Genomic DNA, 72,089 nt, shown 5'->3' with positions numbered 1-72,089 from the left:
CGGTGACCTGCCCAGTTCCCGACGAAGAATCCCAAAAACCGGTGATCTTTCGGCACTTTCGACGAACTTCCGACGAAATTTTTCAGATTCCGACGACAATTTCCAGAATCCGGCGAAATCGCCACCGGAGTTCTTCAGCCCTTAGAGAGAAGGGAGAGAAAAAGGGAAGAAGAGAGAGAGAGGGGGGAGGGGTGTTCTGCCGAAAATCGAAGGGGACTGCCTTTTATACCCTCCCAAAACGACGTCGTTTTGGCTTTAAGTTAATAAGAGGATCCGTGCGTTTGGTCGAAAACCCGACCCGACCCGAGCGTCGACCCGCTTCTTGACCCGCGCGTGCCAGCCCCCTCCGAGCCGAGCCAAGCCAAGCTGCCAAGCCGCTCCCCCCGAGCCGTTTCCCTGCCTTGAGCCGAGCCGAGCCGAGCCGATAGCCGAGCTGATCCAGGTTTTTTTTTAATTAATTAATTAATTTATTTATTTATTAGATTAGGTTTATTTAATATTTTTTTATCTTTATTTTATTTTTATTTTTGTTTTACTTTTCTTTATTTATTTTTATTTATTTTTTTTATTATTCTATTTTCTTTAAATAAAAATCAAAAATTCCAAAAAAAAGATTTTTGAGAAAAAGTTGAAAGTATCAATTTTCCTTGGAAATCAAAGTTTCAAAAAAATATATTTTTGAGGAAAAGTTGAAAGTATCAATTTTCCTTAAAAATAAATTTTCAAAAAATATTTTTGGGGAAAAGTTGAAAGTATCAATTTTCCCTACACAAAAATAATCATTCTTTTCTTCCTTTCTATTTTGATTTTGATTTTGATTTTTCTTTAATAAATCCGACGACGGAGCCTCTGAAAGTGAAACAGTAGTTTTTCTTGCATACTCTTGAGGTGAGGGAATTTTCTCAATTTTTTGCTAAAAGTATTAAAGTCAATTGAGAATAATTTTCAATAATTAATTACTTGGTAAAATTTTAAGGCTTTTGGATAACACAAATTTAAGCCGGTATCATCTTTTGATGGGCGTTGTGAGGGTGCTATAACCTTCTTCACACGTAATCGAACTCCCGAACTTTGTTCTGGTTAGCAGACCCGAACCTATTCTTTTAGGGACCCTTAAACTTAGGTGTTCCCTAAAAGGACAGATTCCATAGGTGGCCAATCGCACCTAGATAAAAAAGATTGGTGGCGACTCCCTAAAGTCAATGTCTAGCGATAGATCCCCGGATCTAGACGTTATGACAGCTTGGCGACTCCGCTGGGGACTTTGAGAGTCAGGCCAGCAAATAATTTGTGTTATCCAAAAGCATAATAAAATTGAACCCTTTTGTATATATGTATTATTATTCATTCATGTTTATTTACTTTGTCAATTATGTCATCCATGTGCATGTGCATAACATGAGCTCTACACCCGAGCTCCGTCCCTCTAAGAGGGAGTAAAGTACCTATTGCTTTCGTGAGGTCTAATGCCTCCGCAGTGGCTAGCGAAATACTCCCACTCAAATTGAACCTTTTTCGCTTGTAACCTATAATGGGTGAGGATTAGGGTGCCTTACTAGTCTATGATGGACGGAGATGTAAGGAGCAATTTGAGGACCTTTAGACTCTGACCTTAAAACCGCATGTAGTGAACCTTAAGAGTGTCTACACCTAGGATAGAGCCCTTTCTACCCAATGATAGATATACCCTGAAATTAGGACACAAAAAGAGGATTTGTCTAATCATTTTGATTGTTTAACTTTGTGTATTATTTTTATCATATGTAATATTATGCATCAGCATCACTTTCATTTCATTCATGGAACTAACTATGTTGTTTGTCTGATTGTATGCATCTGCATTATTTTTATGATCATGTTTTAACACAATCATTTGCATTCATTCAGAAAAATGTACATTTCATTTGTATATCAAAGTATCACACATAAGGCACAGCATAACATTTCTAATCATAAGTATGGTACTCAAGGTCTCAGGATAGCTCCATCTAGTGAAAACTCTACTCATCCATACAACACAAGATCCAGAGCAAGGTAAATGGAGGAGAAAAATTCCCATAGATTTGAAAAGCTAGAAAAAGCACAAGAAAAGATTGAAAATGAACTAAGCAAGATTCTGGAGGCTCTTAATAACATGAATAAAGGAAAAGGAGTTGAAGGAAGTACAAGCCAGCAAGAGGTGGCGGACCCTTTATACCCTTCAGGTTTTAGCCCACCTCAAGCTCAGTCTGCTCAAGAGGTCCCACCACAACACTTCGCATATCCAACATATCCTGGAATGCCATCAACTTTTAACCCATGACAGTATAATAGCTATATAAATCCTGTCTTCACTGAAAAGGTAGCAGAACCAATTCTTGATCTAGATGATTTAAAAGAGAAGGAGAAGGAAAAGATAAAAGTGGAAGTTGAAGAAAGTTCTAAGATTAGCATGCTGGAGCAAAGGCTAAGGGCTGTGTAAGGATTTAGCTTTTATGGGTCAGTTGACGCTGCTGGGCTCTGCCTAGTTCCTGATGTGGTTATCCCCCATAAGTTCAAAGTACCAAAGTTTGAAAAATATGACGGTACAAAGTGCCCCAAAACCCACATCACCATGTATTGCAGAAAGATAGCAGCTCACGCACATGATGAAAAGCTATTGATGCATGTTTTCCAGGATAGTCTTACTGGCTCTGCGGCCAGATGGTATGTTCAGCTGGATAGGACTCGCATTCGCTCTTGGAGCGATATGGCACATGACTTTATCAGTCAATATCGACATATCATCGATTTGGTCCCAGATCGTTTGTCTTTACAGAATCTGGAGAAAAAAGCAAACGAGTCTTTTAAAGAATACGCCCAGAGATGAAGAGATATAGCTTCACAGGTACAACCTCCACTGACAGAAAAAGAGACCACAATGTTGTTTGTCAGCACTTTGAAATCTCTCTATTATGAAAAGATGATAAGGAATGCAACAAAAAATTTTGTCGACATGGTAATCTCTGGAGAAATTATTGAAAGTGCCATAAAAAATGACAAGTTAAAAGGAGAAGAAACCAAGAAGGCATCAGAAAAGAAAGAAGCTGAAGCTTAAGCTATGAGCTTTGATAGACAACAATTCAGGTTATCAACCCTATCCATCCCAAGGTTACTCTCCACACTATCCTGCTGTGAATAATGCCTCATCCTACCCATACCAGCTAGCTCCACAACCATATTATTCATCCACTTACCGCCTTAACATTCAAGCTTCTGTAAGAACCCAAATTCGCCCTATTAACCCAGTAAGTGGTTCACGAGAACAACGAACTACTCGAGAAAAACCTGTATTTGATCCAATCCCTATGACTTATATAAAGTTATATCGAGAACTCTATAATAGCCACTTGATTGCCCCCAGCCATGTGGAGCCGTTTAAACCACCCTATCCAAAGTGGTATGATCCTACAGCCCGCTGTGCTACCATTATGGAATTACTGGTCATTCTACTGAAAATTGCACTGCTTTAAAGCATAAGGTGCAACGGTTGATCAATGATGGAATGGTAAGTTTTGATCAGGGAAAAACGACAACACCTAATGTTAGCGTACTGAGTGAAAGTCAAGAACAGAACAGATCCGGAGAGTCACAATAAATTGAGGGGCAAGATGATCATATAGGAAGATAATTTTTAAGAATGGAGATAAGGCTGGTTGAAGGTTTCTTCTGTCATTTTAGGATTTCTTTTCAAATAATGTTAGATTTCTTTTTGCAATATGGCTTTACTTGTTATCATTTTAATAAAGGCAAGTCAATGCATTTCATTACATTTTTCTCTTTCACTTGACCATTACTCCATGCTCTGTTACCTTTCATAACTTTATACTCTCATTCTTAAATTTCAGATGATGAATATTTGGACAACAATAATAGTAATTCTAGGATTTAATTTTGAGAACTCATACACATTAATATGAGGAGATGATTTGAGCAAAAAAAAAAGAGAGAGTAAGCCATTACCAGAGGTGAAAGAGATATGTCTTGAAGATATGTAATCTTTCATACAGGATCATGAGCTTTGTTCAATAGATGATGTTCAAGAAAAGTATTCACAATTGAGATGAAAAATGGCCATCTTTCTTTTACCATTTGAAAAACCATTTATTGTTACCCCTTTGAGCCTATCATTTTTTTTTTTTTGAAGAATCCCAACCAAGGATCACCCTCTACACTGGAGGGTAATTTTAAAAAAAAAAAAAAAAAAAAAAAAAAACACAACAAAAGGTCTCAAAGATGGAAAGAGAAAGAAAAGCAAAAGAAAAATAAATGCCACACATGATTTGGGGTAAAGTAATGAGAATCCTTTATGTGAAGAAAGAAAAAATAGTGAAACAATGTGGGGGTAAAATGCCAAGTTATATCAAATGATCCTTTGGTTTTGAACCTTTTCAAGACATGTTTTGAGCCTACTATATCCATTTTTTTTATAACCCTTCACCTTGGCCTACATTACAACCTTGAAAAGTTCATTTGGATCAAGTGTGAATACTCAACTTGAATGATCATATATTGAGCGAAGGTATGCTCATAAGAAAGCAATGGAATCAGGCTCTAAAGTTTGATGTATGAAAGATATCAACAATGGATGAAAAATGAGAAAAAAGAAAAAAGATGATGAAAAAAAAAAGAAAAAAGAAAAAATGAGAAAATGAAAAAAATGAAAAAAGGAGATTCAAATTGAAAACTTGAAAGGTTGATTTTGATAGAAAAAGATCTAGGTCTAATGGCTTACATGAATGGAAGATCAAAGACACCTGAAGATCCCTCAAAGACCGGGGCAAAGTTCACCAAGCTCAAATTGACTTCAACAGTAAATGGAATGAGTTTTTGAAAAAGAATCCTAGATTGATGTTGAGAATTGTCTGAATATTCATCATTTGGACATACCATCCATCCCAATGACATTTCTTTTCCCATTTGTTCTGTACCAAAATAGATCTTCATTGATTATCTTTACCATAGTTCACCTTCTGTTCTCTTATTGTTACACCCTTAAAATGAATTGAGAAAATGCTTGATTGCATTGTATTTGTCAAGATTTGAAATGATAATGAATGAATGAATATGTGCTTAAAAGAGTCTTGTATTCATTTGGAAAGAAATCTAAGATGATGATAGTGACAAAATGAAGAAATGGTAGAAACCTAAAAGAGATGATTTGGAAGGATATATGATGTGACCAAATAGAGAATATGATGGGGCAAATTTTGAAAAGTGGTATAACCAAGAGATGAGTACAAGGATGAATTGGTCGATATGACTTGCAAGTTATGATTGAATGATGAGAACAATCAGTGGACAAAGTTTGTTTTGGAATGGTTAATGCTGAGATACCTATGAGTAATGACCTAGTGATGGTGGATGAAACATGTTTTGAAATTTGTTAGTGCTAAAAAATTCATTGAATGATGGTCAAGTGATGATCGATTGATGAAGCTTATTCCAAAGTATTGAGAAACTGAACAAGGAAGAATGTGAGTGGAAAAGACAATTGAGAGCTACAGTGTAATAGGATCTTTGAAGAATCAAAGGGCTTGATGCCTAAGAAACAAGCTTGAGAAACTTGAGTACCATACATTGAACAGGAATTAATTGGCCAACATTTGCATAGCATGCATTGAAATTCATATGCATTTGCATAGCATACACTACTTTCAGAAAAGTATAGTGTATAAATTCAAGAAAATGGGTGTTCCAACATCCCACATGGAGAAGACAGATATGAAGATATTTTGCAAAATTGCAAAGCTTGTCAGGTAAGTTCCTAATCCTTGAAATAGGATGTCTTTTGGTATCAGGATTGATTTGTAAGACCTTTGGGCATAATCTCCTGAAATTCCTTCAAACACAACTTTCAACTCCTTTGGACATGATTGTCAAGGAGCAATTTACTTTTCAAAGTTTCGTTGCCTCTGTTTAGAGGAGCAATTTACTTTTCAAAGTCGTGGTGCCTCTGTTTAGAGGAGCAATTTACTTTCCAAAGTCGTGGTGCCTCTGTTTAGAGAAGCAATTTACTTTCCAAAGTCGTGGTGCCTCCAAAGTCGTGGTGCCTCTGTTTAGAGGAGCAATTTAATTTCCCAAAGTCGTGGTGCCTCTATTTAGAGGAGTAATTTACTTTTCAAAGTTCGTTGCCTTTGTTTAGAGGAGCAATTTAATTTCCCAAAGTCGTGGTGCCTCTGTTTAGAGGAGCAATTTAATTTTCCAAAGTCGTGGTGCCTCTGTTTAGAGGAGCAATTTTACTTTCCAAAGTTCGTTGCCTCTGTTTAGAGGAGCAATTTATTTTGTTCAAAGTCGTTGAGCCTCTGTTTAGAGGAGCTTGGGTAAAAAAAAAAAAAACAAAAAAAAACAAAAACAAAAACAAAAGCAAAAAAAAAACACAAAAACAAAAAAACAAAAAATGAAAATGTTGAGTCTTGATTGGGTGTCTACGTCTTTGCACAATTTTTGTTTCACAGAAAATGTGCAAAGAGGGACAGCTATAGACACCCAATTGGGTCCTAGCCCAGATCAATTGGGCTTGGCCCAAATGGGTAAGCCTAATGCAATTTTTACTTTGTATTTTTTTTTCTCTTTTCTTTTCTTTTCTTTTGTATTTTATGTATTTTATTATTTATTATTATTATATGTATATTTTTACTTATTTATTTATTTATTTTTTATTAATATTTATAGGTATTTTATTTATATAGTTCTATATTTATATTATAATTTATTTATTATTTTTTTAATATATTTTTGGGTTTATCTTAGTTTATTTGTTTTTTAAATTATCTGTTAATTTTATCTCTTTTTCCCGATTAGCTGATGTTTTTTTTTTATTTTTATTTATACTATAATATCTTTTGATTTATCTTTTCTAATTATCTAGTATTTTTTTATTTTGATTTTTAGTTTTGGAGGGCTAAGATTAAAAGTTGAAGAATCCCACTGTGGAGGGGAATTCGATCAGAAGAGTCCAATTGGATTCAAAGATTGAATCCTCGTCCAAGGAGGAATTGGGATTGATCAGGAACTCTTGATCAATCCCTATAAAAGGGACCTCCTGGAACAGATGCTGGACACAGAGAAAACAGTAAGCAAAGCTACTAATTCGAGAGAAAAGGAGGCGTATAGGAATCTAAGAAAAGTTTAGGAGTGTTCTGGGAGTGAGAAAAAATTTTTAGAAGTTTTTGGCGAAAAAATTTTTTGGAATCAGAAATTTCCAGATTTCGGTGAATTTTTCGGCAAGGGTTGAATTTTTCGGCAAGAATTTCGGCCAAATTTGAAGTTTTCGATGACCTGCCCAGTTCCAGGCGAAGAATCCCAGAAACTGGTGATCTTTCGGCACTTCCGACGAACTTCCGGTGAAATTTTCCAGATTCCGGCGACAATTTCCAGAATCCGGCGAAATCGCCACCGGAGTTCTTCAGCCCTTAGAGAGAAGGGAGAGAAAAAGGGAAGAAGAGAGAGAGAGGGGAGGGGTGTTCTGCCAAAAAACGAAGGGGACTGCCTTTTATACCCTCCCAAAATGACGTCGTTTTGGCTTTAAGTTAATCAGAGGATCCGCGCGTTTTGCCGAAAACCCGATCCGACCTGAGTGTCGACCCGCTTCTTGACCCGCGCGTGCCAGCCCCCTCCGAGCCGAGCCGAGCCGAGCCGAGCCGAGCCGCCAAGCCGCTCCCCCCCGAGCCGTTTCCTTGCCTTGAGCCGAGTCGAGCCGATAGCGGAGCCGATCCAGGTTTTTTTTTAATTAATTAATTTATTTATTAGATTAGGTTTATTTAATATTCTTTTTATCTTTATTTTATTTTTATTTTATTTTTACTTTTCTTTATTTATTTATTTTTTTTATTATTCTATTTTCTTTAAATAAAAATAAAAAATTCCAAAAAAAAGATTTTTGAGGAAAAGTTGAAAGTATCAATTTTCCTTGGAAATCAAAAATCAAAAAAATATTTTTGAGAAAAAGTTGAAAGTATTAATTTTCCTTAGAAATAAATTTCCAAAAAAAATATTTTTGGGAAAAAGTTGAAAGTATCAATTTTCCTTAAAAATAAATTTTCAAAAAATATTTTTGGGGAAAAGTTGAAAGTATCAATTTTCCCTACACAAAAATAATCATTCGTTTCTTCTTTTTTATTTTGATTTTGATTTTGATTTTTCTTTAATAAATCCGACGACGGAGCCTCTACAAGTGAAACAGTAGTTTTTCTTGCATACTCTTGAGGTGAGGGAATTTTCTCAATTTTTTGCTAAAAGTATTAGAGTCAATTAAGAATAATTTCTAATAATTAATTACTTGGTAAAATTTTAAGGCTTTTGGATAACACAAATTTAAGCTAGTACCATCTTTTAATGGGCGTTGTGAGGGTGCTATAACCTTCCTCATACGTAACCAAACTCCCGAACTCTGTTCTGGTTAGCAGACCCGAACCTATTCTTTTATGGACCCTTAAACTTAGGTGTTCCCTAAAAGGATAGATTCCATAGGTGGCCAATCGCACCTAGATAAAAAAGATTGGTGGCGACTCCCTAAAGTCAATGTCTAGCGATAGATCCCCGGATCTAGACGTTATGACAATATATATTATAAATTATGAGTTATATTGGGCTATGTTAGTTTAGATCTGTTTTTATTTTCATTAATTTGTTTTTCCAAAGAAATTTATTTAAGGGTAAACTGTATTTTCCACTTGTTTAAAATGTTCATAAGTTTCACATAATGCCATATAATTCAATGGTATTAATTTAAAAACTCTCTAAGGCCAATAATTGTAACTGGTTGTAGTCTAATATGCACAAAAGACTTTACATAATTTTTTTTAAGGAAGAAAAACTTTATATTTTATTATGTTGTGAAGACTAAGTTTTTTTTATATAGAAGAGATAATAACAATTTATAAAGGAATATAATCTAGTTGATACTATTAATGTAATATTATGTAATATTATGTAATTATGTAGTTAAATATAATATTAGAGATTATGATATCGTAATTAAAATAATATTTAATATTACCATATAATTACAACATCATATGAGATTTTTTCCCTAGTTTTTTTTAATATTAGGGAATTGGAGTTTTTTTTTTTTTTTTTTTTGTGGTTACCAAAATCACAACTCAGATTTAGTGGTTGTCTCCACTCACATTCGTCTTGGGAAGATTTCTCCAATCTTTAAATTTCCTACTGTGCAATTGACATTAATTGTTGGTAAACATACCTACTTGAAACCTTTATTTGTTGTTTCCTTACGTCATATTTCTCTCAAACTTTAACTCTTCATTTTTTAAGTTTTAAGTTTGAATTCTTTGATGAATCACATGAGATTTATGAGATAAGGGAGAATTATTTTATTTTGCAATTCGAAACCGTTATATATATATAATTATAAAAATATTTATACACGTAAATATTGAAATACTTTGGCACTTGAGTTTTCAAGTTTTAGTTTAGTAATTGATGCATGATTTTAAAAGTATAATTCAAGTCTTCGTTTCTTAACAAAAAAAAGTTTTTTTTTTTTTTTTTAAGTTCTTGAAAGAGAGGTTTCCATGCCATGAAGTTCAGTGTTCTTGAGTATTGTTCGTCTTCTTTTTTTTATTTTTTTGTTTCAATTAATTTAACGTTTTAGTCAAGGATAAAGCCAGGAGACAGGCAGGATTCACAGCCCTCTTAAAAAATTTTCACCTCTCTTATATTACAGTATCAGGATCTATCAAAATATTATTTTGGCCCCCTTTTCTTTTGAAATTATTATTTGACACCCATTTTAATCAATTCCTGCCTTCACCTCTGATTTTAGTTTAATGTTTTAAAAGCATTTTAGGTTGATCTTATTTTCATATCAGAACACATGTTTTTAAAAATAAATTTATCAAATTTACTTATAATCTTTTTTCTTATCTTCAAGTTACAATTTTCTTATAAAAAATATTTTATTTGCTTCAGTTCTATATGCCAATTAGTATGATAATTGATAATTGCATTAAAAGCTCATTTTGAAAATGGAAAAAAAAAAAAGAAAGAAAATAAAACAATATTTAATATATGAATATTTTACTCAATAAATAATACATGTATTTCCATGATAAAAATTAATTAATCTAATATATTAGTATATATATGTAAAAATGATTTATGCTAGAAATAATTTGGCATATACAATTAAATGTTGACAAAAAAAAAAAGAGAATGAAAAATTAGGAATAATAGAATCTAAAGAAGGCTATAGTTAATGCAAAAGCTTCCAAAGATTTTAGTTTGGGTGGTGGGCAAACAAATAAATGACATTCTGATTTATGTGACATGCCACATTTTTGTCTCTTGTGTTATTTTCTCATCCAAGGGGTGGCTGAGGTTGGCCCCAATTCATGCCCATGGTTTCAAGGTTTATTTGGCAACATGACTGGAGATACTTCTTCCACTATGCTTATTGAATTTTCCACCCATCCAATCAATAGAGAAAAAAAAAATTTTAGATAAATTCTTCTCAAATCACAAGAATTAATGTTCCAAGTTAGCATCATAAATTGGTTAAATTAGGTTAGCTTAATTCAAAGCAATTTTCAATATTTCTAGGAGTTTATAAATGTAGTTCAAGAGGGAATCAAATCACATGAATGTCAAATTATTCATGAGCGACTATAGTTGAATGCTTTGAAGTCATCATTTTAGTCATTACCCCTACCCTAATGTCAACATTTCATTTGAAAGAAAAACAAGAAAGGAAAATGTCAAATTAGCAACCAAACAAATTTATACGCATGAAAAGTTCATGGCAAACTCATCAACTAGGAAAGAAAGAAAAAAAAAACATGTTTATCGACTAATTTCATAACTATGACCCACTTACATCGATTTCATATGATTTTTACTTTCGACATTTTACAAGATAATTAAGACCCACTTGCATCGATACTACCATTTCTTTGCATCACCAATTAACCACTTGTTTTTTCCTTAAAATAGTGAAACCTAATCGAAAAAAACCCCTGATATGATTCAGCAATATTATTTATTAAGTGGTGATAAAATTCTTCTTGTTTTATTGCCATTTTCATTTCTTTTATATACTCATTCTTTTTTTTTTAAGGTTTTGGGTTATACAATTACAGTTTGAACTCGAGACTCAAAACGGACTCCAATACTGTTGAACTAACAGTTTATCGATGATGCTCATTCTTCATTACAACTCATGCCTTAATTTATTGAGTTGTGCTAAATGGTACGAAATAGGAAGAGGGTAAACAGAAGTAATGGCAATGCATGTGTATCAAAAACTTCATGTGTTTTATTTGGAGCTTCACGTTTTGGAACTTTTTTCATATTCTTTGGCATATACTACGTTGTTTACACGATAGTTTAGATTCAAGTAATTAATATATATATATATATATATCTTAAAATTCCTTATAGACCATGAGTTTCAAGTATCTATATCACCTAGTAAAATACAGATACAGCTTGAATTAAAATCTCTTATATGGAAAGTCGAATGAAGATATATATGCAAGTTTCTCAAAAACAAAGAAAGTGGATATTGTTTTCAATATTTATAAAGAGCACTATGTATGATGAAGATGATTGATACCCTTGAAAAACATAGGTATGTTAAAATTCAAAATCTGATCATATAAAAAAAAGTCAAGTGAGAAAGGCATTTTGAATACGATACTGCTTCATTACCAATAGAGATATGACAGTTCTAATGCATTTTGTGGTCAGAAACTGGCCTCTCTTTCCCTACATGATCTTGACCAAACAATCTAATAATGCATATTTGCCTTGTTTCTATTAGGAATTTGGGAATGAATTATAGCATGTCGATCATTTAAATTCAAATAAGGCATGTATTAATGGGTGGGGGATTGTCCAAACAATTTACTAGCCCGTGTGTGTGTTTTATGGTACTAAGGAAAACAAAAATTCGAAAGCTTGTTTTGCCTTACATTTTTCTATTTTTAGATCAGTTTAAAATCCCACCATTAGTTTCCAAAGATTTGGAACTTCAAATCAAGTTATGCAATATTTATCGTGGTTTCCAAACTAATCTATTGTTAGGGGTTATTACAGTTCCAATATAATTTGTTGGGCAAAAAACTCCAATCCAATTAAATCAACATAAGTATAATTAAGTAATTAATCAATCATACAAGATATGATAATTTAATATGATTTAGTCCAATCGAACTACGTCTTCATTAATTGTAAAAAATTATAAACGAACAAATCATATCAATCACTTAATAATTAATATACATAGGTTCTCTCAATCTACTATAATCTTTTGGAGTATAATCAACCCAATAAACACATAACCATATATACTAATACATCCATATTTATGTGAACCCTCTTAGTCTCATCTAATTCATTCATAAATATTCACACCATCATATCTATGTGGATCATCATATTCTTTTCTAGTCCACTCAAATATATATACATACACACTCATAAGATGTAAATCTCTAGTAGTCTTATAAGATATCTATTCCATAAAATCTTACAACTCTCTTATATATTTTTCTCACACTTAATCCAATAGAGGCATCACCTATTTATAAGTATACTAACTTGTCTATCGAGAATCTCTTTACTTTAAAAATTTTTCTTATGCAAGTCTTTTTGTCTATCAAACAATATCTAACAATTTCAAATAAATTTGTAATAAGATTTTAGTTATTATTTCCAATAAATATTTTATTTTAGTAGCACATGCCAAATGTCATCTAAGATTAGGAGGAACTACAATAAAAGATTTTTCAAGAAAAAAAAATGAATATATTCAGTTTAAATTTTTAAGTTGTAGGCGTGCGAATATATTATTAGAATCTCAAAATAAGAAATGAGTTTTCAATTTGAATTTTCAACTGTGCGCGGGCATTCACTTAGATTCATATTTGATATTAGGAAAGTGATAGAAGTAGCCAATGAAGGATAAGGCCTACTTTAGTGGACATTGTAGGAACTTCAGAATTTGGAATGACCTAAAAACTTTTTCTTTTCTTTTAGAGGGATCCATGTAAATAATTCAATGCAATAATGCAATCCCTGAAATCAGATTGAAGCACTTAGCGGAGTAGCAGATGACATTTTTCATTTCATTTTCACCACACAGCACAGTACCTTTACCCTGGTTGCATCCATCATGCCACATCTGTTGCAGCTGCCATTTTATGAAACAATGTGTTGAAATTTCTGGTCTGAGCTACAAAAGTTATCAAGTGTGTCCACCATCCTGAAATCTTTTCCTTGTTCATTGTTATATGCTATTCTTATCTGTTGCAGGTGGCATTGCCCCTAATGTATCCACTTGCAAAGAAAAAGGTCTAGAAACTGCCAAAACCTCCAACCATTTTTAGTTAATGGTTGGAGAGTGTCATATATCTTTTTTTTTTTTTTATAAACTCACAAGTACATATTCCTATATTTTATATTATTCTTCATAGAATTATCAGTCCTCTTGGTGAATTTTTTTATATATGTAAAGTATATTATTTTTTTTGAAAGCTGCTTCCAAATGGCAAGCTAGTGTTTCTGTCAGGCACAAAATATAGCAGTGTGACGACACTGTTTTGTGAAAAATAATGTAACATATATCCCTCAAGTTTAAAATGTGTCTCCCTTTTTTAATGGACATTATTGAAAACTAATAGAATTAAATATTCAACAAGTTTTTTTTTTATTATCATTTAAGGTTGTCAGGGTTTAAACATTGGAAACTAAAAGTCTAATACTATACCAACAGACCACATGGCTGTTGGCAATTATTCAACATTTGAGTTAATATGAAACATTCCCCAATTATTGAATACATGACTGATACCAACATCTAACCAGTACAAACCAATTTGCAGTTAGTTATTCCCCTGGCTAGGTGCTGCCCATGATTCAAAAGAATGTTGCATAAAATAAGGCTAATGGTTTCAATCATATGCCCAATTCAGAATACATCTAGTTAATGGAAATTTGTAGTCATTAATCTAAGCAGAAAGATTTGGTGAGCATTTTTATTTTATTCTGCTCTTCTACCTGAGCCTGCAAGTTGGATTTGACAACTAATTTCAAGCACAGATTCATGTTGGTTGTGGATAGAACTAGTTTTTTTAAGTAGATCAAAGCATTATGCTCAAACTTCTCCAGAATGCAATATGAAAATCTAATTTTAAAGCCTCTATTTTTTGTTTTGTCTAAATTGAAGGACTGGTGGGGTAGCCGGCCTTGTGAAGTTGATTGGATGTTTCAGAATTCAGAAATGTAGAGGAAGTGATTCAATTAACAGACTTGAAAGGCTTGCTTTTGCTGCAAACCTGAAAATATCTGATGGCTTAATTTGGTTTGGAAAGAAATGTAGAGGTAGTGATGTTACAACAGTTTTCTGATTCTGATAGAAGTAAAAATTTGTTTACCAGATGGACTTTTGCAGGTTGATTAGCACAGTTCAGAAGCTGATAAAGAACATGACAATCCTTTTCTTGGAGCACTAAGATCATAACAAGTTTGTTAGCTCATTGTTGAATTTACTGTAATTCATGTTTAGACAGATAAAACTTAGGCCTCATTTGGATTCAATTGCATCAGGGTTTTAGCATCCAACCGTATGGTATGATTCATTAGGATAGCACCCCAACTGCACTGCCTCCCCAATTTCTAACCGGAAAAGCGTCCAGTGAACCCATTGGACCCTAGGACAGTGAACTACTTATGACAGTACACTGTATTTGGTGTGAGAGCCGAAGCAATACCCCATTTCACTGTTGTTGTTGCATTTGTATTCAAACACGTATTTTTACCGTTGATTTTAATATTTCAGCTTACTCATAATTAATCTCACTACCAACACCACCACCAGTGATCAAAACCAATCTTACTATCCAACCCTTAATTGTCAACATTGTTGAATATTCTCTGATATTGTGAGATATTTAGTGTGTAGAGTTTTTCAAGGACGTTATATTTTGTAAGATACTACTCTCTGCTTTGAATAAATCTATTTTCATTTAATATTTACTCAAATAGGTATCAGATAAACAGGAAAGATCAGTAAAAATTCTTAAGTATTTACATTAATTTATTAAATCTGCTATCTCCCATGATTATGATCATCAACAAAAAAACTCTATTGCACACACACGTGGGCGCATGCATGCTTAGTCTAGTACAGTATCAAAAAATCATTCATCTACATCAATCCCTTATCAAAAATGCGATTGGAATCATAAGAAAATAATGGATTACATGCTTTTTCATTGGCTGGTTTTGATCATTTTTGTCTTCTTTTGGAACCCTTACAATGAACCAATGAAGCTGATTTGTTTTCGCTCTAATTATCCTGATGAATATTCTAATGAAGTTGAAAATAAATATAGGAAAATCCATGCTGTTCTGACGTGTTTTTGAAGCTTATTGGTGTTCTGATAAATGCAACTACTGTTTATTATGGATGCTTTGTCAGCTTAGTATTCTTGTCTGCCAACTTCTAATTTATAGCCTTTTCTTTTCTTTTTTTTAATGTTTTTTGGGCACATGTTGTGGAGGAAATAAATGACCTGTTCAAATTCTTTGTGTAATTGTGTCCTCTGAATTTCCTATGATTTAATTGATTTTGTTAAACTTCTTCGTTTTGTTGATTTTTTTCATTTAAAAATAAAAAATTTAAATCATTTTTCTTTTTAAAAATTACGCATCAATTATTTAATCAAATGTTAAAATATAATACGTATATATCTAATGCTTTTCACTATGTATAATAATATATAAGATACAATAAAAAAAATCAAAAAAATTTACGAATTTTTTGTTTCTTTAAGAAAGTAATAAGTTAAACTTAATTCATTAATTGAATTAAATTACAAGAAAATAAACAAAATATTTTCTCTTTAAGAACTTTGAAATTTCAAATTCACATAAAAGAACATAGATAAATGGATTAGAAATGACTATTGTTTTGAATACTCAATTTAATTTAACTTCATCCTAGCCACAAACTGAAAATATAATACAGGAAAAGAAATTTCATGTACAGTTTTTAAGATTCAAGATTTTACATACTAACATTTGTATGTTTAACTCATTACTAGGTGCCCAAAGACGAGTCGGTAATCATAATCATAGGATTCGTTCTCAAAATCCAGGTTATTGTCAAATATTCCTCCTTCATCCACTTCATCTTCGTTGTCGTCATTATGTTCATCTGCTAAATTACGTTCTTCTTTGCCAATTTTAGCAACCTTCTTTTCCTTCTCATCGGAATGTGATTCGTTTCTTTGTTTCTTGAGTTTCTCTGGAGCCACCTGTGATAGAAAAGAAACCAAACCACAATTACATCAATAAATATATAAACACAAATGGAGACCTTACTGAACAAGTTAAAGCTAAGACAACTTCATGAAGCTTGTTTAGGAAAACAGAAATCATGCCAAGGAGCAATGAATTGACCATGCTTCCAAAAATTTCAGTTACTTGATCACTCCAGATGAAAGTATTAGATAACTTACAACCTGATTTTCAAACGTTTAATCTTTTTTATATGGAAGAGTAACAGAAAAACCTGTTTTAAATATAGTTAAAAATGATATATAGCCAACAATGGTGCATCCTGTTGGCAAATTGCTGGACTCTTAGTTCCTGTAATCAGGATTCAAATCCTAGCAAAGTACAAAAAGATTATATTATATTATATTATATTATATATATAAAATATGAAATTCTAAGACTCAATGGGAGGTACCTGAAAAAAAACCTTATATCAGGTTCACTCTAGGATAAAAAACATAGGTTTTTATGCATGTTCTTTATGCCTTATTAACGAACATAGATCTTAAAATATCCAATAGAAAGAAAGAAAAAAGGAAGACAAATTCAAATATTGCTACTACAATTAATTTCACATAATAGCTATGGTATGGCATTATAAATTATCAAAAGTTTTAAAGAAAATTTTGAGTTAGTTCCAAAATCCAGTAAACCAGTTTAGTCTAGTTCTGACGCCAATCGAAACACATTCACATAATTGGAAAAAATTTAAAACTTTCTTGTACGGTTGGAAGATTAAAATCATATTTTTCTATATAATGTCCACAATATTGTCTCCTGTATGCATGGTATAACCATAATATTTTGTGTCAAAATAACCAACTGCAATTCCTGATTCTCTTTAACCCTTTAAATTTAGCATTTTCCAATCTAAGCGGTTCATTCTTGAGGCAAAGTGCAGATATTAAGAGATGCAGCAAAGCCTCCACATTTGAGATCCAGAATCATGATAGCAGGACATCAATAATATAAGATGAAAGGAAGATAGACGGGAATTTCTGGGTTTTACTGATTAAAGCAAACATCGGCAGACAGTATCATAACACCCAAATGAGGAAGTATTTGTGTTGAAGCATACAAAAAAAGAGACAAAAGAAAGTGCTAAATATATGTGCATATGTCTGTCTACAACTACCTATTCATTTGAAAAATTAAGGGCAAATTAGACAAACTTACCGGTTCATCAAAGAGTTTCTCCAATGCATCATAGTTGATTTTTGAACTTCGTCTCTGCATAGAAGCCATATTTATATCTATCACTGAAGAGACAAATTATGCATCACATTGACTCACCAATAAACTATAGAACCTGCACACATGCATGATTATAACAACAGATGTGGACTCCAGATGCACCTTTGCTTTTACTTATAGTCAAACAGAAATGTACAAGTGCTAGGCCTGTCAAATGGAGCCAAGGAAAATCAGCACTCTTATGTTCAGGATCATTTTGTTTTGACTCCAGAGCTGGTTATTGGGGCATAGCAAATTAAAATTACAAGCTTGTAAATCTCATTTAAAAGAGATTGGCTGGAATAGGAGGATAAGATTAACCTCGTGTTCAAGGTTTCCATTTTAATTAGGTAATGAGAGTCAACAAGAAGCAAACTTTTGACATTATTTCAATAAATAAATTCCCAATATCCTAAAAACTTAGAATGCAAGTGATTTGTAACTGTCAAGAAAGTAATATATTAACAAATGATGATATTACAGTATTTAGTTTCTCTTAACCCTGTTGGTGTCACTTGGTTCAATCATTCCCTTCCAATTCAAAGATAAAGCTCTTTTCAGCAAAACCTTTTTGTGACGATTTTATAATAACCAAACAAAATCTATTTTTGATTGCCTATTATTTCAAAATTACACAATAATGGTGAAAGTTTACAGACATCAGGAGAGAGATCATTATCAGTTTCATTTTCATTACCTCAAAACTACTTCTGACAAGATTCCAGTAGCTGAATTATTACAACTACATTGTTCCCATTTCCAAGAAAGTGCAGTTTGTGGGTAACCAAAAATCTCATAAAAAATTCCCTATTCAGCCATGTATCTTAGGCAAAAAAAAAAAAAGAAAAAGGCTGTGATACCTTGCTAGCCAGCATTCGCCAGGTTGCTTCCGCAGCGGTCTCAGCAGGACCCATTTTTTTTGCTTCAGCAGCTCTCTTTTGTTGCCTTTCCTGTTAATATAACAAGACCAAAAAAAAAGAGAGAAAAAAAAGTAAAAATACTAGCAACAATTCGTGAAGCAATATGCCTTAAAAAGATAACTACCATAATTCAAAGATAACATAACTGATGGACACGAAAATATATAACATATTGTAGGCAAAGAAAGAACGAAAGGAGAAAAAAACCCTTTGGATCAAATCGAAGTTGCAATAGTCATAGCAAAAATAAAGATAAAAACTTAAATGCATATGGTCGTGCTATTACGTATGATACTAATTGTACTTTGTTTTGCATCTAACATTTTTTTATATTGCCTTCCATGCCTATCTTAAGCTGTAATCAATGATGTTTTGATTATTGTAGTAACGCGATCATGATTTGATGTTCTTAATTGCAAACACATTATAATTTCAGTTCCGAATGGCGATGGTAGTACCATGGGCACTTAGAAATGCACCAGGGTACTCACAATATGTAATAAAGCACAAGAGGTGGTTTACATTTCTCTTGCTATAATTTTCAGAAATCCAGTAAGTTCCCTACTTGATATTCAAGAATCACCTTTCTAGAATTTTCCACTACAGCTGCAGCAGCTGCAGCAAGCTCCTGTGCAGCTTGGAGGTCCTTTGGACATTTATCATAGTTGCCCGCATAAGCTTCCTTGGCAGCTGCTGCGGCTGCTTCCTTGGCTGCTTGTTCCTGCAAAAGATTGCAGCATAATTGAGTTCTTGTGAAGAAATAACAAACTAAACATATAGCATCATCAAGATTTTTATTTTCCCAATGAAGTCATGAAAGCAAAGTCGAGTTGTCTCATTCACTTGTGTTCTCACTAAATACAACCACAGAGCCTCAAATTAATAATATCAAACAATTTCTCATGATTCAGGGCTCAGTATAACCAAATAAAAAAATGATGAAAACCATCTAATAGTCTGTCTCCTCAACACTCAACTACATCTGAAGTATTATTCTACAAGAAATCATCCGTTTATGGATGTTTTTAACCAGAAAGATTTACTAAATGCTTCTTATGATGCACATTATTACAGGAACACATGCCAATGTCATGAATATTACATTTAAAGTGTGGGACTACATTACAGTAGGCCAAAATACATTTGACAAGATGCTGTAAACAACAAACTCATGATTCACATCACCTCAAGATATTCCCGGTTCATTTCTTCCCAAATTATCTTTTTGAAACGCTTCTCCTCCTCATTGTGAAGATAACCATCAACCTGAAAAGGTAACTTTTGAGTAAATCCCAAGTGTCATAAGAAAATGACATCAAATTTAAGAAGAAAACTGATACTTAGTGTGGTTCCATACACATCACAAATCAACCAACAGTTTCCAATTCATGTTTTACACATATAAAGATACGCATGCCATTCATACAATAATCATGCATTTGTAAATTTAAAACATGCATGCATTAATACAGACATAACTTGTCTTAAAAGAAATGAAAAAATCAGGAAAAGGTATATCAATGAATATGACTTGTAGGACTATATTTCAGGTAAGTACGGTTGATTCTAAGCCTGACCAACCAAACTCAATTCCATAGAAACTTATGAAGGAACCAAACTCTAAATACCGAAGAATAGACACTAGAACAATAAACTTAATTCAGGTCAATTTGAATCAGTTATGACATCTTTTTCTCTTTTCAATTTGGTGAGTTTGTATTTCTTAAGACTTAAGTTACGCAGAGCAGCCCAGAAGAAAATATAACAATAGCGGTGCTGATTACAAGAACACACACAACCCGCCCATAAATTTTTGCATTGGTTCTGTTCATGGATGATTCAAAGCTGAATTTAAGACCAATTAACTTCAATGGATGCATGGGTATAACATCTTGGATGGTTCATGGATGCAGGGCAAAACGATGATTTGATCCAAGTAAAATAAATAAAAAACTTAAGCTAGATCAATGCTCAAATCACTTCATATAATGAATTTATTTAATTCTAAACATCTTAAAAAGAATATGCCATTAGACTGGAAATTATAACCAACATAATTAATTTGCCACTTAAGTAATTCAGCTTGAGCAAGAGGTATTTTTTCTTCTTGAATTTCACATGTACAATGCAACGTCAAAATACCAGAAATCAGACTTATTCCATACCTCAAAATCATCAATATCAGAAAAATTATCTAATTCATCATCACCAACATCAACTCCGAGTAATTTATCATTGTCACCCTCATCGATGGCTGCCTGATTAGTTACACCTGCTGAAACCCCTGTGTGGAAACTGAATGTATATTGAAAAACTGCTTATATGAATTATACAAGAATCTTAGGTTTATATACAACTAACTAGGGGTTAAACTAGGAAACTAAATCTTCCTTAATTCTAGGGATACAAATACTTAATTCTAGAGATACAAATATAAATATACAGATTACAAGATTACAACCAGCTGTAAATAAGTGTTTTCCCACACTCCCCCTCAAGCTGGTGAATAGGTGTTTTCCATTCCCAGCTTGGAAATAATTCCTTGAAATGTTGCACTGCTGAGACCTTTAGTCAACACATCTGCAAGTTGACCCTTGGTTGATACATAAGGTGTACAAATCAACCCACTGTCTAGTTTCTCCTTTATGAAATGCCGGTCTACTTCAATGTGTTTTGTTCTGTCATGTTGTACAGGATTGTGAGCAATGCTTATTGCAGACTTGTTATCACAGTAGAGTCTCATTGGTCCATCCCACTTGATCTTCAAGTCTTCTAAGATAATCTTTAACCATAGTAGTTCACAAATCCCTTGAGCCATTGCTCTGAACTCTGCTTCAGCACTTGATCTTGCCACCACATTCTGTTTTTTACTCCTCCAAGTCACAAGATTACCACCTAAGAAAGTACAATAGCCTGAGGTGGATCTTCTATCAGTTACTGAACCTGCATAATCAGCATCTGTATATGCTTCTAGAACTAACCCCGAATTTCTTTTGAATAAGATACCTCTCCCAGGATTGGCCTTCAAATAGTGCAATATACGGTAGACAGCCTGTAGGTGCACTTCTTTAGGACTATGCATAAATTGACTTACCACACTCACAGCATATGCTATATCAGGTCTAGTATGTGAGAGATAAATGAGTCTTCCAACTAATCTTTGGTACATCTCTCTATTTACAACAGCATCTTCATTAGCTTCTCCAATTTTATGATTAGGATCCATAGGGGTATTTGCAGGTTTACATGCAAGCTTCCCAGTTTCCTTCAAAAGATCCATCACATATTTCTGTTGTGAGATAAAAATACCATGCCGTGAGTGAGCTACTTCAATTCCTAGGAAGCTACTTCAATTCCTAGGAAGTACTTCAATCTCCCTAGCTCTTTTATCTCAAATTCTCTAGCCAAACACTGTTTTAGAGATTCTCTCTCTTTTTCATCATCTCCAGTTACAATTATATCATCAACATACACTAATAGAACTGTGACTCTCCCTGAATCAGAGTGCTTGATAAACAATGTGTGATCTCCTTGACTCTGTTTATATCCCATTACTAGCATCACTTTGGCAAATCTCCCGAACCAAGCTCTAGGAGACTGTTTAAGGCCATATAAAGCCTTTTTTAGCCTGCATACTTTGTTTGCTTCTAGATGACCTTCAAATCCCGGTGGAACCTTCATATATATTTCTTCTTCCAAATCACCATGTAGAAAAGCATTCTTTACATCAAATTGTTGAAGCTGCCAATTGTAATTTGCAGCCAATGATAACAAAATTCTAACTGTATTCATCTTGGCAACTGGAGCAAAGGTTTCCTGGTAATCCACTCCATAAGTTTGAGTGTAGCCCTTAGCCACTAACCTGGCTTTATACCTTTCAACAGTACCATCTGCCTTGTATTTTACGGTGAAAACCCATTTACACCCCACTGAATTTTTTCCTTTAGGCAACTCTACCAGTTCCCATGTCTGATTTTTCTCTAAGGCCTCCATTTCTATTTTCATGGCTTGCCTCCATTTCTCATTGGATAATGCCTCGGATAATGTAGTTGGAACAGAAATAGTGTTTAGGCTCACAAGAAAATTTTTGTGGGATGGTGAGAATTTTTCAAATGACACAAAATTAGATATTGGGTATAGTGGATGCTTGGTACATTCTCTGGTTCCTTTCCTAATGGCAATAAGCAAATCATAATCACTGGTTATAGTTTTAGGAGATTCATGCTCATTTTGAGAAACAGAGTCAAAAACTGTAGTTACCTCATTTCCAGAGTTAGGATCAGGCTCTTGGACTGGCACTGGTTCAGGATCTGGAACTTTCCTTCTTGAGTACACCTGTAATTCCTTCATAGAATCAAGAATAATATTATCCTTTGTCACATCTTCTGTATTTGGAATGGGTTCAGACTCAAGTTCAGTGTTTGACTTGGGCTCAGCAGAAACAGGTTTCGACTCAAAAGAATTAATGGGTGTAAATGTTGAAGAAGGGGGCAAATCAAGCAAGAAGAAGTCTTTATCCTTATCTTCCATGAATGAAGTCTCCCCCTGAAGATAAGGTTGAGTAAAAAATGGTTTATTTTCTTCAAAAGTGACATCTGCAGACACATAAAATTTTTTGGTAGGAGGATGATAGCACTTATATCCTTTTTGAGTTGAAGAATACCCCACAAAAATACACTTAATCGCTCTTGGATCCAACTTTCCCCTGTTATGACTGTGAACATGAACAAATGATGTACAACCAAATATCCTAGGTGTGAGATTGTTTGTGGTATTGAGGTTGGGATAAAATTGTGAGAGTAGTTTCATAGGAGTTTTAAATCCCAAAACTCTTGAAGGTAACCTATTTATAATGTATGTGGCAGTGAGAACAGCTTCCCCCCAATAAGATTTAGGTACATTTGCTTGAAAAAGAAAGGCTCGGGTTGTGGCTAGTAAATGATTGTTTTTCCTCTCTGCCACTCCATTCTGCTGTGGAGTATTAACACAAGATGACTCATGGATAATCCCCTCTTTTTGAAAATAGGTGGATAGACTATGGTTGAAGTAGTCTCTTGCATTATCAGACCTAAATCTCTTGATTCTCACTCCAAATTGATTTTGGATCATGTTTTGGAAGCTTAAAAACACACTATTCACATCTGATTTGGATTTAAGTAAAAAAACCCAAGAGACCCTAGTACAATCATCTATGAATGAAACAAACCATCTCGCACCAGAAATATTAGGAATTGTAGAGGGACCCCAAATGTCACTATGAATCAAGTAAAAGGGAGTAAAACTTCTTTTGTTACTGATTGGAAAAGACACACGTCTATGTTTTGCAAATTCACAAATATCACAATGAAAATCTTCAACATTTAATCCTTTGAACAAAGAAGGAAACATGTTTCTCAAGGTTCCAAAAGAAGGATGTCCAAGACGAAAATGATAAAGCCAAATTTTGTCTTTATTGGAAGATTTTTCAGAAAGAAATGACAAAGGTAAACTATTTTTGATACTACTTGTGCTATTTGATGTCTCAAGATAGTATAGTCCATCCTTCTCCTTAGCAAGTCCAATCATCTTCCCCGAACTCTGGTCCTGAAATTCACAATAAGAGGGATAAAAAGTTACTTTGCAATTCATATCTCTGGTAAGTTTTTGTATAGATATCAGATTAATAGATAATCCAGGAACATGAAGAACATTTTTTAGAACAAACGAGGGATTAACTTGAACATCTCCTAATCCTGCCACTGTGGTAAGTGAACCATCAGCAACAACAATTTTCTTATTACTAGGACACAGGTTATATGTACTAAACTTTTGTGAAGAATGTGTCATGTGGTCTGTGGCTCCTGAGTCAATGACCCAAGAACTCGTAATAGGCTTAGCCGAGACATTTAATCCATGAGAACCAGAAGTTTTACCTGAACTAGAAACTTTACCCAAAGAACATACCATAGTAGGCTTTTCAAGGATTTTCAATAAGTTTCTCAGCTTTTCAATCTCTTCCCTGTTGAACTCTCCTTGTTTCTGAGACATCTGTAGTACTCTAGTGATTTTCCCAGTTAACATTTTCTCAAATTGAGGTGTAGTGATATCTTTCTTTGAAAGGGTTCGGCAATGAAGGCCTAAACAGGATTCGGCAATGAAGGCCTAAAAAAGTCAGCAATGAAGGCTGAAAATTTTGCTTCCCCAGAAGAGCCTAAAGCTCTGATACCATGTGGAAACTGAATGTATATTGAAAAACTGCTTATATGAATTATACAAGAATCTTAGGTTTATATACAACTAACTAGGGGTTAAACTAGGAAACTAAATCTTCCTTAATTCTAGGGATACAAATACTTAATTCTAGAGATACAAATATAAATATACAGATTACAAGATTACAACCAGCTGTAAATAAGTGTTTTCCCACACCCTGCAACAATGCATTTTCCAATAAAAGATCTTGCGCATTTGGACAAAAAAAATCCAATTATTAAACCATTTAAAGCATGATTACTCATAAAAAAAACTTACCAATATTTCCAGGTCTTTCAGGTCCACTTGCAAAAAGACCGCTAAATTCACTCTGGAATTATCAAAAACAACCAAAACAATGAAATATTATGCTAAAGAATAACTGTTAGAACTATGTTGGAGATAACCTATACCAAAGAAACTAATGAGTATAGCAAAAGAAAATCCAAGGGAAAAAATGATTCATGCATCCACTCACAAGAATTTGAGATTGTTTAATCTCACATAATTAAACAGCATAACCTTGTTACATACAAATTCCTTGTTACTAAGTGCTTATATTGAAATGAATGACAGCCCAAAATTAAAAAATTTGTTAGCAAATAAGGAAGGGAGGGAGATACATAGTGGTAGAGAATAATTTTTGCATGCTTATGTGGAATCTCCAAATCTGAAATATATGAAGAGAATATAATGTAGATTCTCAACCATTCATTATCCTTTAGCCTTTAGAAAGGTATAATCACAGCGCTTACATTAGCATTTTCCTCAGATAATTTTTCTGTTCTCACTTTCTCAGTACGCTGGAATGCAGGTGGATCTGATCCTCCATCAAGTCCACCCGAAACTTTCATGAACTGCACCAACCGGTTATAGCATGAACTTTAACTTGGATGATAAAACAGTTTCCAGTGGTACGTTTGTAGTGGGAGAAAGAACATGGGAAAACCTAGGAAAGAACATGGGAGCTCACCTCTTCATAACATTCTTCACAAAGTCCATAGGCAAAAGGTTTTTTCTCCATATGCTTGCATAGCACTTCATGTAAGCCAGCCTCTTTTGACCCAGTATTTGGCCGTTTTTTATTTAATAAACTAGTTCAAAGCTCCTTCTCGTTTTCTGTAAATTCCTCAATCTAGTCACAAGTTTAAAATAAAATTAAGGAATTTCCAAAAATGCAGTCAAAATTTAGAACCAAAATGCATTGGAGAATAAAAAATCAAAACACAGAATACAATAAATTCAATGTAACACTCATGGGAATGATAAAAATCAGCATTATAATTTTCCTACAGGGGACACAAATAACAACAGTAATAACAGTAAAGATTACTGATCAAATTCTACCATAAGAAAATAATAACAGCATTGAAACAAGCTACAATTACAACAGCAACAGCAATGCTTTTTCCCACAAAATGTTGCTGGCTATATAGATTAGATTAGCCCAACAAGATTTACTTAGGACCATATGCAGCTAGGAAGTCATATCAACATCACAAAAGAAAAAACCTGAATTATTTTAAGCATCAGTTAGGTCAGAATATGGTTCTTCAGAGTTACTTTATATAACCTTATTCTGTTACCAGTTTCCTAGCACAATGCAGTTGTATAATGTCATGTGCATGTAAAAACATACATACTGTTAAGCTTCCAGAGTCTGTATTCTCAAATTCGACCAACCGCTTTGTCAGTGTTGCTTCACAAATGTGCACAACCCTTATCTGATAAACAGAGTCCTCAGTTAACCAAACAATTTCAGAGAGAGCAAGAGAGTATAATAAGAAAAGGAAAATTAACAATCAAACATGAATCTAATTAAGGAAGAAATTAGAACTTGAAAATCTAATAAAATAGTAACAAAGGCTGCTCACAGACATTAACAAAAACTTACGTTTTCTAAAGAAAACTCCATAAATCAAACAAAGAGGGTTAACGTGTAAGGATATAATAAAATCAACTAAATTTGAAGAATAAAAAATCATTATCTAGCAGATGTAACTAGTGTTATATCCAGCATTAATTTTTTGGATAATATATCCAGAATTATTTTGGCTTAAGGCTTGATGGGAATTTCTTTCACTTTTGTTTTTTCACTTTTTGTCAAATTACAATTCAGTTGTTTTATGCCTCTACTTTTAGTACCATGATGTTTCCTTTAAGGCAAAATAAGTTAACATCTTTGACATGTGCATATTAATACAACGGAAGGTTGCAGAGGGGCCCTAGACAGGGTAATCGAGGCAGTCTGAACCTGTGCAGAATCTAGCTTAGGTCAAGACATGCACCCTAATCTAAAACCACTGAATTACTAGTTAGGACCTTCTTTTAACATGTGTCTCATTTGGAACAATGATGACATGTTTGGAAGTTAAAATATCTTGCAATTCCTACACAAACTTTAAATTGCAAAGTTTGTCCTGCATAAGTAAGTTGTTTCTTAACCAGTTATTATATAAATTATAATAATAAAAAAAAAAACTAAAATCTTAAAGATTTTCAGCCAAAATGAACAACACCATATGGTTAGTGAAAAAAGTAAATAATAAAAAATAGGAACTACAACTTACAATGTCTGACTTAGAACACTTCAGACCATGTGAAAGTGCAGAAATGTAAAGTGCTGCACCGCATAATCCACTAGGCTTTCTCCCTGTCTATAAATGTCTGTTAACGTCAGTAAGATTTTAAATCTGAAAATTACCAAGCATAGTACACAGAATCAAAACAAAGTACTTCAAAAGAAAACCACACCTGCATCCAGTCCCGTTTCATGCTAGCTAAAATGTCCCGTGCAGTTTTAACAACTTCATCATTCCCTTCTGGAATCAAAACTGCAAAAGTATATTGGTCATTATGCCTGTGTGGAGCGTAGATCACAAAAATCAGGAGCATACAATCATCCAAAGCATCTCACAGTATGGGAATTATTAAGCAACTTACCATTTGTAAATTTATGAATGAAAATTGAAGGATCAATTAGTTTCTGAAGATCTTTTGTCTCAGCAAGGTACAGCACATAGCAAAGCTGCAAATATACAGAACCTAGCTCATAACTGCAGAAGAAACAACGGAACATCAATTAAAACAAACAGGTACTTCTTACACAAAAACAGAGAGATAAAGCATTATTGAGCAAATCAAATTTTTTTATAAAGGGTAAAAATGGGAGGAAATTTCCTTACACATTTATACTTAAATAACTTGAGAAATCAATAAGAAGGAAAGGCTTTCTCTTTTGCCTGAAAATCCAAAAATTATATGATTAAGGAGGGAAATGATTCAACAGTTCAAAGAACAAATAAAAAGAGAAAACAAAAGGAAGGAAAACAATTCAAGCATGGCATAAGTATATAGATGCCAAATTTAACCAGCATGAAAATGATGAAATAAAAACAGTCCTTTCTTTTCTTGCACAAAAAACGTACATTCCATTGTATAACACTTTACAGGTCTTATTTTAAAATATCAATGAATCAACTTGCTCATGATAGCTCTTTCCTCTACTCATCACTCTTTCTGACCCTTGCATCCGTAGAATGAATTATTGTTAATAGCTCTGCAGTGCAGTGATCTAACTTTCAAGAAAGTCTAGTGCTAATTTCATGCAGCCTTCACAAGCACAGAATGAACGTTTTATGTTTTTTAAATAGTAAAGCACTAGCTGAAAGAGATCCTATCTACACTTTCGCATCCAAACCTGCAAAATTCTTTCTGCATTTAAACCCCAGACACAAACACATTTCCCTGACTGATATCAAACCCTACAATACAAGACTCTTACCCTTGTTCCCTCTTTAAGCAATCCCAGCCTACAAAAAATCTTTACGATATTACCTTCCTTTTCCTTAGCCTGATATTCACCCAAATTTCAAGACCAAAAAGCCTATATAAGGACATAATAATCTTAAGGCATAAATGCATCCCAAAGAAAATATCATATGCATATCATATGAGAAGATGAAGAAAAGAATCAATGCTTACTGTGTTTTGCAGAAGGAAAAGAAAAGGAAAGCCAAGACCAGAAAAAATTCAAAAAGAAAGGTTCGAAAGGAACAAAGAGCAAATGCTTCACATAATTAAAAAGATAGGAGGCAAAGAACCACACTTGGTATTTTACAAATGAGAAAGATGGATTTGAAGTGGTCAAAAATTACTACCATCTGCATAACCCTACATTTTGGTAAAAATATGCATCAAGTAACAAATTTCAGACAATAAAATTGAGGCCTTTGCAAAAATAAGGAAATAATGTAAAATGCCAATACGAGATAATAAGAAATTTACAAATGTAAAATCTGATTTTTGCTAGTGCATAGGCATGCACACCAGTACACACCTACATGTGTGTGTTATAAAACAGACACAAACAGCTGAATCATCATGTCTTAAGTTTGGACAAAGAACTGTGTTCAAGTTCAGGCGTCAGGCATGTAAGCTAGCAACAACAGTATTTTCATGTAACCACATTACAAGTTTAGAAAAGCAGAAATTCCTCACCGACATGCAAGATAAAGACATGAAGCCTGTACTAGCTCTGATCTGCGCCCCCTGGTGAAATTCCGTTCAAGGGCAATCTTCACAACACAGATTAAAATAATTTTTTTAAAAAAATAAGGAAAATAAAAAACAAAATAACAAGCAAAGATGAAACTTAGGCAGAAGAAAACATACTTCATAAAAGCGTCTAGCAGTTTCAACTATGTCAACGCTATAATCATCAATACTTAATGCATCCTTCATACGTCTCATATCATCAAAAGCTGCATCATTAAATGAAATTAAAACCAGGATCAAGACATTTATAAGTCAAGTTGCAATAAGCACTTTAATGCTAACAAATTACAACACATTACGATCATGACAATAAAAACGCAATTACACATATAAAAGTAAAACTTGAGCCAATGGGAGCACAATAATAGATGTCAACAAGTTTTGAAATTAGAGCATCCAGAAATAGAAAATAAAAGATTGAGGAAATGTATCAACAATCCTTTTATCAAAAGTAGAAAACATATAGTTTCTTGAATAGCATAGATTCAACTTAACAAAACATACCTTTATCCATTATCCTCCTACGTGAATCTGAAATATCTTGAACAGACTTTACAAAATTTCCAGACAGTTTGCTCTGAAAACAAAGCGAAATTAGCAACAGAAATCAATAAAAATGTGAGCCAAAACATGAAAGCAAAGAATAACAAACTAAACAAAGGGAAACAAAATTTAATCTCCTTGATTCAACACACTTCACATGTAGTCCATTGAAACACATCCAACAATGAGACTAACATGCCAATTTCTTTTTGTTTTTAATAGCAAATTCAGCCAGCCATGTTCATATTTAGGAAACTATGAGTAGAATGTTCAACTAGCTTAAACTTAAATCACAACTATTCCACTAAATTTTAGCATGAAAAATTGAAACTTTTAATGAATTTTGAAACCTGGAAAAATCTTAGATATTTACTCATAACGATTCCACAGTTTTCAAAATTAAAAATTATATATAAAGAAAGAAATATTACCTGGCCAGCTGAATCTTTAACAAATTGCGGTTCCGACGCAAAATTGTATTCTTCCAACACCTTCCCGCAAAATGTACAACACCTAAAAAATTAAATCAATAAATAAATAATGAATCAGAAACTGAAAGTTTATCAAAAAAAATTTTTTTTAATTGTTTAAGAGCAAGAAAAGTCACTTACAAAGGTCCATCATAGACGCGCTCTCCAGTAACGTTTCTGGAACAATTATTACAGCAAACCATTCTCCTAAAATTATAAAATTAAAAAAAAAAAAGCGCAAACTGTTTCCTTTCCTCCTTTTCTCATCAACCAAACAGAAAAACTATGAATTGTCGACTTTTTCAAAATTCAACGTGAAATGAAGTTAACAATGGATAATGAAGAAGGTTTTAGGTTAAAAGAGATTTATAATAACTATTGGAAGAAAAATTAAAAAGAAAATCGGTGGTTGAATGAGTGGGAGAGTGAGTTAGGGAACGGTTAAGACTTAAGAGAGAGAAGATAGGGTTTAGTGGGGAAGTTTATACATTTTTTCGAATTTTGGACCGGTAAATTGGGAACACCTGTTTTTTATTGAGTGACTCAGTGAGTAAAGAAGAATTAAGTGACGTGGAGGTCGTTGGGTTCTATTGAAAACGGAAATGCCGGATTTGCGCGCGGGATATAAAGGAGTTTTTATTTATTTATTTATTTATTTTATTTATTTATTTTAAGGATATCAATTCTATTTATATTTAATGAAAAATTTTATTTTTTATTTAAATAAAAATGAGAATGAATATTATATTATGTGAATACAGGTAAAGGATTTTAAATTTTTATTGAATACAATAATGAAAATGGATAATATAACATCCATTTTATATTTATATTCATATTCTACATATATAATTTTTATATATTTAATAAATATATTTTTATTAAATAATATAAATTATTATTTTAAATTACTTAAAGCTAATATATTTTTATTTAAAATATATTTATATATTTATAAAAAAAATTATATAAATCTGTAAGATAAAAATTTTTAAAAAAAATTAAAATGTACATTTTAATTTTTATTTTTTAAAAAAATGACAGGTATGAGAATTATTCGTACTTATTAAATATCAATTAGACTAAGATAAAAATAGATTTAAAATATCCGTTAAGTATAAATACAAAGATAAATATAATATAAAATTTTGATAATAAAGATGAAAAATATTATATCTACTCATATCCTATTCATTAATATTCCTAATTTATTTAATTTTTTAGCAATCTAAAAATGAGAATGAGCCTAATTTATTAATAAGTTCCTTCACATTTGCCCTTCAAAAATTTATTTTCCATTTTTATATAATTTTTTATGATGAAATAAATTTGAAGGTAAAAAAATTTTGAAGTCAACTCTTCAATTTATTCTTAAAAATTATTAAAATAATACATTGTGTTGTTATGAATCTCAATTATCATATTAAAAGAATTTTCATCTCTCCCATTTCATCTGAATTGTCATATTAAAATAACACAAGCTATTTATTTAAATTTTCGCCTAGAAGATATCAATTTTCAAAATTTTTTTATGGAATTACAAATAAAAAAATAAAATCAATAATTAGAATTACATTTTCATATAAAAATTAATAAAATAAATCAAACAAATAATTAATTAAGGAGGTATCACATCTCCAATTCCAATTGCTTCATAGTAATTATAATATTTTTTTTGGATGAATGATTTTATCGTTTTATTCAATAGCAAAAGGTTATTTTACAAAGAATTGATTACAAAAGAGTGAGCATATCACCTATAATTCTTTTTAATTATAATATTAAAATTGATTAATCACTTTTAAGTATGAATTTTATATAAACTTTTCATAAATTTTGTCGTAACGGTTTTGTGTCCATCCGACGAATTTAGAAATGAAATAAAAATTACGGAGTCGTCACCAACCTTTTTTGGTTATGTGCGATTGACTACCTATTAAAACATATTTTTTAATGAAATTTTAAAATTAATTAAAATTTATTAAAAAGATAATTTTAGAGTCAGCGCAACTGTCTGGGTTCGGGAGTCGGTTACATGTAAGAAACGATTAGCACCCCCACAACGCCCGTTAAAAAACGGTACCAATTAACAACATATTATCTTTTGATTTTGATAAAAAATAGTCTAATTTTCGGCGTTCGAAAAATAATTTTTTTGATTTTTATTTATTATTAAAAAAAAATTATTCTCGAGAAAAATAAATTAAAACTTTTTTATTGAAATAATTTTTAAAATGTTTCAGTATGTTGGTAACATTAGAGAAACTCTTTCTCACCTAGAGATTTTTTAAAGCATCTATACTGGGAATACTTTTAGAATCTCATATTTGGAGGTCCAAATTTATTTTTCGTAAAAAATTTGAGTCATGTATGCAATGCAAATAATAACATGTTGATGCACATATTTTATTTTTTTTCAAAAATTTTATTAATTGTTTTATTAATTTTTTTAATTTTAATTAAAATTTTGAAGAAAAAAAAGAATTTAATTATATTGAAGATTTTCTATAAATATTTCAATACGCTGGTAATATTTTTAAAAAAAATCTTCTCACCTAGAGATTTCTTAAAGCATCTCTATTCGAAATACTTTTAGAATCTCATCATTGGATTAAATTTCATTCCTTCCTATTTTATTACATATATTTTTAATTTATTAACTAATTTTTATTTATTATTTAAAAAAAAATCTTTACTGTATTGAAAATTTTTTTATAAATACTCTAATACACTGGTAGTATTTTAAAAAAATCTTCTCATCTAGAGATTTCGTAGGCATCACTACTTGGAATACCTTTGAATCTTATCGTCGGATAAAATTTTTTTTTTCATTTTTTATTACTTTAGGACTATTATTAAATTTATTTTTATATTATTTTTTTAAAGTTTATTCTAAAAATTAACATAATTATATAAAAAAATTTAACCACAATTTCATCATTTAATCTAACAAATATAAATATTTTAATATGCATAAATATTAATAAAATAATATATAAAAAGTAAAAAAAATTCAAAAAAAAATTTTACCTGAACCGGACCGGTCAACGGTCTGGTCAACGTGCTGTTCGATTAAGTGGTTCGTCCAACGGTTCGACTCTGTCTGGGTGGTTCAGTACCGATTCGGTTCGATCTGGGAGGTTCGGTTCCGGTCCAGTCAGACCGGTCAGAGGCTTATTAAGGAAGTGGGTCGTCGGGTCGGGTGCGCAGATCTCGGGTCGGGTCACGGGTAGTCGCGCGGATCCTCCTTGGCCGAAACGGCGTTATTTTGACCCTATGCTCAAAATGACGTCGTTTTGCTTTTAATGATTTTTATAAATAACTGAAAATTTTTTTTTTGCTCATTCTTTCGATTTTTCAAAAAAAAAAGGGGAAGAGAGCTCTGGGGTGAGCTCGTCGGCCGGTTGTCGGACTACTGTGCCGATTGCCGTCTGGCTCGCCGCCGGCAGTCGCTGCCAGTGGTTTTCGGTCACCAGAAAATGTCAAAATTCTTCTGGTGGTTCTCTTCGACGCGATCTTCCAGGATCCAATTTTCTTTTCACCAGAAACAGCCCCGATCGACGTAGATCGGGGCTTAAAGTTTCGGTCTCCTTTCTTTTTTTTGTTTTTTTTGGACAGAAACTACTGATTTCTTTATTTTTTTTGTAGGTGGCTTTTCTGGCGTTGGGTTCCCCTGCTTGGGGACTGTGATTTTGCTTTCTTTTTTTTTGTGTTTCTACAGATTTTTTTTCGACAGAATCTTCTTCTTTTTTTGTCGTTTTTCTTCTTTCGTTCTGCCTCCTATCCTGGTTTGCAAATAACAAGCTCTATTTATAGAGCTTGTTGGGATTCAAATCCCAGATCTTTTGAGATTCGAATCTCATTTTTCAACTGAAAAATCACATCTGTCGTTCGTGATTGGCGGCTTGTCGGTCGGCCGTTGGCAGCTAGCAGCAGTGATTTTGGACTTTAGGGATTGTGCATTTAATGCACTAGATTTGAACGGATAAAGATGAAGAAGAAGGGAAAATGAATGAGGAAAGAAAGAAGAAGAAAAGAGAAGAAGACAAACGCAGAAACGAAAAAAAGAAAAAGAAACAAAAATTAAATAAATAATAATAAAAAAAAATAATTAAAAAAATAGTGTTTACAAATTTTAAATAATTTTAAATTATAATTGATAAAGTATATTACAATTATTATAAATGATATGCTTTGAAAATATAGATGATCTCTTGTCTCATTATCTTAGAGAATGAGAACAGTTGCAAATTTTTAATGAGAATTCAACAACTTATAAACATTGAAAAAGCTCTTGCTGTATTTTCCTTCTTTTTGGAAAATTTGGACCAACTGGAATCATAGAATCATGAAATTGGTTGCTTTGCCAGAAATGCCAGCCATGGCTTCCTAGTTCATTTCCTTGGGTGGCTTTTGAGTTATAGGGGTCTCAAATCTCAAGTGTAAAGGACGGCATGAGATCCTTGCCCGTTGATAAAGGCATCCATCGGCCAGTGGCTCGAAGTTGAGCTTTGGATTATGATTCCTCTATCCAAAATCTACGTAAAAACGCTCCCATAATACCAATCCATGATCGGCATATATGTTTGATGGACATTATAATTCTGTCACGTGTATCAAAACTGGTTGCAGGATCTGTTGAGGATACAATTTAATATATATATATATATATATTAATGTCTATTGATTCGAGTGATTAAAAAATTTAATTTTTTTTAAATAAAGTTTTGATTTTAAATCTTATGAATAAAAAAAATAAATGTTAATAGAACTTATTCTTATATAAAATTTGAGCCGATTAAATCTTGAATTAATTGGAATCTGACTATCAAATATCGATCTCAGACCAAAAAAAAATTCAATATATATGATAAACTAATGTATTTTAAAAATTTTCAAAAAGGATGGGCAATAACAATTGCTTTTAATTAAATGTCAAATTGGTACAATGAGGAAGGTCTCACTGTCTCATCATACATAATAAATAATAATTAATGAGAGATCGACTCAATTGATAAATTTATTTATATTTTATAATTTAAATATGATACGATGATACAATATAAATATAATACAAAAAATATATACAAAAATAATATAATTTAAAATTTTAACAATAATTATATATGAAATTTAATAAAATTAAAAAATATTTTTATATCAATACGAATTATAATACTTAATTTTCGCATAAAATATAATATAATATACAAATTTTAATATTTTACATTATATATATATATACACGAATCTTCATATCTAAATTTATTTGGTTTCATAATATATATATATATATATATATATATATATTATCCCAAGAGACTGGTAAACAAACTCCAAAGAAAAGCACAAGAACAAAGCAAACGTTCATTTCTGCAGAGTGTAGCAGTTGCATATGGCCACTTGTAGATATGCCTTTTTACATAATAAATAAAAATGCATATGCCTTTTTACATAATCAACTGAAATTTATGAGAATCTTGATCTGTTTATTCTTCTTCTTTTCATATATAAATCTTGGGTTCTGCATAAAAAAATTACCCTCTTAATCATATCTGATTACTACTAGACTTTACAATGTAAACCTATGATTATTAAACATGACAATTACGTACTGTCGATTTCATTTTTTTTCATAAAAAGTACGATAATTATGCATTAATTTCTACTCTTTGAGCCATGAATTTGAAAGTCCAATAAATTCATGTTCATGATACTTGATTAATTTTAAATAAGAAAACATAAAACCAACATTTGTTGGTTTAAGTGACAATGAATTCAATTTTTTTTAAGCAAGATATCAATTTTAAATCTTGTAAATAAAAAAAAAATTATGAAAGTTACTCTCTTTATAGGATTCGAACGAACTCGATTTTAAATTAATAAAAAATATATATTTTATATTTGATTTATAAATATAAATTATAAAATAATAATTTTATATTTTACACTTATTTAACATTAAACAAACATAATATAAATACATATTTTCATTCTTATTAATGTTTTTATGGAACAAGCGCCACAAGAATGATAATTAGTACTACAACTCAGACAAAAAGAAATCAGAAAAAAAAAATTCCAAAAAGCAAAAGGAGGAAAATAAGGAAAGGTTTACATGCAAAACTTTGGTTTTTTTTCCCTATTTTCAGGCATTTAGTATGACTCTTTCATGATTCCTTCTGTCAATCAAATTCATACAAAAATGAAGAAAAAAAAATCCCAGTCAAAATTCATGAACATTTCATTTGCATTTTGGTAAATATCTACAAACCCAAGCCTCATTACAAATTACCAGTAGTCTCAGGCTCCCAGCACCAGACAAGCTGGGGGCTTACCTGATACTGTCTTCACGATTATCCAAAACCAATCATGCCCTCCAAGATCTTCCCACCTGTGACTTGTCTTGCGTGGCATTGTTGACGTGTCCACGCTTAACTCTCTTTCAAAGTCTTACCTTTTAAACCCCCCACCTGGCCCCGCATTTCCTCCACAAGAAAAAACTCAACATCTCTCCCTTTCTCTTCAATCCTGTCTTTAAAAAACTCTCTTTCTAGTTGTATTTGCTCAATCTCTCCAAACCCAGATTGAGATTTCTCTGTAGAACCTCATTTTTTCACAAAAAATGGCAGAGAATTGCACTAGAAAGCTGATAGTTGAAATCTGCAAGGCCAAAAACCTGATGCCAAAAGATGGGCAAGGAACTGCCAGTGCTTATGCTATAGTTGATTTCGATGGCCAAAGGAGAAGAACCAAGACTAAGTTCAGAGATCTGAATCCTGTCTGGGATGAGAAGCTGGAGTTTCTGGTTCATGATGTAGAGTCAGTGGCTGCGGAGATAGAACTCCGAACAAAAAGCACTGAACAAATCATCAACGAGCTATAACTCCGATCGCTCTCCATTGATCATAGCCGAATCGCGAACGATCTCGTGGACCGTATGCCATTTTTATACGTCCGAGTTGTTAATGCGAAACTAGCCAACAAAGAACCAGCATGTCCCCTTCATGCCAAGCTCGTTATTGGTACTCACAGTATCAAAACCAAAAGCCAAATGGATAAAGATTGGGATCAAGCTTTCGCTTTCGATAAAGATGGATTGAATTCAAGTTCCTTAGAAGTTTCAGTTTGGACTGAAGAAGAGAAAAAAGATGAAGAAAAAGAAGGAGCTACTTCCTTTTTGGTGGAGAATTGTGTTGGAACGGTGTCGTTTGATTTGAAAGAAGTGCCGAAAAGGGTTCCTCTGGATAGTCCTTTAGCTGCTCAATGGTATAGTCTTGAATTCGAAAAGTCCCCTGGAAATGACGTGATGGTTGCCGTTAGGGTCAGGACTTAGGCCGATGAAGCTTTCCAGGAAGCTTGGCAGTCGGATTCGGGTGGGTGAATACCTGAGACCCGAGCCAAGGTTTACTTGTCTGGTATTTGAGACTAACGGTTATCCAAACCCAAGATTTGCAGCTTGTTTTGGTGTCTGAAGCTAAGGTTCAGAGTCCTGAACTGTATGTTAAGGCTCAGCTTGGGGCTCAACTTTTTAAAACTATTAGGACTCAAGTTGGGTCAGCTTGGAATGAGGATTTTGTTTTTGTGGCGGCTGAGCCATTTGAGCCATTTTTTGGTGGTCACGGTTGAAGATGCGAGTAACAGGCAGTCAGTAGGTCAGGCTAAAACTCATTTGCCGAACATTGAGAGGACAGATGATAAAATGGGGCTAAAATCAAGATGGTTCAATTTAGTTGGCGGTGAAAATAAGCCTTACGCAGGTTGAATCCATGTGAGAGCATGTTTGGAAGGTGGGTTTCACGTGCTTGATTAAGCTGCTCACGTGACTAGCGATGTTCGAGCCTCGGTTAAGTGTTACGGGTCAAGATTTAAACTTCGAACTCGTGCTACTTTGGGACCTGGACATTCATCCTTACGGCTTCTTAGATCAGCCTAACCGTCACAGCTCACACTATTGTGAGATATTGTTCGCTCTGATCTCCTGACCTCACGGTTTTACCTCGCAAGACGGAGGTGGTGTGAACCTTTTTATATCCCAGTGACCCTCCTATTATGTTCGATGTGGGATTCAGGATTCTTTCTTAGGTCCGTGACTTTTTTTTTCACCCAATATTGTGACGCCCTCGTCACGGAGGCTGGTCACTCTGTATACCTCCCTCGAGGTGCTTAGCGTGGATCGAACGATTTAAGGTTGGCTCTGATACCACTTGTCAAGGGTCGAGACTTAAGCTTCGAATCCGCACGGCTCTGAAACTCGGACATTCACCCTTCTGACATCCCAGATCAACTTGATCGTTACGATTCACACCCTTGTGAGGTATTATCCGCTCTGGTCCTCTGACTTTACGATTTTATCCTACAAAAGACATCTCACAAGATAGAGATGATGTGAACATTTTTATACCCTAATGACCATCCTATTATGTTCGATGTAAAATTCAATATTCTTTCTTAAGTCCGTGACATAAGCAGCTAGCTACTTGAGGTTGGTATGGGACCATGGATGCTTACGTGGTGGCCAGTTATGGGCCCAAGTGGGTTCGTACACGTAAAATCCTGGGCCGGTTTAATCCACGTTGGAATGAGCAATACAGATGGGATGTATACGACCCATGTACGGTACTTACTATTGGTGTATTCGACAATCAAAGGTACAAACGTGAAGAAGCAGGAAAGATCAATAAAGATGTATGTATTGCTAAAACAAGTATACGATTATCAACGCTCGATATAAATAGGGTATACGGAAATTCGTACTCCCTAACCGTGTTGTTACCCAGTGGGGCCGATAAGATGGGAGAGATTGAGATAGCCGTTAGATTTTCTTGCCCATCATGGCTATATCTAATCCAAGCGTATGGCACCCCAATGTTACCAAGAATGCACTATACTCGCCCATTGGGTCCAGCCCAGCAAGACGTACTGCGCCACACGGCTATGTTCATAGGGACGGCTAGGCTAGCAAGGTCCAAGCCAGCTTTGGGACAAGAAGTGGTTCAGTTCATGTTGGATAGTGATACGCAAGTGTGGAGCATGAGGAGGAGCAAGGCAAATTGGTTTAGAGTCATGGGTTTTTGTCACGTGTGGGAACTTTGGCACGTTGGTTAGATGGTATTGGCACGTGGGCACACCCTCCAACAACTATTTTGGTTCATGTCATGTGTTGCTTGTAGCAGTGGTGCTATGTCCACATCTAGTGCTCCCCACCGTATTCATGTACGCCTTCTTGATCCTAGCGTTGAGATTTGACCAACTACGGGTCCCACACAGCGTCGACCCCAGATTCTCCTACGTAGATTCTATGGGTCCCGATGAGCTAGATGAAGAATTTGATGGACTTACAACCTCACGATCATCCGATAATATACAAATACAATACATCGTTTAAGTGCGTTAGTGGGCCGGGCTTAAACGCTCTTAGGCGGTGTGGCAGCCCAAGGAGCGCGTTTGGAGGCCTTGTTGAACTGGAGGGACCCAGGAACTGCTGGCATTTTTTGTGGTGTTTTGCCTGTTTTCTTCATTGCTATTTTATGTGGTACCATTCAAGGTGTTCGTGTTAGGGTCAGGATTCTACCATATCCGCCACCCTAAGTTCAGAGATGACATGCCAGCGGTTCCGGTCAACTTCTTCTGGCAACTACCGTCACTTTCTGATCAAGTTATGTAGGCCACCGATCAGCGGATGTGCTTTCGATGCAATTTCTAAGTGAATTTAGCTAGTAGGTCATGTTGGTTTAAAGAAGTTGGTCCTGGAATTCCATTGAAATGGAAAAAGTGTCCGTTGATGTCTAGGGACAATGGTTTTTAATGTCTAGGGCACGGTGACCGTTGATTGCAACTTGTAGGAGCGCTTATATGGAACACATGCTTTCAATTTATAAGAGACAAGTTGATAATTTTATGTTCTGCTTGTCTGTCTGTTTGACTTCAACACATTGCAATTATGAAAGAAATTAGATGCCTTTTAGAAAAGCAACTTAAGCATCTTGCATGAGAAAAAAAAATAGATATAAATGCTAATCTTTGCTATCCAATCAACTAACACAAGGGACCATGCTACATCCCGTTGTTCTTAAGCCAGACTCATTCTCAGCAATCCTTTTGCAATTCCTGGACTTGAAGCATTTTAACCAGATGGAGTGTTCAGAAGTACAAGAGTACCTTTATCCCCTGATTAGTTAATTGCTCAAGAACATTTACAATATGCTATAAAACAGAATAACCAATCCAAACTCCGAACACCGAATTCCTTTCTCAGATATCAGAACATTATCAAACCAGTTGGCTTGGTCTGGTACTGGACAGTTCATCACAGCCAAACCAAGCAATAATGTCCAGTGCATGATTCTGCTCCATAAAATCTCCTTTACCAGGACCCAAAACCAAGGGGAAAGCACTCAACACTACAAGATCTTCAACAGTTCCAGAGTCAACATAGCAGCGAAGCAATCTTCTTTGTAATTCCAAAGAGCTGCTCCTATACTAGAGCAGTAGAACCCATTCCTATCACCTATGGTGAAACAACAAGATAGTGAAGGTGGAGTCCATCAAACTAGGTTCTTAGGGCTCCTTCAATAATGTATTCCCATTAGTCACTGCACGCTGCATGCTTGTATGAATCTCAAGCATATCCCTGTTCATCGAGGATCTATTTTGAAGGAGACTGTCGCCGGCCATCTTTTTTCAAATTGAGATCCATAAATAAAGGAGAACTTTTCTAATTTTAGCAACTTTATAGCGTCAACAGGATCAAAATTGGAATAATCAACATTATAATCTGCCAACAATAATAATAAATAGGTTTGTATATCAGAACCAACAGATAAAATATTTTAGTTTTCAAATGAGCGAAATTAACATCATCGAGAAATATGTAAAGTGCTTTTAACAGAACAGCCTAAAAGAAGAATGAATACAATTGGTTGCCCCTTTCACAACCATGTCGGGAACTAATAACTTGATAAAGAAAAGGCTGCAACCATAGTCGTTTAGAACATCTTGGTCTTACCGGCCACCAATCTTTTCAGGTTCAAAAGAATGTCCTTTTCCTCACTTAAAAAGCTTAAGCAAACAAACAACAGCCCTACTAACACAACCAACAAAACACCAAACTACAAGAGCAAAACAATCATCTACACAGATTACAATAGCATTATCTAAGTACCAAATGACCAAACAAAGAAACCTTAATGACCTAGATGACAAACTAATCCATGAACTCCATTTGTAACCAACTTATAATGCTCTCATGGCAAACCATACCTTAATCAAATATGTAAAAGACTAACCGTGGTCACAATAGCCAACTTTCTAATAACTACTACTATTGCAATGATTCCAAGCCCCAAATTACTCACCACAAATCACACTAAAAAAGCTTATGTGAATCAAACTCAGCACTAAAGACATAATCCATAAGCTTTCACTTCACAAATGGAACCCCAGAAGGAACTCTTTGAGCATACTCCTCATAATCAGCCCCAAAAAACCGCCTCAAAAAATACTCCTCATAAGGAATCCGCTTTGCAAAAAACTGCCAAACGACAACCGCAAAACCAATAGTTGATATGGGATTACACAGCATTATCTGAGTACCGATTGACCAAATCAGGAAACCACAATAACTGGGATGACGAACGAATCCATAAACTCCATTAGTAACCAACCTATGATGATCCTCATGACGAACCTTAATCAAATGTGTAAAAGACCGACCTGCGGTTACAATAGCCAATTTTCTTACAGTTTCTCCTATAAAAACCATTGCAAGCCCCAGATTACTAACCCACAAATGTTCTTTTAATCCAGGGAATAAAAGGACTTCAAAAAAGTATTCAACCAATGAAAAGATCATGGCTAAAACATATTCTTTGCTGACAAGAAGTGAACTGAGTCTAACATTTGATATCCTATGAGTGGCAACAGCTAAAATGTATTCTGAGCTATGGAAAAAGAGAATTGCCAACAAAAATTGAGACAATGGGTTCATTTTTCTGAAACTAAAGTTGCTTCTTTGAATGTAAAGTTTCTTCCTTTGAGTTGGGTTTTGCGGTTTACCTGTGGGTTTTGAACCAACGTGAATCTACTGCTCTTGTGAAAAGTGTTGCAGTCTTTGGAGAGGAAGTTGTGGCTGAGGCTGCATAGATGACAGGGAAGAACGCGGAAACGGGTTTGCGGTCATTTTAAGCTATGTTTTTAGTGTTTTTTTTTTTTTAATTTAATTTCTTTTAATTAAGCACAACTTTTAAAACTTTTTTTACAAAAAGTAAGAATAAATATTCATTAATTTTGTTAATTATTGAACCTAAAATAATAAAATTGATGAAAATTTATTATTCACATTAATAAAATATTTTAATTTCTTTTTTTTTGTTTAAAAATCAATTAAATTAAAAGGAAAATAACAAAATTTATCATTTGCATAATAAAATATTTTATAAAATATGAAATTATAATAAAATGACAAATTTCATTTTATTTTCTTCCTCGACTAGTCATAGATAGAGGTTAAAATCCTTTTTTTTTTCAAGGTTTCGTCAAAAAAATATAAGATAGTTTTTGGTTTTAAGTAAAGTTATTTTTTATTTTATTTTTTCAGAAAATAAAAAATAAGAATAAAAATGTGTTTGATAATGAAAAATAAAAATAAGCTCAAATATGAAAAAATATATTTTTTTAATTATGAAAAAAAAAAGAATATTCATTATTTTCAATTTATGTTTTACAAGTTAAGAAGTTAATTTCATATTTGAATATTTTTAAAAATTATCAATTAATAAATATATATTATAGATTTATAATTATATGTAATTAATAATAATTTTTTCATAATAATTTTTTTATTTTATATTTTACAAAACATTTTTTTACCGAATAAATTTTCTAGAAAACAAAAGATAAAAAACAAAAACTGTTGTTTTTCCGAAACAAATCATAAAAAAAAAAAAAAAAAACAAACATATTAACTTATCATAATATGTGCATTACTCTTTTTTAATAATTTTTTGATAATTTAATTTATAATTTTATATGAACTTTAATTTTAATTAATCTAAATTAAATAAATAAAAAATATAAATATATTTAAGGACCCATCATATAAACCATTAAAAAAGATAAAGAGTAAATTAGATTATATCTTGAAAATAAAAAATTATATGCTTTACTTAAGATAAAGTTTAAATGTTTTGATGACATTCACATTATGATATGATAATTTATACTAAAATAATTAATAATTGAGAAATAAAAAAAAAAATTTATCTATATTTTGTTCAAAATCACGAACTCATAGTATGTCATAGGCCATAGGATGAAAATTATGTTTTATATGAATTTGATTGAATAATTACTTATGCAATTTAACAAAAAAAATTTTAAAAATAAATACGAGAGTTAATTTGAGTTAATTTTAGACAATAAATCCACTATATCTCACAAATAAATTTTTAATATAATTTAATTTGATACAAATTTTATTTGTTAATTTTTAATTGATTTAAATTTAAATAACTAATCAATAAAAAGTTATATATTTAATGTCAAATAATTATTATTAAATAAATAATGCTAAAAATTGAAATATAAATTTGTTATTTTTTAAAATTTATAAAGGTATTTATATTATTTATTTTTAATATTTTTAAATTTAAATTTAAATAACTCATTAATAAAAGTTATATATTTAATGGCAAATTCCTAAAAGATAAAAACTGTTATTTTTCCGAAACAAACAGACCCAAAATTTTTACTCTCCTTTGGAATGGCACACGTTTGTCAGCACAACTGTCTTGATTTGGAAGAGCCTCACAAGATTTTTGTCACTGAAACAGCATGCATCTTAAGCTACCTTGTAATGTTCGTGTCTTGTCAAATCTTTGTTCTCTTTTAATTCGAATCTTATTTCGATATAACATTGTTTTTTTCTTATCATATCAATTTTTTTTTTAATTTTAAAATTTAATTCAATTTATTTGTGCAATCATGTTTTTTTTTTTTTTAATTTAAAATTCAAATATCATTACATTCAAACTCTTCTTTTATTTTCGTCGGCTTCTTTGTTAAAAAAAAATTCAACTAGTAATAAATAAAAAGATTCTACTTAAATATAAAATTACAATAAATTAAATATTTATTACAAAAAATTAAATATTTATTAAATACGGAATAACACTAATTTAATAAACCCAACTTAAATATAAAACTATAACAAATTAAATATATATTAAATATAAAATAACAACACTTCAACAAGCTATCATCACATGTAATCGGAGATGAAAAAAATCTATCATGATAAATTCAAAAAGGGTAAGAAGTTAAATATATGACAAATTTAAAAAGGATATGAAATTAAATATTTATTAAATTTGAGATAACATCATTTTAATAAGCTAAGACAGAGATTTAAAAAAAAAAAAGCACATGATAAATTTAGGCAGGATAATAGAAAAAAAAATCTTGACACTGATATTATGTTAAGCATCTAACTTAAAACCAATTAATAATAAATGACGACACTCAACTTGAATATAAAACTATAAGAAATTAAATATTTATCAGATATGAGACAATAATATTTTAACAAGAAAAAATTTACAATTGATTCTCTGTAAATTCCAGACATTACTGTTGTAAATTTGTAGCATCAGATGGACTACATTTCAAATGAAATCTTTTCTCATTATACACAAAAAGAAAGCAAGCTTGATGTGGCAACAGATAATATTCAATGTAATAGAAGAATCCACCTAATGGACATAGTTTCCACTGCTGCCCTGTTTCAACGCATTATTTATGCTATGGCGTTTATGTTTTCTGATGATTCAATGTCTCCATGAAATAATCTACAGAACCAAACATTTCACCATAAAGCAAATGCAGCTCCGGATCAATTAACATTTATACCAAAGCGATTTTAAAATGAAAATTGCATGAGTCAGATACATTAATTTAATATCTTTTACCATTGAATTACCAAAATAGGACACTGAATTCTATAACCAAATTACATGACTAGAATAAATTAACTTAAAATTTTGTATAAAAGGCTACGGATAAAGGTAGAGAGGCCAACCACAAGTTATTTGGGTCCTAGATGACCTCGGCCACCGCATTCCGAGCACATAATATTGCCAGTTCCTCCGCAACCTGAACAGTGACAAATATCATACTACTGCAACATATTGGCCACATTTAAATATAACAGTATGAAGTTGTTAAAAGTTTACAAATGAAAATATGATACAAGATGAAAATGACTCCGAGTGCATTACAAGAATACTCATGTGGCCCTCAATGGGGACAAATGTGGCAGCAATGACCAGTGGAGTTGACAAGCTTGCATTCTATTTCTATGAATGTCTGTGGTGATTGGACAAAAAATGAGTTCACAACGTTAATAGGTAGAGTTATCAAGTCAATCCATGTGCTTCAACTGAAATGAAGGTCTGACTTGTCAATGATGTAAACACATAATGCAATTCACTAAAAGGCACTGAAAATTTCCATTTCACGATGTTTATATTGCATGAAAGCAAGATACGGGAGCCTTGATGCAAGAAATGACCTACAATGCGGAGATCCACATCATACATTGAATTTTACTTGATGCAGAAGCATTCAATACACAACCCTACTTCTATTACATCAAAACTTCTCTTCAACTTCAAAAAAGATCCTTTTGTTGTTTCCTTCCAAATCAAATAAAACAACACAAGTAAAGAATTTCCATACAATAGACTGGTTTTAAGAATCCTATTTAAAACTCCATCTGTCTATCATGCAGAATCAGGCTTTCAGGATTGAAAATGGTTGCCTTCTATAGCAAAATGAAATAAGAACATAAAAGATGTAGAATATTGACTGCATTAAGCCATAAACATCCATATACAAACACGAAATTGTTGAAGAAGAATTAATTTACCTAGGCAGCGGACTTTGACAATGATACCCTGGCTCTCCATTATTGGGTCCACATATAATCCAGAACCAGAGCAAGTGATACAAAGGACGGCACCTTTGGCCTGACAATCAGTGCAGTGGGGTTTATCTCCAACTATTTTTTCAGCCAAAGATACCCCAACTGGTTCTTCAATTCGTTCCTCAGGGATAGGCTTATCATAACAAAATAGAGATTCCAGATTGCTTCTTCGTCTGCGTGAGCCTTCCCCCACCCTTGACTCAGCCTATAACATCAAAATTTAACATTCAATCTATACACAATGATAACTGACTTAATTTCAAGGTGTATCAGCATCAGAAATAGCATACAATTGCTTATAAAGATGAAACTTAGACCTGCCAATTTAAAAAGATGACACGAAAATGATAAAAAAAAAAAAAAAAAAAAAAAAAGGAAAGTGACACAGATTAAAATTTTAACAGATATGAATTCAACAAAAACAAAATACAAATGTATTTCATCAGAAAAACAAAAGAAATGTATTTCGGGTTTTTCGTGACACAAAATTGTTACACACAATTTTCGTCTAAAATACAACTCGAATACACAAAGGTCTAATGAAACTCTAGTTACTCTACAGCACAATTAACTCAACAATTAGGAAATCCATCTGATAATGATTTTTGATGAACCTAAAAGAAGCACTGTGATAAAAACAAAACTAACAAAGCCTTCCAAATTATCAAGGCTTTGTGTGATTGTTAGCATTTTATTCTTCATAAAAAGTTTCTAAAAGGTAGGAAGAAAATCTACAACTGATTAAGTAGGACCAAAACGCTAAACTATAACACCAATTCTAACGAACTCGTTTTATGAAAAAGTAAAATCATGAACTCTGTTTTCGAAATTCTTAACTATTTTAAGACATTGTTTGCTTCGTATCCAAATTGCATTTTTGGCTCTTTACTCCAGACATAGAAAACAAGTAGAGAAAGAAAGATCCAAACTGTGCATGAGTTATAGGAAACAAGTAGTGAAAGAAAGATCCAAACCGTGCATGAGTTTATGTAACATTTCACAAGCCAGCTGCTAGTTAGACTAAAATAGGCAGAACAAATGTTTTCTGAGGTTAATGCTGGATGATTGAATGGCAGAACACAGCTTAGATTTCTTAAAGCCTTTCTTTTTTTGGTAACAACTATGTATCTTAGAGCTTAATGGATAAAAATGGACAAATTCAACATTTTAACAAGTTGAATTAAGTCAGATCAAAAGAAACCTGACATGGAGAAATAAATTGCAAAGAAATTCACATATAGTAGGCATTTTTCCACTGTAATTCAACTAACAAAAAATGACGGAAATTGAAATCAAGAAAAAGGGTTCCTTTTTCATTATAAATTTGTTAATTAAGAAACTTTAGAGAACCCAAAACAGTTTGATATGAATATACACGAAAATTATGGAAATAAAGGAAAAAGAAAAGAAACGGAACTAACCCTATGAGAATCAGAGGCAGAAACAGAGCCATTGGAGCAAACGGCGCAGATTTTGGAGATGGAGTGGCTTCCATTGGATCCAAACGCATATGAAATTTTGTTACAACTATTCAATTTTGGTGTTGAATTTATGGGAAATATTACTGAATACGAAATTTTCATGGTAGATTCCATTATATCCCAAATTTTAAAAATAAAAATAAACAACAAAGCGAGTTTCTTTGATGAAAACCTTGGAATTGGAGAAATGGGTTTTGAAGTAAATTCAAAATTTGTCAGAGAGCTTTGAAGAAATCGGAGAAATGAGATTTTTTTGAGGTTTCTTAGTGGCTTTTTGTTTGTGCGCCTGTCGTTGTTAACGATGTTTGGTGGGAAAGGAAGTAAGAGTTCTTCCGTTCTTTCTATATGGGTCGGGTCTCGGGTTGGTTAAAACAACAAAGAATTATTTGCTAAATGAAATTTGGATTTTTATATATTTTATAAAAGTTGTATTTATTTTATTATTAATCTTGTAATTCTGAAGTAACAAGACCATGCTAAGTGTTGAAATCAAAATTTTATTTATCCAAAAGGCTAAAAAGAGATAAAAAAAAAAATACAAACATTTATGGACTATGCAAATGGTACCAAGCTATACTATATGCACATTTAAAGAATTACAAATATTTCAGTTTTAACCTAAAGTTCTAATCACAGTAACATACACTTGAGCCAAACCAGTTTTCTGGATTTAACATTCATTGGCCTTGTCCTTTGTGTTTATTATGTCTATTTGGTATTCTTCTTGATGTTTCTTATGTCTCTCTTTAGAAAGTAATTGCATATAAGTTCAGTTTGTGTCTCTCCGTAGAACAATGGAGAAGTACAGTACTTCTGGTCGTCTAATTATGTGCTGTAATAGTTCTTCAAAAGTCACTGAGGCGATTCAGTCTCGTTGTCTGAATATCCGAATAAATTAACCTTCAGAAGAACAGGTTGGGAATGTTCACTATTTTGATTAATATTTGAAAGATGCTTGGATAAATTCTGAGGAACGTTCCTCTAACTCTTTGTCCGCCAACCCTTGTAATGGGTTGTCACAAAAGAAATATGATGTTTATATGCATTTTATTTTCCATGAAGAATCTTTGCTCTCTCTCTGTCTGGCTTTTCATTGGTTAATTGAAATTTATTTCTGTAAACTTCTCTATGCCAGATCATTGAGGTGTTGGAGTTCATTGGAAAGAAAGGAGCGCTACAACTTCCATCTGGTTTTGCAGCCATCATTCCAGAAAAGTCAAATCAGAGTTCGAGGAGAGCTATATTGTCATTTGAGACATGCCATGTTCAACAGTTAAGCTCGGTGATATCTTTTACAGATCAACAATACTGTGCTCATGCAAATCATTGCAGGAAACTTCCTTACGTATGTGTTTTTGTACTGTATTCCTGATTAAGGTACCCTTTCACAAACAACCAAGCAATTCCGCCAATGGATTGCGAGAATATATATCTGAGGTAGCAACTGACATAATGAAGGAGCAGAGCCTTAAAAGGTTTCCACTGCAGCATCTAACACTATCTTATTTGTTCTTTTAGTAAAATCACTGCAACAATTACATAATTCTTTTCAGTACATGTTTGGTAACGAGTTAGTTAATTACTTATGCCGAAGTTGCTATAGGAAACATGTATGGATAGGATGACAGAAGTGAATTGGGACGTAAATTGTCTGTTATGATATCTTTTCAGTATCCAGCTTAAAACTTTCTTATTAAACCTTTATCTGTGTGCTTTAGGCTATTTCAGGTTCAAGCGAAGGTGTTTGATCTCTTTCTCAAATTAAAGTTTATTTTCCTTGCTGTCTCAGTGGCTTCTTCATGAATTATTGAAGAAATCGGTGCAGAGCTAAAGCATGAGATGTGCCATTGGGCTGCATATTATGCAAGTTCAATAGTCTATCCCATCTCATATGCTTTAATAATGGTTGTTGCTCCTTTTGTTTTGGGATTGAGTCCTCTCTTCTTCAATATGATATCATATAATTGTCCTTGGAAGTGGGGGAAATGCTCATGAATCACAGGAAATATGTTTAGATTTACATAACGCCTCCATTTTCCTACAAATGCATATTATCCAGGTGGACTGTGATCATTAAACTGAGGGTGGGTATAAAATGAGATTCAGTTGAGGCTAACATACTCTTATGTACCAAAGGTCTACATTGGCAAGTGGCCATGGCCAACACACAGCAAACTTTTAAAAGTTTCTTGAGCTAGTGATCATCTATTAATCCCGAGTGGTCGGAATGAATTTTGACATTCTTTCATTGATAAATGACCTATTTTTATATTCCGATGTGAGTTTTAACATATACTTAGAATGTGGATTCTCACACGCTTGTAGTAGTGATATTGTTTATTCCATTGTGCCTAAGCTTGGAAATTAAGTGATTCGGCCACAACAACAATAACAGATTAAACTTTATATATTATAACTTTAGGGTCGGTTGTACGAAACGTTAAAAAAATAATCATATTAGATTGTAATTTTGAATATCTTTTATATCACTCATTTTATAAAAAAAATATTTTTATTTAATTTTTTAGCCTTCATATCATTTTTTATTATTTATATTCACGTCTTTCGTGATCTATCTCTAAAAATTATGTGATTTAGCTAAATTATAAAAATAAAATGATTGAGCCTATTTTCATCCAATATCTTAGAGATCAGGATGTCAATATTTGGTAGACAGGGTTGGCTGCACTAACATATTTCAATTGCATGACATAATGTTTCTCTCCTGACATATTGCTCGACAATATGCTTTGCAATGTAGTTTTTGCTAATCAATTTCATTCATGTCTTGTTTTTCTGATTAATTTAGTAGCATTTGTTACCAAGTTCATGAGCATTTACAAGGCTTTCCTGACTGCAACATTTGGTTGAAGAGCAAACCAGCATCCTTCCCTTTCGATCGCCAATTTGCAAACTCTGGTTATAAGTTTCCAGCTCTTCGTTTAGTCAGCTTGTCATTTTGTTCATGAAACATGAATGATCTGTTAGCATTCCTGCAATGGCTAAATGAGCAAGACCTTAAATCTTACCTTTTATATCTCTTCTACACTACCATAATTGCATATGACCTTTAGTCTTTAATTACCTTCTTTTCAGTTTTTTTTTTTTTTTCTTCTTCTTCATGAACTTAATTTTGTTTACATGTAACGTATTATTGCCAAGATATTATAAGCCATGTTTAGTGTTTTCTTGGTGGCCACACAATATATGGATTTAGAACTTCTTCTTTTTTTTTTTCTACTTTCATGATAAAATTGGATGTTTAGGGCTGTAAATGAATCAAATATAAGTGAACAAATATATGTTTGTAATTTGTTCATTTATTTTTAAAAGTTCGGTTCGTATTCGATAAAAAAATTATTTTAATCATTTATTCAAATAATAAATTATTTATGTTCAGTTCAATTAAGTTAAACGAGCTCGTTCATGAATATTAAACAAATATATTTACGAACATATATAAATAAATATATTTATGAATAATAAATAAATCATAATCAAATAAATTTAAACAAATAAACCTTAAACGAATATAAATAAATTTAAAAATATGATTAAGATAAAAGATAAAAATATAATTTTATTAATATTATTATAAATAAATAATAAATAAGCGAGTTTTAAATAAATTTACTCACAAATATAATGAATCACATAAATTTTTATTCGTATTTAGTTTATTTAATAAATAAATTTAAAAATATTATTTAAAATCATTTGTTAAACTTAATAAATAAATAAAAATTAAACATATTTAGAAATAGTTAATACGTGGAAAATGGCTCCATACTTTAACATTTGGAGTTTTTATGTTAATTAGAGAAAGAGAATAAGTATAGACTTTTTTTTTTTTCATTTTGTTTTCAAATTACTTCAACACATGATAAATTTTGGAGTTTTAGTTAGAGTAGGTAACCCAACCCTCTCCCAACATATTTCGATCCAATCTAATTTTATAAAATTATTTTTTTTTTAAAAAAAAAGTTAAGTTTCGCATCGGATCGAGTAACATTAAAAAAAAAATTGATGTCGGTCAGGTCAAATTTGGGTTTTAGATAAACTTGACCCGACTCGATATTATATAAAAATAATTTTTTAATTAATTATTTTATTTTTTATTTATATATATTTATATAATAATATATTTAATATTTATATTTTAAAAAAATATTTTATTAATTTTGAATCGAGACGGATCGGACACGATTTATATAATATCGGATCGAATTCAAATAAAAAAAATAAAAAATTTTTGAGTCGGGTCAAATTTAGGATAAATAAAAACTCGTCTCAACTCGATTTATTGTCAATTCTAATTTTAGTTTCCTATTTATTTGCAAGCAGAGAATAAAAAATATAATTTATTTTTTTGGATTAGGTTGTAAATAGTAAAATCAATCTAGAGTCTAGTAAATTTTTATGAAAAAAAAAAGTCAGCCTTATCTGTTTAAAATATCTAAAGTAATATTTATTTATTTGTTATGAGTTGATAATATGTGATTATAATGAAGCTAAATTAAGGTTTCATGTAACTCACAAAATCGAGTCCATGTAATTTGACCTCTTATTTTTATAAATGTAGTAATTTTTATTCTAATGTAATTTTTTACTAATATATATTTTTTAAAAATTTTATTTATCTTTAAATTTTTTATTTTTATATTTATTAAAAATATTATCAGCATAAATTTTAAAAAATATAATTAATACCATACTCAACTTATCTAAAACTAAAACTCATATTAATTATATATTTTTTTTAAGAAAAATTTGAAATTAAATAAATTATTTAATTTTTTATATAAAATAAGACATATCATATTTCACAACTTAAATTAAGTGATTATAAGTCGTACATTTAAAATAATTTTAATAAATGATCATCAATAAAATTTAAATTCAAAATTTTTTCGTTAAAAAAATATAAATCTTAATCAATTAAACAAATTACTTGTTGATAATTATATATATATTTTTTAATATCACCGGTGACACTATTAATATTTGTCATATATATTTCGAATCCATTTCTCTTGGAAAAAAGTTCGCCTTCAGGTAATTCCAGTTTAGGGTTTCGATCATTAATTTCTGACGTGTTGTGCTTTTTCTACTGTTTTGTTTGATTACTTCCCCATTTTCATCTCCAGTTTGCTGTTTGGTTACTGAGAAACCGCAGGAAAACCAGAACGAAGAGGAAGGAACAATGTCGGTCACGGCAGGTGTTAGTGATACTGTAATAGCCATTAGGGATAAACTTAGAGGCAAAATTGGGCAAACCAAAGTTAAAAGATATTGGCCTGGGAAAGCTCCTGAATGGGCTGATGATGCCGATGAAGATGACGATATTAGGATGGCTAGGGCTGTTGCTTTAGAAAAAGCTTTTCCTAGTCACGACGATTCGGGCATTGTTAGAAAAGATGATCCTAGGTTACGCCGTTTGGCTGAGAGTCGGATTGATAATAGGGATGAAATTAGGGCTGATCATAGGCGCATTAGGCAAGCTGAGATTGTGTCGACTGAAGAGGAGGAGAATAGGAGGAATGAAGGGGTCGAGGCTGAGGAAGAAGATGAGGACGCGTTGGATGAGAGGAGGAGAAGGATTAAGGAGAAGATGCTTCAGAAGAAACAAGAGGAAACGCCATTGTTGGAAGAGGAGGAGGAAGAGGAAGCGGAGGAAGAAGAGGAGGAAGAGTCGGAGTATGAGACAGATTCAGAAGAGGAACATACAGGTATTCCGATGATGAAGGCGATTTATGTGCCAAAGTCAGAGAGAGAAACAATAGCTGAGCGTAAACGGTTGGAGGCAGAAGAGCGGGCTATTGAGGAGGCGGAGAAGAGGAAGCTGGAACATAGGAAGATTGAGACAAGGCAAATTGTGGTTGAGAAGATTAGGGAGGATACTGAAATTCAGAAGAATATGGAGTTGGAGGCTAATGTAGCTGATGTCGATACCGATGATGAGGTCAATGAGGCAGAGGAGTATGAAGCCTGGAAGGCGAGAGAGATTGCTAGGATCAAGAGGGATAGAGAGGAAAGGGAAGCAATGATAAAGCAGAGGGAGGAGATTGAGAAAGTTAGGAATATGACCGAGGAAGAGAGGCGAGAATGGGAGAGGAAGAATCCGAAACCTGCTCCACCGCCTAAACAAAAATGGAAGTTTATGCAGAAATATTACCACAAGGGTGTTTTCTACCAGACGGAAGCTGATGATCCTGCAGCAACTGCTGGAGGAGACAATATTTATTATCGTGATTTCTCTGCCCCAACAGGTGAAGACAAGATGAACAAGACAATATTGCCTAAGGTCATGCAGGTCAAGCATTTTGGTCGTAGCGGAAGAACCAAATGGACGCATCTTGTCAATGAGGATACAACTGATTGGAACAATCCGTATGTTCTCTAAGCTCATTTTACTGTTATATACTTCTTTATTTGTTATCTTCTATCTTCAGTGGCTTATAATTTGTTGAAATCAACTGCAGAAGACACTTAGTGTGAATAATATCAATAAATATAATGTATGACTTGAAGGATGAAACGCTAACTATTAGTAACTAAAGCTTGTTTCTACCGAGGCAAAGAAACTTTGATGGAACTTCTGTTTGCTGATTTGTTTTATTCTAATTATTCATATCTAGTATGAGTCATTCTGGATTTCTTGTGTGCACATGATTTCCTAGAAGCATATCGTTGTCTTCTTTTTAGTTCCAATTTCAGTACTCCATATTAATGGACACTTCTTGCATTAAATTGCCACATTTTGTGTGATACTAGTGAACATGCATGGATTAAATTATCTTAGTTTCTGTCGTGATCATCTAAACTGATTCAGCATGCCGTAAGTTGAATGGTATAATTAAGTTTGGAGGCAGGTAGTGGGTAGATAATGAATGTGCTTCTTATCAATTAAATCTTTTGTTTGAAGAGCATAATCTCTGAAAGGTCCTCATTGGATGTGTGTGGGATTTGAACCCTAAAGATATTTTCTCTGATGAACATTTGATATGGTTGATATCACACTTCTGCATAACCACTAAAAAGATAAAGACAATTATATTTTTGACAAATCTTGACTTTAATTGTTTGGCATTTGTGCAGATGGACATACAATGATCCTCTTCGGGCAAAATACAATGCAAAAATGGCAGCTGTGAATGCACCTATAGCCAAACCAAAAGGAAGCAAGAAGTTGAAGGATTGGGAATTGAAATGAACATCAGTTTTTAACCATCATTTGATTTGAGAATTTCATCTTTTCTTTTTCCCCGATGATCGGCACCTGGCGTCTTTCTTCGCCAACAGTACCTGGGTTGATGCTTACTTGACTTTGGTAGTTGACTCCTAGCACCGCAGCAACTGAATGTAAGATGAAGTAAAATTGTAAAATTAATTTCCTGAATTTAAAAGGTGAGTTTTATGATTGGATTTGTATTGGCCAAAAAAAAAAAAAAGAAGAATCCAAATGTTATACCCTCTTTCTGGACTAAAAAATCTAACATAAGGGTATTTTTTTTTTAATTTTTTTTAATTAAGGTTTAAAATGTTGTTAAAATTAACAAATAATTAAAATGTTCTGAATTTATGATTCATATTTTTTCAATATTGGAAAATTTATTTTATAAAATAATATATTTTTTATATTTAAGATTGCTCAGATTTAAATCTTAATTATTGAAATTAATTTGGGTAATATATGGACTGATATCCTAATTTGACCTATTTGATGTTTGCATCTTTAAACTCTTTCTAAACTAAAGAGCACTAGAGGGCCTAAGAAGCTAATTCCTACCATTTACATTTACATTTTTATACATGAGTTTTGCAAGCCAGTTGAAATATGTGCTACACAAACGACTGACTTAAGATCAACCAGCCATGCCACAACATATTACAAATACAGTAATTGGGGATAGAAAACAAAAATTACAAGCATATAACATTGAGATTCTTCTCCAAAACTAAGACCAACTAGCATCGGTGCTTACATAGTCCACATTTTTACCTGTATTTGTTTCTTTTTCTTTCAAGAGAACATTTTCTTTCATTGTGAAATTAAGCCAAAGAGTCTCCAGAGGAGCGATAAATTTCACCCGCGTGAACTGCCCTCACATAGACTGCATCCAGCAGTGAGCTGTGCGTACGACCATAGAATGCGTAAACAAGGACCCCTATAGCAAGCCATATTGAAACCCGAGCCCAGGTGTCAGCCCTGACAATTGCAAAGAACATATTATGAGAGAAGGATGTAAAAATTGAGTAGCCATTTGATGGTAGCAAAGTTGTTATAAAGAAGAATACAGCAATTTAACACTTACCCTAAATTAATAAGCAGGTAGATGTTGATGAGAATGCAGGCAATTGGTAGTAGTGGAACAAAAGGGCATATGAAACCTGAATATATAAATTAACCATGCATAAATTGATGAAAATCATAAAGATGTTGAATATGAGATGGCAAGCAACCAAGACTTGAACTAAGAATGCTGAAAGCATACCTCCTGTATGTCCAAAGTTATGCCTTGCATCATCTTGATCTATAATGGTGAGCACAATCAAACCAGACAGAAGAAGCAGACCACCAGCTCCACATAACGTGTATCGAAGAAGGCTAGAGGAAGATACCAACAACCATCAAACCAAAAGAACAAAGTAGAACCATTTCCCTTTTCTTTTCAAGCACTATAATAATGAAGTTCAAATAGTGGACATAATACATGTTCTCCCGCCACACACTGAAAAATGGATTTCAATTCTCTCTCTTCATCCATATCAATGTATAACACCTGAGCACCATAAATTTCTTCTCCAATTCCCTCTTTTGTCCTTTTTTGTTTTTTGGAGATAAATATCTCCATCTTTCATCCTGCATCAGCAAAGCTCCCCACCCTCTTTCCCGAACTTATGACAATGAAAAGCTTAACAATGGTTAAGAATAATAAATTGCCTCCACCCTCCATTCTATCCTGAAAAAAAAATAAAGACCAAAGTAGTTTGACAAAACAGACATGATCAGCCTACCTCGGAAGCCACAAATTTGAAGCTGCAAATGTAAGGCCAAATGCACCAACACATGTTAACATTATGGTCCAACCAGCAATTTTTCGCCTGTTCTCTTCATTGAGAGTACCTGCAATAATCATTACACAGGCAATAATAAAGACTTCAGGAAAGTACCAGATAATGGAAAGCTTTGTCGAAAAAATGAATGCTAAAGAGATTCCAGGGTGGACAGGTGACAGACTGACCCCTGACCTCACCCATAGATTTGAGTTTGGAACAACAAACTCCATGGTAATAATGTCCAACCCAGAGAAAAGCATTTCATATCATACACCTTGATTAGAAATTCCAAAATTTTCTATTACATTACAAGGACAAAACCTTCAAGCACATTGCTTACAGAAGGAACTTACAGGTGGCTTGAGCTTCTTGTTTTTCAACAACTGGACGCTTAACTGCTACATTCTTGTTGCCAAGCAAAGGTCGAGAACTATCTCCAGAAGTACTCATTGCAGGGTTTTCCCCACTAATCACCTGAGTATCCCTACCATATCTTAGTGTGACAGAATCAATTGACTCCTGAAGTGATGAAGGAAGTGGCACCTCATCTGGAGGGACATATCTAAGTATCAGCACAGAAATTGCTACCATAGTAAACGCAAGAAGTGTCCCCACGCTGACCTGCAAAAGGAAGGCAACTCTTAGGAGCTCCATATCGTAGGCATATGCACCCAAGGGCTTGTAATTAAACTAGATACTCGAGCCATAGGAGCCTAGTTTGTGAAAACCATGTGACATTCATTTTTATGATAAAGGAAAGATCTATTTTAAAAAAGAAAACTACTACAAAAGTGCAGCCTTTTAAGCTGGGAATGAAAAATCAGAAAAGAAATTAGGTCAACTGTAAATCATCAAATGGATTATGGCAAAAATTAAAGACATATCATTATATGGTTATAAAGTTCTTTTTATTTTCCTTTTAACTAAGAATGGGTCACCATTCACCACAGCAACCGAATGCACTCAAGACCTAGTAAACTACAAGCATAGCACAAACAGCAGCATGTTTAAAAGAACATTCAAATTGGTATGATAAAAACGTGATCTACACCATGAGGCCCCAAAAAGGAAAAAAAATCCGATCCCAATTGCAAGAAATGCCCAGTCCTACTTACCATCCCTGCCAATTGTGAAACATCCATGAAGAACGACAAGGTAGCAGCAACTATACCAGTTGCTAATGTGCTCTTGACAGGAACTTGGGTGCGTTTATTAACATCTGAAAAAAGAGAAGGCAACAATCCATCTCTGGCCATTGCCATAAGAATTCGAGGCTGAAAACACACAATTAGGGACGTTAACATTAAATAATTAAATGCTCTAAAAAAATTTTAAGATCTATGACCAATCATGCAGATTTAGAAGCTAGCATTTTATAATTTACGGATTAAGATAAAAAGTGAGTAGGCTGAAGTTCTGACAACACGCTAGTGAATCTTTAGAAGTAATAATTAAAAGTTGATACATATCATTACATTAATATATATATATGCAATCACAAGTCTATATCAGTATTAAGATATCATAATTGAATGCAAATGCTATAATAGTTGAAAGGGATGTGTAGAGTTAGTAAATATTTGATGTAAGATTGAATTGAATATCCCCTTTGTGCTTTTCATCCTGGATTATGTTTAGCTCTGCAATTAGCATGATTACAAGAATTATAATTTGAGACAATCATTTGATGGAAATAAATGATAGAACAGTAATGTGGAAAATAAATGTGGACAATTAACATCTTATTGATGAAATATTTACAGAACGCCAAACAATTTCACAGTTGTACCACTGAAAACTTGACTTTTACCTGAGGGAGGATTGATCCCATCAATGTTGAGCAAAGAGCAGTAACAGCTCCAATGGTTATTACATAACTGAAAGCACAAAAAAGGGAAGGGAAGGTTCATCATGTAAAAATGTTTCAGAAAAAAAAAATAAATAAATTGACACTTTGAATGCACAATGAATACTCACGCTGCCCATTGCATCCCATGGCTAGCAAATGCAGAAGAGATGGGGGTGTCGGGATCCATTGCATAATAGGGGACCAAACCAACAATCACGACAGAAACCAGCATGTATAACCCACAACAAATGGAGAGGGCTGTTGCAATACCCAGCGGCAAATCTCGTTGGGGATTCTTCACCTGATATACATGATTTCAAATTCTTAGATCACCAGAAAAAACTTTAAAAAAAGGGAAAACTGCTATAAGAAAAGAAACCATATACCTCCTCAGCAGTGCTGGCAACCGAATCAAAACCAATGTAAGCAAAGAAGACTGTTGCAGACCCAGCAAGCATTCCATCGACCCCAAAGGGAAAATACCTATTGGATAAATAAGTTAAATAACAATTTCTGAAAACATCAGACTGGCATGGAAATAAAGCAAGAAATGCCAATTACCCAGTAGGAAGTTCATATCCAGTCCACCCAGTCTTGAAACCCAGATAACCACCAGCTACTATCACGAAAATCATGGCACATACATTTGCGGTGGTGACAATGGCTTGTGCAAATGTACTCTGCATGAGAGGAGCAGAGAGTAAATTTAAGGTTGCAAAGGGGTCATCACCCACACCCACACAAAGAAAAGGACCTGAAAAAGAAAAAGGAGATGGAAAGCACCTCCTTGATTCCCACGCACAAGAGCCCAGTCACAATGAAAACTAGAATTGAAGCACATGGGTCCACCACAATATCAAGCCCGGGAATATGCTGGCGAGCTAGAAAATTTGGTAGACTATTTTCACCTCCAAAAAGCAAAGCCTAGATGCAGAAATGAAAAGAAAAAACGTAAGAGTGCAATGTAAATAGCAAATAAAAGAAGGCAGCTCCCACAATCACAACTCTCAAGCACCATGGTCCCCCCCTCCCACCCCCAATCAATCCAGCCAAAAAGAAAAGAAAGCAATGTATTCTTGAGTAAGAAAATTCACTAAACCAGATTAGGTGAAATGCCTCGAGCAACTGTTGCACCACCAATTGTATACTCAAGTATCAGAGCCCAACCAATTAACCAGGCAATGCTACAAAATGATATTGCTTGCATCAGTGCATGAAAAAATTATAAATCTTCAAGAAGCAAGAAAGAAAAAGGATTGTGCGATTACAGCCACTTTTTATTCTTTTACCAAATGGAAGAATTAACTATTACTAAAGCTAAATCCTACTGTCTGACTTTTCAAATTGCAAGAACAAAGAACAACAACAGTTAGAAATGTACAACATAAATCAAGAGAACTAGAAATTACCCTTCACCAACACAAATGTATGAATAATGATAGGCACTGCCAGCAGATGGGCAACGACTTGCAAGCTCCGCATAGCAAAACGCAGAGAGAGCAGCAGCAATGCCAGCAATTAGAAATGAAATGGTGAGAGCTGGACCAGAATGCTCTCTAGCAACTGTTCCAACAAGAATATAGACTCCAGCTCCAATTGTTGATCCAACACCTAATCACAGTGCACCAAGATTCACAATAAGCTATCCACCGTAGATATCAAAAAATTAAAAGCAATGAAACCATAATCTTAAAAGTAAAAAGAATAAACATATGCCAACCTTAGTTAGAATAAACAAAATCAAACCAAACATAACTTCAAAATAAGAATAACCCAACCCATCAAATATATCCATAAAAGGATATAAGTAAAAGAGACCATTAATTTGCAACAAAAGTGGGAATAACGATTCAAACTATCATCAAAAACACCTGAAAAATCAGCATAAAACTGCCAAAAACACAAAACCTGAATCAAAATTTCCCCCAAAAGAACTAAGAACACAACAAATAATCACATATACAGATTGCAATAAGATAAGAAACAGCTAAAAACAAACAAAAAAAAAAGATCATCAACTTTTTCCATAAAAAAGCTAAACAACCCAAAACCAAGGGAAAAAAAAAAAAAAAGAGATAAAGAACACATGTTCAGTATCAAATCCCCCACCTCTCCCAAAAACAACTATCAAAATTTTCCCAAAAAAAGCTGAAAAAAAAAAATAAAACCAACTAAATAGAAGCTAAAAACTCAAAACCAGTGTCAATTTCCCAAAAAAAGCTAAAAACACAAACCAAGATAAAAAAAAAAAAAAAAATTACACCAAAAAAATTTAAAAAACCACAAAATATTACCAATTGCTATGAGATGAGGAACAGTCAACTCTTTAGCCAACTGATGATGACCCAAACGCTTGGAATGAGCAGAATCTACCTGTTTTCTTCTTACCAAACTCGTTAAACCACCCCATGAAGCACCCGAACCTCCTTTTTGGCAATTAACCAAAAACCTCATCGAGAATTTCACCCAACTTTATCAACTTTCTCCAAATAACTAACTACAAAATTATAGAATTAATAGTAATTTACAAACTTAGCTTTTGACAAAAATAAAAAATAAAAGAAATGCTAAAAATTTACGTACAGTAAACTAAAAAAAATAAAACCTTATTAACATTAAAATCTGCCCCCTAAACCCTTTCAATATAATTTGGTTCAACTTTTGTTGTTCTTAAAAGGGAATCAAAGCCGGCAGATTTTGCAAGAGAGAAAAAACAAATTTTGTTTAAAGAAACTGAAATTTTTTGGGTTTTAAAGGAAATGAAACTGAGCGTTGCCCGTTGCTAAAGAATCAACCAATCGTTGGGCTGCCCGGGAATGATTTGACTTTTGGAATCTAATTTTTAAACAAAACCTCAATTCTGGTGCATCATACAAAATAGAGATACAAAATTTCAATATTTTATTTTAATGATTTATCAAAGTTTTATTTTTTATTATTTTTTTAATTTTTTTTAATAGTAGAGTCTCAATCTTTCAATATTTTAGATTCATTATTTTTTTTTCAATCAACTAATTTAGTTAATCATCAAATTTGATGGTCATGATTCAAAAAATATTTATTCTTAATTATATTTTATTTATTTAATAAAATAATGCATGTAATTAGGCATTTGCTATCATTATAAACATGCTTGAATTAGAAAAAAATAAAATTTTGGATTTTTAATTGAAAAACAATTTTTTAAAATTCTTAAATTATCTTTAAACTTTTTTATTTTAATATTTATTTAATTAAAAATATATTTTAAATTTTTAAATATCAACTCTAATAATATATTAATTAATAATAGTCTAGCATTTAATGTTTGGGAGTTTTAACTTGCAAAGCTAAAACCCTGTTTGGATGAGCGCAATGAGAAAAGATTGAAGAAGTCGCGTTCTAGAACTAGGTTGTGGGCTTGGATGGAAATAGAAGTCAGCATCACACCGTTGCTCCAAACGTAAAGTTGAACCAATAAGCCTTAGATAACTTTGACAGCTTTCCTTTTAAAGAAATGATTTTATAGTTCACAAATAGCCTGTGAATCAGTGACAACTGACAAATGAATTCAATTATTGGCAGTAGCATAGGAGTTTTATAAGAATAATTGAGCTCAACGTGAATTGCCTTTTATGTTTAGATTCTGGATCATAATCCTAAAGGGGCCAATCCAAATAAGTTATTCAGTTCGTTTTAAAATATTTATTATATACTGATTTTTATAAAATTTAATAAAATTTTTTTAATTTTAATTTTAATTTTAATATATTTATTATTAAATTTTATTTTTTTTTATAATTAAAATCTTATAATTTTTAATATAAAAAATAACAAATTTATAAAAGATAAAAATTATAAATATTTAAATATATATATTTTTTAAAGATATTTTAAAAAATTAAAAAAAAAAATGAGACATAGGAAGCATATCTATTTTGGTCATGTGAGTTCTGGGCAAAAGCTGACATGTTGTGTTGGCAAAGCTCAGGGAGAATTTTGATCCTTTCTTTTCCTTGGGCAATGGGCTTTGGGATTTTCAATAATCCCTGCAATTTTAGAACAATTAGGCACGTTTTGTAATAAATAAATAATATTAATAAGTGATTGATTTAATTGATTAAATTTATTTTTTTGATATAAAAATTTTAATTTTAAATCTCATTAGTAATCATTTATTGAGATCATCTCAAATGTAAGACATGTAATTATTTATCTTAAACTATCAGATACGATATATTTTATTTTAATTTAAAAAATTAAACAATCTATCTATCATCAAATTTCGAAGACTAAAAAATAAATAAATAAATAATGGATGGTTCAAAATCAAAATATATAGTTTTAGCAATTTAAGATTAAATATAATAATTTATATTTTTATATTATATCTCATTTTATATTTTATATGTATAATAATATAAATTATTAAAATATAAATACGATACGAATTATAAAATATATTTAAATTTTAAATATGCATATGATATGTTTAATGTATTTGTTACATATTATATGATTAATATATGTATAATTAAATCATTTAGATATAACACGAATATATATAAAAATATGATTAAAATAATAAATAACAACAAATTATTCATAATTTATAACTTAATAAATTTGACATATTAATAATATACAAAAATACTTACATATTAAAAAATAAAAAATTTAATACTCATTTAATATGTATTTAATATATATTTAAATTTTAATTTATATTACATAACTATATTAATTTTTAGTATCAAATTCAAAATGATAAATTATTAAAGATTAAAGAATAAAATAATAATATATAGGATTAATATTAATATTATATTTATATTATTAATATAAAAAATAATTTTATAATAATTATTAAATGTGTATCATAATTAAATGTTTAAAATAAATTTTATATGTTATTAAATAGTTAATTAAGTATTATAATTAAAAAATTAAAAATTAAAATAATTTTTATATATTTATATTAAATTTAAATAAATATAATAAATATATTAAATGTATTATTTATATTGTGTTATATGTTTAGATAAATTAATACATATAATATAAATTATATCATATTAAAATTTATATTGATATAAAAAAATACAAAATATATTTTTTAAAACATATATATAATTTTTTATATTATTTTTATATTATATTTTTATATCCTATCGAAAATTATCATATCTAAAATTATTGTGTTTACGTATGGTCACCTAAGAAAACAAGAAAGATGAAATCTCATTTGAGACCCCTTTTATCTATTGGTCGGGCAGGATCATATACTTTTTCCATAATTATATATATTGGATTGGGCAGTAGCCACCCACACCTTTTTGTCTTTTATGAATAGTGAGATGAGATGACATGTTGTCTCCTTAAAGTCAACGAGTATGGCCAACCCAATTTATACTACAGGAGCTGAAAATTTATTCATTATCATTGATATTTCTTGATTATCAGCCGTATCAATCACTCCCATGGCCAAAATCATCACACAAGTCGAATTTAATCTCTCAAACTTTTATTGTTTTTCTGGATAACTTTGTATAAATATATTATAATATAAACTTTATATAACAATTATGTAAATTTTTTTAAAAATATTTTAATATCAAATTGAAACACTAATAAGCTAAATTTAAAGTTGTAATTTTGAAAATGATATGAAGTTTACGAAAATAATAATTTATTTCCTATCATACAATAGCAAATAGTAAAACGAGATCAACACCACCCAAATGTGGAAAAAATGTACTCCATATATCATAACATTATAATATTAAAATCACTTTTTTATTTTATATAAAAGGATTTGTAATTTGTGAATCAAAAAATTTACAGATTTGGACTCTAAATTTATTACCTCTGGTCGCTGCATACATTCTTTTAAAAAAAAAAAAAAAAACCTAACTCAGAAGAGGGTTTTGTACAGCCGTCAAATGGTTAGAAAATTTTTCAAAAAAATTAACACGAGGCAACCAATTTACTGGTGAAAGAAACAGTAATCATTCCTAAATCTGGGGCTATATTTCCTACCGTAACTTTACATGTAAGTGGTACAGTAGTTAACATCGTGTTCTACTCAACTGCTACCGTTTGAATAATCTGAATCGGCTGGAGCTTCCCTCTTCATCATCGCCATTGTCTGTTGAACTTGTTTTGCTTCCTATTGATTCATCTGAACTATCAAATGGAAGGAGTTTTATCCTGTAAGCATTCTCAATCATCCAACTGGTGAATTCTGGAGATGCTGCTAATTCTGCCATGGCATGCCGAGTGGACTCCCGACTGAAATCTTGCCATTCTTGCTTTGTGAATTTCTTTCGATTACGTGTCTTGTGAAAGGTTGAATAGTAATCTTGATGATATAAGGCACCTTCATCAAGAGGTGGTAAAACCACACCTGCAACGTTAAAAGGAAACAAATTCATCAATAATATTAGCCGAAGCAGGAAAGAAAAAAATTCAGCCCCGAGAAGGATGTGCTAATTTAAAATACCTTTAACAGGAGAGTTAGTCCATGCTGGTGAGGACATTGGACTATTCCACATCCTCCTATTAGAATACATTCTCGGAGACCTAAAAAATTCAGCACGACCATGCTTCATTGTTCCCTGCCTCGACTGGTGCAGCCAAGGACTCTCATCCGCAGAACATGGTTGGTGCCTACATGAGCAAAATTCGTGGTTAAAATAAATCATGGCTACAAAAGAAAACAGAGATTTACAGCCATTTGTTGAATTTAACAGTCAATTAGACAAAGTTGAGTTGATTATGGTATATCTAAATAAAGTGACTTGCGAGTGCATTAAAACCAACTAGCATTGCACCACCCATTATGTGAATGTATTAAAGGATATCCAAATGAACTCAGGGGCAGTCTCAATATATTGGTATGACTATTAATTACAATGAACAAACTTAACATGATACTGCACAGGAAAGACAACCAACATAGACTAACAAAATCATCGGTCTTCCAGCAGAGACATATACATCATAAACACGAAAAAGGAACCAAAGGGAGCTCTATTAAACTTACATATGACCATTCCTTTTTGCTGAAGTGATAAGAGAGCAGATAGCAGAAGAAGACCCCAATGCCACCATTGCCAGCTGAGCATCAAAAGTGCTCTGGAAAGAGTAGAAGATTAAGGGCAAGACAGGAAAAAAGAAACATATGATATCACTACTCCTCAGATTAAAAGAAATTAATATTGTCCTCCTCCTCAGCTTCATAAATATAATTTTTATAATGGACTATTTTGTTTCAGTAACAGCTGAAACATCAATAACCCTTCACTCCTAAGTTATTAATCTATATAAGAGACACAGCTAAACCAGCAGTTGGCATGCAAGTGCATTTGCTTTGGATGTCGCAACAGGTGAAAATGGCTCAGTGGATGCAGTAAAAGGTGCCCATAACAAACATCTTAACACATCTAAGCAGGCAAGCCTAAGTCATAGAGGCACAGAATACCAAGTGCATCTCAAAATCAAGTGTCCAACCTGAAACCTAAACCCAGCTAATCAACAATCTAATTTGGAATTTTTGAGTTCCTATTAAAAGAAAAGGACAGTGAGATCTTTTCAAAGTGGGATCAATCAAATCAATTTATCCTTCCTCAAGCAATTGCTGGGTGTATAACCAACAATCTACTGGATTTGACATATTTAACAGCAGCCCTCTCATGGGTCTTTTCAAAAACTACCTCCTGCTTTTATGGAAGTTCCAAGTAAAGAAGATAAAACTTGCTATATAGCCTAGGTTGCAAATCAAGTAATACAGCCACCATTAGTAGAAGAAGCATACCTGGAAAATAAATGTAGTAGCAATGATGCGCATGGCCCATTTGACAAACTGGGCAACACCAACATCAACACTTCCATCTTTTGAGATCACAAATTTTCTTACAATCCAGTAGCCCAATGCAGCTCCTGAGAGTAGAATTCCAACCAATAAAAATATAGCAACCTGTAACCAAAAAAAAAAAAAACCTTCATTCACTTTGAAATTACACTATTTTTCTAAAGGAAAATAGAATATAATAACTACAAATAAGTCATTAGACAATAATAATTTATGCAAATAAATCATAAAGTAATTTATTTCTCCATTTTCTTTTATGGATAATAAGGAAGGGAGCCCTATTAAATATCATGTCATGAAAAGATCAACTGCAATGAGCAGGAAAAGATGGAGAACTGATCAGCTGTATTAAGGACTTACCAGTTTATGCATCTCTTCACTCAGCCCAAAATTGACAAGAATTGAATTTACCAACATGGAGAATTGATGTAAAAGAAAAGATCCAGCTCCAAGCTGAAAATTGAACAGAAAAGTAAGTTATTTTTTTTTAATAGGGAATAATAAGTTTATTGGCAGCACAAAATAGATGAAACATTAATCAATCAATCAATAAATGAAAAGAAGACTTACCACTGATCCATATATAGTGAGATAGAAGATATTTTTCCTTCCTGTTGGCAACAATTTCATTCCCTGCTTGGAAAAGAAAACCATACATCCACTGAAAAGCTGAAGCTAAGACAGTAATATGGGCATTGAAATAAATTAAAATTAGTAAATCTTTAGGGAAATCTATAACTAGTAGTTTTCTAGGTCATCCGATCATAGTATGTAAGCCAATGAGCATCTGATGAGGAAGATAGGAACCAACATTAAAGCAATTCAATTTATGAGCTCTAAGTAAGGAAGTAAACTGACATTTTTGAGCTACAAAGTTGAATAGAAATGGAACACTGATACAGATCCATGTTCTCTAAAATCTATGGAATTTAAATCAGTAGCTTCCAGTGATTTAAATGAGTAACACAAAGTACTTCAAATTTTGTAAGATATATATATATACACATATGATAGCATTGAGATTTGGGAAAAATAAGCCAAAGTAAGAAGGAAGGTTTTGATGAAAAGTAACAAAGGCAAAAGGAAATTGTGGACCAAAGTCAAAATACCTGAAAGAGAATAATTATAATGACAAGAAAAATGCCAATAGCCATTGAACTGCTGTAGTAAAAAGGAACCCAATTGCTGACAAATGGTGCCAACAGCAACAAAACAAATCCTAAAGCAAGAAACACAAGCCGCCATTGCTGTAAATCTGCAAAAACAGTAAGGAATCAAGGTTAAAAGTATAGTTAAATTTCAACTAACTAACAATCACCATCAAAATAAATATATATTTTTTCTTTTAAAAGAAAGGCAAATAACAGATATCATACCTTCTTCAACAGCAATCATAACAGAGCCAGACACATCACCAATAAACTTCACATCAATATACCTATCATCATAAGGTGACATGACAGCATGCCATATACCCTTTTGCACTGCTTTCCAATCATCATTCTCACAGTTGCATAATCCAAGTGAAGCATTCCTGCAAGACTTTATCCATCAGGCCCAAAAAGTGAACAAACTTTTGAAGTGCGGTCAATCAAGGCAAGATGGAAAGGGAAAGGGAAAGCAGAAACAACAGTAGATTGAGAGTCAGACTTGCCGATGAAAGCAAACTTGTATTTTGGTGTGTAATCTTTCCGGTATTAAAACAGATGGGGCCAAAGTAACCCGAAAAGAACTCGCATAACTCCCAAGCTTCAATCTTGACAGACCAGAAACTCGAACTCGATCACATAACAAAACATCTTTAGAACCGTGAACGGATGAATGCCCAGAAAGGGGAGTTGGGGTGACATCTAGTGCTGGACTTGTTGCTAAGTTAATGCCTGCAATACATTATAAATTTTCATTAACTTACTGACATGACTGATAACCCCACCCCCATTCATAAATTGCTTTATACACTGTCTATAAGGCATAACTAAAAGACACATTCATAGGGTTCGCGGTTCAGTTTCTAAATTAAATTTAATACAAACCATCCATTCATTGTTCAATCCAAACATTTATTAAACACTCAAATCCTCCCACAGCTATAAGAGGGTTTTAATTTATCAAACTCTAAACACTAGGCCCATTTTCTTCATGTTTCATACATTTTCTTGGGAAACAAACAAATTGAAGCAATTACGAATTAGATTTCGATTTCGAACCAAAAAGTGAAGAACAGCCCGATGGAAAGACAAAAATTTCAGAAAAAAGGAAAAAAAAAAAAACAAATTCGCTAATCCTTTTTCCCCTTTTCCCTCATTTTCTCAGCAACCAAATAAAAATGCTATAATCCAGAACAAAAAAGATTGAAATCCGATAAGGAAAAAGAAAAATATACCTTTGAAGTGGGTGATCACCTGAGAAGCATGTGAAAGGAAGAAGAGCGAAAAGGAGAAAATGAGGAAGAAGGCCATCGTCGTCAGCCCTCTTCCGCCTCTCTCTCTCTGATTTTGGAAACAAAGGAAACTTTAAATGACAAAATTAAAAAAAAAAAAAGTTGTCTAAAAGAAATTTTTATTATTGTTAGAAATAATTAATAAAAAAATAACAAATATCAATATATAAAATTAATAAGAAAATGAAAATTATTTTTGTGCTTTTAATTATCAATGAGTATTATAATTGATTATCCTTTCTACCCATAAATAAAATATTTTACATTTAGCTGTATAATATTTTTTGTCTAAATATTTAATTATATAATTATTTTATAATACAGTACAAGTGTCACGTACGTAGGAACATAGTAAAAGCATAACCAATAATGAAATAAAAAATGCAATGTGATCATATTTAAAAATTAGTAATGTTATTAATTTTTTAAACAATATTAATTTTTTTTAAAAATGTATAGAAAAAATAAAGATATTGAATTTCCATATTTTAAGCATTCGAACATTTAAATAAGTGGATTCCTATTGAAATTTTCTTTAATTCTTTGACTGCTATCAAATTAAATTACAATTATAAAAGTTATAATATCAAATTTATTTGATAAAATGAGTACATGAAACATTAATTTAAAAAATTAAAAGTTACGAAAATAAGTCATTATTTCTTGATTAATTTTTTCACACCAAAAGTTAGAATCTAGATATATAATTAAAACAAATATGTTTAAAAAATATATATATAACTTATTTTTTCTTTTTTATCATACTTATAACAAAAAAGCTTTAAAACTAACATAAATATATATGTATTTGTGAGCAATTACAATCATTAAAAAGCCAAGAAACAAAAATTGTTTGACTCCTTTAGCTTACATTATCAACCTCCTGTAAAAACTTAAGGAGAGCAATACAATAATATATTTTTTAATCATATTACTTCTAAATTTTAAAAGTTTGATTAGAAATAAAATAAGACCCATTTCGAGATAAGCAAATGAGATTCAAAAATCTAAAATGCATGCTTAATAAACTCAAAATCTAAACAATTTGGCCATAAAATTTTTTTCATTAGTTAAGCTATTACAAATGTCAAAATTATTGGTAAAAGATGTTCATGAATTTTCTATCATCTCCTTTCTCGCATACTTATATATATACACACATAAATATACATATATATTTTGAAACTTTTTATTAATACACTTAAGATAGAATAAAAATAGTTAAAATAAAATGATAACAAAGCTGTAAAAATATAAAGGCTCAAATTAAGTCATATGTAACCATTTACTTTTACGAATGATACATTTCATATCAAGAAAGATATCTTAAACCTAAAATTTACATCATTTAAAATATAAAATTTGAACTTGTATTAAAACCAACAAGTGGTTAGTTCAATCGGTTAAGGTCGTTCTCCTCAATGAAGAGGTATTGAGTTTGAATTTTGACGATGACTATTTGTGGAGTTATCTTGAATGCACCTATCTTAGGCTGTCAAGTATGGCACATTTTACCCTGATCTATGAGACTAAACAGCTTATCTACTCTTGAATTTTTTTTTTTAAAAAAAAAAAAACTTGTATTGAAAGCACCTATAAAGAAAATATGCGATTAAAAATTTAAGTTGAAAAGTTTATTCAAACCTTAGCTACAACAATTTGTTCTAAAAAATACATCAAAAATCAAATAAAAAAAGTAAAAAAAAATACAAAAAAGATGTGAAATATTATCTTTAAAAAATTCATCAAACTCAACTTAACCAACAAAACTTATTTTTGAATGGCTATGATTAGAAACACAAAATAATAACAACTTATTTTAAATTCCTCCAATCAAATATATTGGGTTAAAACCATTCAAACAATAATGGGGTTGGAACAAACGGGTAAAGGAAAAAGTATAAAGAGTAATAGAGCAAAATTAAAAGATAAATTACCTTAGTCCAACAATTAAAAAATCAAAAAAATTTGTTACATTCTATTATAAGCTATTTTTCATGGAATTTTAAAATGTTTAGTATTATTACCCTAAAATCATTAATTCATTCAATATATAATTGTATTTCTAATTTGTTATCCCTATTCATCTATTTTTAAGTACACTTTCAAATAAACTTGTTACAATTGGTGAAATATAAGGAAAAAGTAAAGAATTGGAAAACCTTGAAGAACAAATCAAATATATTTTGGTCACTTAACATCACATAAATGATATATATATATTAAAATTATGTATTTATGAAGATAAATAAAAGTATTTGGATTAGATTTGTGAAGACTGCGAAACTTATAGATAAATGATTTGTACTTAAAAAACCTCCAAAAAGATTAACAAAAATAAAAATTCGAGATTTCTAACAAACAATTGAAAGTTAAAAGAGGATGAAGAAAATGATAGACCTAGAGAATGATAGGAGTGGTAGTATAAGTGGAACGAAGGGAATGGAAAAAAGTTTGTCCTTGCTTGATGATTTTCTTTTCATTTTTGCCTTGAATTCAATTATCCTTGCTTCTATTTCCAATGAAAATGGGTTTCTTCATTGTTAAAACTCTACGAAATAATGAAGCATCATATAGTCAATATACTTTTTATTTATCTTTAAAAAAAGATAATTTGAGGGGAAAAATTAAGAAAAAAAATTAAAAATGGAGGATACAAAGCATCAAAGGTAGAATAATAGGTTCTAAATTATTAATGTCTAAAAATCTCATATTGATTTCTAAAAATACCTAATAAAATAAATAAAAAAATAGCCTATGAATCAAAATTATTTTTTAAGTGAACCATAATAACCATGACAGTAGAGATGAAGAATTATGAATAACCAAAAAATTGAAAAATCAGTAAGCCATAAAAAGAAAGGAAAGACAAGAAATGAAAAAGAAAACAATTAATTTAAATATATTAACAGAGGCAATAGAGAAGAAATTAACTTTTAAAACTATTTAGATAATATTTCTAAGATTTAGATAAGATTAAGTAGACTTTTCTTTCTCTTGTTTCCTTTCCATTTTTGAGTAGACATCTAGCATCTTTTCAATGTGCTATGACCTTTGAGTGTTGTTATTTGCATTTTAACATCACTCAATACACCTTTTATTTTTAACACCTAATTTTTTATTCAACACATCTTACATCCAAAACACAAAT

The 72,089-nt window shown here is 32.0% G+C and overlaps 4 protein-coding genes, 1 long non-coding RNA gene and 3 pseudogenes across 13 annotated transcripts; 3 read left to right on the top strand and 5 right to left on the bottom strand.

Annotated features, from left to right (window-relative positions):
• Positions 1 to 36,388: 36,388 nt before the first annotated feature.
• On the top strand, positions 36,389 to 39,941 carry LOC111297426 (multiple C2 domain and transmembrane region protein 14 pseudogene; annotated as a pseudogene).
• A 222-nt stretch (positions 39,942 to 40,163) lies between these two features.
• LOC149515585 (uncharacterized) lies at positions 40,164 to 42,711 on the bottom strand. The gene is made up of 2 exons (XR_016346827.1): positions 42,332 to 42,711; positions 40,164 to 41,051 (listed from the first exon to the last, which is right to left on the bottom strand). It is a non-coding gene; the product is annotated as an uncharacterized LOC149515585 (long non-coding RNA).
• Positions 41,053 to 42,336, bottom strand: LOC111296868 (protein-S-isoprenylcysteine O-methyltransferase A pseudogene; annotated as a pseudogene).
• Positions 42,712 to 44,799: 2,088 nt separating the features above from the next.
• On the bottom strand, positions 44,800 to 48,090 carry LOC111296299 (uncharacterized). 3 transcript variants are annotated; one of them, XM_022890542.2, is made up of 4 exons: positions 47,678 to 48,085; positions 46,200 to 46,461; positions 45,351 to 45,424; positions 44,800 to 45,120 (listed from the first exon to the last, which is right to left on the bottom strand). In XM_022890542.2, the coding sequence occupies exons 1-3, from the start codon at positions 47,849 to 47,851 to the stop codon at positions 45,357 to 45,359; spliced, it is 504 nt and encodes a 167-aa protein (XP_022746277.2). In that variant the 5' UTR covers positions 47,852 to 48,085; the 3' UTR covers positions 44,800 to 45,120; positions 45,351 to 45,356. The 3 variants fall into 3 exon arrangements, with proteins under 3 accessions (XP_022746277.2, XP_022746276.2, XP_089625199.1); XM_022890541.2 differs by lacking the exon at positions 44,800 to 45,120 and having other exon boundaries at positions 45,144 to 45,424; positions 47,678 to 48,083; XM_089769073.1 differs by lacking the exons at positions 44,800 to 45,120; positions 45,351 to 45,424 and adding an exon at positions 45,445 to 45,637 and having other exon boundaries at positions 47,678 to 48,090.
• Positions 48,091 to 48,522: 432 nt separating this feature from the next.
• LOC111297425 (replication factor C subunit 3-like) lies at positions 48,523 to 49,732 on the top strand (annotated as a pseudogene).
• Positions 49,733 to 52,711: 2,979 nt separating this feature from the next.
• Positions 52,712 to 55,205, top strand: LOC111296456 (uncharacterized). 2 transcript variants are annotated; one of them, XM_022890772.2, is made up of 3 exons: positions 52,712 to 52,792; positions 52,914 to 54,127; positions 54,836 to 55,168. In XM_022890772.2, the coding sequence occupies exons 2-3, from the start codon at positions 52,941 to 52,943 to the stop codon at positions 54,948 to 54,950; spliced, it is 1,302 nt and encodes a 433-aa protein (XP_022746507.2). In that variant the 5' UTR covers positions 52,712 to 52,792; positions 52,914 to 52,940; the 3' UTR covers positions 54,951 to 55,168. The 2 variants fall into 2 exon arrangements, with proteins under 2 accessions (XP_022746507.2, XP_022746505.2); XM_022890770.2 differs by having other exon boundaries at positions 52,737 to 52,792; positions 52,885 to 54,127; positions 54,836 to 55,205.
• LOC111297206 (cationic amino acid transporter 2, vacuolar-like) lies at positions 54,941 to 61,675 on the bottom strand. Of its 5 annotated transcripts, none has more exons than XR_016346826.1 (15): positions 60,941 to 61,533; positions 60,056 to 60,257; positions 59,746 to 59,830; positions 59,430 to 59,570; positions 59,208 to 59,326; positions 59,033 to 59,129; positions 58,775 to 58,947; positions 58,608 to 58,674; positions 57,913 to 58,071; positions 57,151 to 57,418; positions 56,756 to 56,864; positions 56,233 to 56,345; positions 56,053 to 56,128; positions 55,740 to 55,946; positions 54,941 to 55,078 (listed from the first exon to the last, which is right to left on the bottom strand). XR_016346826.1 is itself a non-coding variant. In XM_022891850.2 (15 exons), the coding sequence occupies exons 2-15, from the start codon at positions 61,098 to 61,100 to the stop codon at positions 55,790 to 55,792; spliced, it is 1,926 nt and encodes a 641-aa protein (XP_022747585.2). In that variant the 5' UTR covers positions 61,101 to 61,143; positions 61,252 to 61,502; the 3' UTR covers positions 55,505 to 55,789. The 5 variants fall into 5 exon arrangements, 3 of the variants coding, with proteins under 3 accessions (XP_022747585.2, XP_089625197.1, XP_022747584.2); XR_016346825.1 differs by having other exon boundaries at positions 54,965 to 55,093; XM_022891850.2 differs by lacking the exon at positions 54,941 to 55,078 and having other exon boundaries at positions 55,505 to 55,946; positions 60,941 to 61,143; positions 61,252 to 61,502.
• A 2,722-nt stretch (positions 61,676 to 64,397) lies between these two features.
• LOC111297242 (uncharacterized) lies at positions 64,398 to 69,039 on the bottom strand. Of its 2 annotated transcripts, none has more exons than XM_089769070.1 (10): positions 68,882 to 69,039; positions 68,153 to 68,378; positions 67,875 to 68,032; positions 67,608 to 67,753; positions 67,069 to 67,173; positions 66,859 to 66,951; positions 66,442 to 66,603; positions 65,671 to 65,762; positions 65,128 to 65,294; positions 64,398 to 65,031 (listed from the first exon to the last, which is right to left on the bottom strand). In XM_089769070.1, exons 1-10 carry the CDS (start codon positions 68,955 to 68,957, stop codon positions 64,718 to 64,720), a joined length of 1,539 nt encoding a protein of 512 aa, XP_089625196.1. In that variant the 5' UTR covers positions 68,958 to 69,039; the 3' UTR covers positions 64,398 to 64,717. The 2 variants fall into 2 exon arrangements, with proteins under 2 accessions (XP_089625196.1, XP_022747633.2); XM_022891898.2 differs by having other exon boundaries at positions 67,069 to 67,131.
• Positions 69,040 to 72,089: the final 3,050 nt, after the last annotated feature.

This window comes from Durio zibethinus, chromosome 12 (assembly GCF_047325235.1).
Source record: "Durio zibethinus cultivar Kanyao isolate XHJ-2024 chromosome 12, ASM4732523v1, whole genome shotgun sequence".
Taxonomy (NCBI): Eukaryota; Viridiplantae; Streptophyta; class Magnoliopsida; order Malvales; family Malvaceae; genus Durio; species Durio zibethinus.
This window is presented reverse-complemented; position numbering and strand designations above follow the sequence as displayed.

Coding starts and splice junctions, on each gene's coding strand:
- LOC111296299 (XM_089769073.1), bottom strand. CDS start 47,851: ATGGAATCTACCATGAAAATTTCGTATTCAGTAATATTTCCCATAAAT. Junction 46,462..47,677: donor CTGCCTCTGATTCTCATAGG/GTTAGTTCCGTT, acceptor TTGATGTTATAG/GCTGAGTCAAGGGTGGGGGA. Junction 45,638..46,199: donor TGTCAAAGTCCGCTGCCTAG/GTAAATTAATTC, acceptor CAATCACCACAG/ACATTCATAGAAATAGAATG.
- LOC111296456 (XM_022890770.2), top strand. CDS start 52,941: ATGTCGGTCACGGCAGGTGTTAGTGATACTGTAATAGCCATTAGGGAT. Junction 54,128..54,835: donor ACAACTGATTGGAACAATCC/GTATGTTCTCTA, acceptor GCATTTGTGCAG/ATGGACATACAATGATCCTC.
- LOC111297206 (XM_022891849.2), bottom strand. CDS start 61,100: ATGAGGTTTTTGGTTAATTGCCAAAAAGGAGGTTCGGGTGCTTCATGG. Junction 59,571..59,745: donor GAGGCATTTCACCTAATCTG/GTTTAGTGAATT, acceptor TTCTGCATCTAG/GCTTTGCTTTTTGGAGGTGA. Junction 58,948..59,032: donor TTGCCAGCACTGCTGAGGAG/GTATATGGTTTC, acceptor CATGTATATCAG/GTGAAGAATCCCCAACGAGA.
- LOC111297242 (XM_089769070.1), bottom strand. CDS start 68,957: ATGGCCTTCTTCCTCATTTTCTCCTTTTCGCTCTTCTTCCTTTCACAT. Junction 67,754..67,874: donor TATGATTGCTGTTGAAGAAG/GTATGATATCTG, acceptor CTGTTTTTGCAG/ATTTACAGCAATGGCGGCTT. Junction 65,763..66,441: donor CTACTACATTTATTTTCCAG/GTATGCTTCTTC, acceptor TACTCTTTCCAG/AGCACTTTTGATGCTCAGCT.